The sequence below is a fragment of the Gossypium hirsutum genome, chromosome A07 (genome assembly GCF_007990345.1).
Source record: "Gossypium hirsutum isolate 1008001.06 chromosome A07, Gossypium_hirsutum_v2.1, whole genome shotgun sequence".
NCBI classification, from domain to species: domain Eukaryota; kingdom Viridiplantae; phylum Streptophyta; class Magnoliopsida; order Malvales; family Malvaceae; genus Gossypium; species Gossypium hirsutum.
This window is the reverse complement of record NC_053430.1, coordinates 19578957-19651045: the sequence shown is the minus strand read 5'-3', so window position 1 is coordinate 19651045 and position 72089 is coordinate 19578957. Positions and strand designations below refer to the sequence as shown.

Below are 72089 nucleotides of genomic sequence, written 5' to 3'. Positions count from 1 at the left end.
TGAAACCCAAAAAATCAAAATCAAAATTGAAACACAAAAACCTGTTAAGACATACATACCTCGTTAATTCGACAATCGGAGGTTGTTTGTTCCTCGTTTTATTCTTGTTTAAGGTCGGCGTCGATTGATGATTTAAAATAACGTGAGAAAATCTGAAGACAAAGAAGATTATTTTTCCAAATCCAGAATCTGACAATAAAAGAAAAGAAAATAAAATAAAATAAATTGAGAAATGATTTATAGAAACAACAGAGGAATCTGATTCCTTTCTTGGTGGAAAACAATAGGAGCAGAAAAAAGAAGACAACAAATGAGAAAATAAAAACGAAACTAAAACTCGAAAAACAAAAAACAAAATTAATAAAAGTAAAAATGAAATTTCTAGAAAAAAATCCTAATAGGAAATGATTAGAAAAATATTAAAGAATACCCTAAAGTAAAAGAGTATATAGCTAAGACATTTTACTGATCATTCACTGCAAAAAAAAAACCATTTTTTCATATTAAATCTAACTATAAAATGAATGTGAAACTAATGAAATCCTTTGCAGTTTTATACCAATGAGTCTTGATTCTTGAAGTGAAAATTACATTTAAAAAATAGTACCCAGAAAAAGGAAAAGAAACCCATAAATGAGCTATGAAAGTTTGAAGACAAGAAACTGAAAAGAAAAGAATAGTCTTCATTTATTTTTTGTGTTGATGAATAAAAAAGAAGAAATTAAAGAAGTGAATTTGGGAATTTACCCAGTGAATAAAATGGGTATAGAAGGATGAAAACAAGCATCGGCGACAGAAGTAAGGTGGCCTAAGATTCAAACAAAAAATATGAAATACAAAGAAAATGAAGAGTAAATTACCCAATAAGGGCGATAGATTTTGTCTCCAACTTTGTTACTCACTGTAACATGAGCATCCAAAGAAAATGAAAAAGGCAAATGAAAGGAGATTTTGGCCTTCAAAAGTAGAAGACAATTATGGACGACAAAGAATAGCCAATTTAGAACCCTATCTATTGAATGGGTATTCAATGCTCACCCGTAATAGAGGCCCGCGTGAAAAGATGATTCGACTATAAAAATTGAACCAAACAAAGCAAATATTGTTTAAATTTGAATAAGCCCTGGACCAAATCCCTAGTCCCCCAATCAAACGTGGTTTAAATAAATCACCGCTTCTGTTCTACCATTCACTTTACCCCCGATGTATAATTTTAAAAATTATTATCACTTTCATGAATATTAGGTGCACCCGTCTTGGCCCCATCCCACCTTACTTCGCTCCAATTTAATTTTTGTTGTTTATTTTTAATATATTTAATATTTTTAAAGTTAAGTAAATATTTAAATATAAATCTTAGAAATACATTTAAACGTAAAATTGATGACTTTTTTTTATAATACATTATTATATTTTTACTCTTTAATAGTTATATATATAAGGATAAAATGATAGTTTTATATAGTGAGGTAAGCAAATAATATAATTGTATCCCACATTCACTTTTCAAAAAAAAATCTATTCCATTTGAAGTAGATCAGTTCAAAATCATTGAGTGATTCAGATTTTGCCATCCATAATTTAGACACCAAAGAATAAACGAATAAAATTATAATTATTAAGGTAATCATTACACACTCTTGTCATTACAAAGCCTAAAATCAAAACATCGTATAAAATACGATAGTCTCAAAATTGTATTTGATAATGCATTTACTAACAAAATTAACAAGAAAGATAAACATCATAAGCAATTTTATCTAATTACTCTAGCATTTTATATTGTTGAGTTATTCTCTCTCTAATATTAAACATTTACCTATTGTTATCACCGATTCATCATTAATCAAGTAAACATAATTAATAGTAAATATTGTCTAATTTAGTTAAATTTAGCATAAATAATATATAATAAATACTATGTAATGTAGTTAATTATTTAATAGGTCAAAACATATAAGAATTTATCTATCATCAATATAAGTTTTAAATTATTTAAAAAATTTGGAAAAATAACATATAATTATATTTTTTAAAAATATATGTAAAAATAAAATACTATTACTATTGTATAAAAATAACATTTTAAACTCAAATAATGTACAAACATGTTTGGGAAGACATATGGTAATTGGATTTGAGTGTAGTTATTAGCAATTATTTGTGTAACTACTCTAATTCTCACCCTTCCCTTAAGAATTGAAATGTGTAATTGGATGCTCCAATTACACCTAATTCAATATGACCCACTAATAACAGTAGTTACTCAAACATGTTGCAAGTGTGTAATTACAAACAATTACGCTCAAATCCAATCGCTAGGTCGCTTTTCAAATGTGCCTTTAAATATTTTTAAATATTGGACAATTGGGATAGATGAACAATCTAACTTGTAAACATTTAGGATTACAACTTTTGGTGGCTGCACATTGTTTCTGGGACCATCAAAAGTCACTGAGCAATCAAATGTTAAAGGATGAGAGAAATGAGTTAAAGTTTTTTGTGCACATACACTTTAGAGTTTTGCAACTGTGGTGGTATGGATGACCCTTGACATCAATGGTTGTATGTATATTAGTCGCCCGAATCAATCGATAGGTAGATAATTTCTGTTTAATAAGGGAACGGGTTGTTTTAACTTTTTTTCATTGCATAATGTTATGTTTTCTAACTAATTAAATTTGTTGACATGCAATGTGATGTAAAATTTTAAATAAATTTTCTCCAATTGGATATTTTATATACATACGATATTAAATCCACTTTGTGACTCATTATTTCTCTAATGTTTTAGCAACATAAACACAAACTGAAATCAAATGAATGAAAATGAATTGTACAAATTAAATTAAATTGGACTTGTAATATAATGGTAAAAGTGAATCAAATAATTTAATAGAATTGTACCAAAAAAAGGATGAATTTGAATCAAATCAATTGGTGCATCTCTTTTCAAAAAAAAATGTTTATATTTATCTAATTAAAATATAAAATTTAATATCCATTGCATTAACCTTAATTATTGCATCCTAAACCCTAATATCTATACATGTGATAATTATTTACTTGAAGTATAAGAAAAAAAATTCATTGCTTATCTAGTTGGTGCATCAGATTTATCCATGATTTAGGCAAATCCAAGATCAACCTCACATATGCAAAGTTAGGACCTTCCTTAGGTTCGCCAAGTATAAGATCTATGGCGTCTTCAATAGGAATGACTCTACCTTGACCTCCATCTTTGGCTTAACCACCACATCTTCCTTGACCTTGACCTTATTGCTCAAATTCAACATATTTGACTACGCCTCGACCTCTACCATGAGGTCGTAGATTTCTCCCTCCTTTGAGTTCTACTGTTGTGATGCTGGGACCACTTTTAAATATACAATATTAATATTGATATCAAACATTTATAATGCAATGCATTTATAAAATATACCACCAATTTTACCTTCTAGCAAGAGGGTATGATCTTGAGAAGGTAAATGTGCTATCCATGGAAGTTGATATCACCCCCCCCCCACAATTGCAAAATAATAAAGTAACCATTTATTTCGATTTCCCCTATTCTACATGTCTTACATGATGCCCAATATAGACATGCTAAAATTGAAAACCTCTCATTGTATGTTCCATCAATTTCAAACTTATTTAATAATGGGAGATACATTGTATGAACTAAGTTCTTAAACTTTTTTGGCATCAGGATACCTCCAATCAACCAAAGTATATAAACTCTAACATTATGTTGAATATCTTCAAGTGTGGCATTTTGTAAGAGACACTTGAATTGTTAGTTCAACTAGTCTAACATAGTTGGTACTTGTTTCAAATGATGCAACAATGATTTGTGCTAGATTAAACTTAGAATTTACCAGTACTAGATGCCCATCCATTAAAAGGCTTGTTAGTAATGCTACATCTTCTAGCGTTATTTATCCCTTTTTTGAATGGAAGATGAAAATTATGGGTCTCTAATCTCCATCATTTAACTAGAGAAAAGATGAAGGATGAAACAAAAATAAATTTCCTAATTAGCTAGCATGATAGAAACGAGTGTATCTTAAGTGAGGAATGATTATGTTGTTAAGCGGATTAATTTCCGTATTACTTTTAATTAATGCTACTAGAGAACATTCCATCGTTGTTGCATTATGGCCTAAGGGCCTTCTTCGAATTTCAATAAAGGGATAGCCATTATGGAGAAAAATCGAGAACTAGAATTAAAAACACTTATATATTGGATGGTATTGTAACACCCCTCACCCTATCTCATTGCTGAACCCAAACTACAGAATGTTACCGCCGATTACTTGAACGGTTATTTTCTTTTCTTTTTAATCAGTTTGCAGACATAATGCTCACATAATAAATAATACGCACATAAAACTATATGCATAACCTACAACAGGCTTAAAAATACATTGCGGACAGAATGTCCAACGGACTCCTATATTGTGAAATGTTAAACTAAAATGCATTTAATCCTATACCTTATTCAAAATCATCTATGCAGATACAAAGCTATTACATGCATAAGTATCTTGAAATGGGCTGGTGACCCCTTCATTTACAACATCAGAAGACGAACAAAAATGACTTCGATACTTAACAAGTTCACATACTCATAGCCACCTATATACATGCCACAACCCAAACTAAATTAATCAAGTCTACCAAATCACTGGGCGAATAGTGTGAGCTTCTTGCGGATCCAATCAATGTGACTTGAACATCCAAGATCTACATGAAATGTAACAATGCAGGAGTAAGTATTATGAGTACTTAGTAAGCTCATACAAGATCAAACATCAGCTTACCTTGTGCATAATTTAAAAGTTAATTTGATATGCATTTATGGTTTACCAAACAAACTAACACCATTTTCAACATAATGAGCAATCACTTTATCAACATATTGTATATCAAGTACGCTAAATGATATGTTAACACTTTCATAACTGATTCATTCCCATTCATTTTCAAAAGTATAAATGTGGACACTTTATCAATCACACAGAATAACAAGTACACAACATGGTATGTTAATACTTTCATACCTGATTCATTCTCATTCATTTTCTGTATATAAATACGGAGACTTTATCAATCACAGAGAATAAAAAGTACGCAACATGGTATGTTAATTCTTTCATACCTGATTCATTCTCATTAATTTTCAAAATAATAAATGCGAACACTTTATCGATCACACAGAATAACAAGTACGCAACATGGTATGTTAATACTTTCATACATGACTCATTCTCATTCATTTTCAACATAATAAATGCAGACACATTATCGCTCACACAGAATAACAAGTACGCAACATGGTATGTTAATACTTTCATACCTCATATGTTTTATGATACCTAATGAAACATTGTAAAAGAACTCAAAACACAGGTACGCTTATCATTAGAGGCTCATCCAAGCTAATCATGTACAAAGGTGTCAGGTTACCCATCTGATCTAAACCTTTATTGATACAATAATAGTTTGATCAGGGCAATACATACATGTAAAGTTACCAGTCCAAGCTAATGTTAGATCTAGTGCCCTAAGTGTAGTATTTTCGTTTAAGTACACTTGTAATTTTTTGAACAGATCAGTTAATAAAATTATTCATGAATTATATTAATTTGTATATTGTCCTCACATGGTTTTTATATGCAAAGTAAAATGGAAGAAAATGTTGCTCACTGGTTGTCTAATATTTAACGAATATTAAGCGACATTTTGCTGTCGAATCGTAATACGAAAAGACAACTTGTATTAGTAGACGAACCTAAACATGTCCTTACTCTAATCGAAAATTAGCAAACCGATTGAAAGACTAATATGTTGTCTATCAAGTCTAATTGAAGAGATGCTTTACCTTGGGCATCTGAACGGATGACTCCCAGAAGATAGAGACATAGATGTGACTGACTGGACTAGCAGTACATCGAACAAGACCCAAGAAGAATAGATCCTAAATCTATTTATGGATTTATACACTTGTGACGTTCATAGTGTGATATACCTGAATCCTAAGTAGATGACAGACTTTGTATGTATGACTCATACACTTTGATGTAAGTAAAAGCCTGAGTTCGAATAGATAAGGAACCAAAACTTAGTGTGTTAGGTGTACGACTTCTGCAGTATGTAGCGTCATTTACAATAGTGGGATTTATAGATCGAGATGTGGGTAAACGATATCCTCTTATTGGCATTACATGGTTGATCAAAAGTAAACATGGTTACGGGTCATTCGTCTTTGTAATGAATGACTTAATTACTATTTGATAGTAATTGACTTTTCATGAGGGCAGATGTAATGGTTACTATGAGATAAAATATGATCATATTGGGAAAGCAGATATTATCCCAAAGAGGTTAAGGATATCCTATAAGGGTAACACACTTATGATAAGGTCATTAGACGAGCAGTGAGTAGTTGCTTTCGTAAGGGTATGTCATTAGGGAAAGCTCAGTCACAATACTATAGTGGAATGACTTCGTGACTAAATGAGTTTATAATTAATAGGCAAAAAGCTAGAAGTAAATTATAAATCATTTGAGTCCTAATTACATATGTCCAATTGATCCCTCGTCTAGCTAGTTGAAACCAAAAATGAATTGTGTGTTTTGAATCAAAATGAACATAATGAATAGAAATAGAGAAATGAGAAACATTCAGGAATGATTATGGTTTTCTCCGAAATGGAGAAATAGAATCATTTGAAAATGAATTTAGGTTTCTCAAAATGGAAATGAAAATGAAAATTAAAATGAGAAATGATTTATTTGCAAATGTAGATGAATTAGTTAAAAATGATCGAGAGAATGAGTTTATGTTTTTGAGCTATTTTAAAACCCAAAAATGGAAATAAATCATTCGGTCATAGTGAACATGTTGAGTGGTGAAATATTAAACATATTTTCTCAAAAATTTCACTAGGGATAAAATTGTCATAATTTTACCAAGGGTAAAATTACAAAGTAATGAGTCAAAAACTTTAGGAAGTACTCGTAATTGGACCCGGTGTGAGAGAGGCCCAAAATCCACTTATGGAATATAAAGGGGCAACAACCCTAGTAGGAATACTAGGGGATGTCGTCCAACCTACTCTTACTTTAAGTAGTAAATTGTTTTTCTAGTTGAAATAAGCTTCTACAATTCAACAAGGGTTCTACTTTCTCTTCCTATAAATAGATGACATCAATAGAGTTATTAACACAACTTTGAGAGATTGTTACTCTGCCAAAAAATAGAGAGAATTTATTCTTAACTATTAAATATATTTTTCCAGAATAGCTATTCTATTGATTTCTATTAAAGAAGAGAAAATTTTCATTTTCACCAAAAAAAACTTTTTCTAGTTTTGTGTTTTGATTCAATTGGTTTGAGTCTACATTCGAAGCAATTCTCGAACCAATTTGTGGTACAAGAATAGTGGAGAAGATCGTTTAGTTGAAAGCCAGAAAATATCAAGGATCCGCTTATCCGAAAACACATGTATGATTTCAGCCTAAGGTTTACTGCTATAAATATCACAAATAGGGTCGATTTTTAAAATTTAATTTTTTTGCTGTACACGAAAATTGTTTTCAAATCGGATTTTTTTTCCAATAGCTAGACCTTTGAAACGACCTCATATTACCAGCCCAGGCCTAATTTGTGTCACATTATCTTCGAGTCCACAAAAAATGTTGAAATCTCAGAATCATCAGGAAATAAACATGTGACCCTGTGCTTGAGTCATTTATTAAGTTCATCGAGACAAACTCACTTCATAACATAATTCTCCTTTTTATTGCAACTTAATGTCCTTTTTATCCAAACAACCCAACTCTTACTTACTAAATTTACTTCATGATCAATTCATGCACATATTTATACTTAAAAAAACAAAACTAAAATGGATTCATGTTGTATGAACTTACCTAGTAGAATGGTAACACACTACAGTAGAATCTACTCAACGGCTTTCCTTTTCCTTTGATCTTCTCTCGGTTGATTCAAATCTTAATCTATAATATAATTTAATTAAATTTGCAATCAACCAAATATCATTCCTCAGCTTAGCATGCATATGAGTCAATTCAATTCAGTCACTCGCAATTCCTTTAAACCTCACACATTATATAGTCGAGCCCTATTATAGCAACATTTATAGAAATCTCAAACTGGTTTCAAAATGTTTACACTTAAGTCTTGATATTCAAAACTAACAAATTTTCATTTTACAAAGTGGTCCTTTTTTATAACCTCTCCTCTAGCCTAATCATTTAACACCACAATTTCAAGCATTCAACAATGACATTCTCATGAATCCTTAACAATTTTAGAAACGGACACAACTGTTAGCTAGATTGAAGTACAACGATCCCAAAAACAAAAAAAAAAATTCATGTAAAATAGGCTCGAATCTCACTATGCAATAGCACAAACTTGGCTAATTTCCCTATCTCAACAAGAAAGAAAGACAATGATGGAGAAGATGAAAGAAAATGAATTTTTCCCTACTCCGTCCACTATGCCCCAGTATATATATAATCTAACTATTATATAAAATTAAAAATATTCTAAATAATGCCAACAGTTAATCGGCCACTATCTATAAAGGAAATGGCTAAATTATCATTGTAGGCCCTAATCGATAATTTATTATCATTAGTAAATAGAAATCTATAAGAATAAACTTTTACTACCTTTACGATGTAATCCCTATACTAAATCAATTATCCAATCAATTAAATTACCTAACCAGGATCTCATAAAACTCAACACTCACTTCATTTAAATAACCCTCTCAATCTTCAAATATACAGTTTATTCAAACCTATTATAAGATTAAATTTTATTGTTACAGTTCAAATTTTAAGTAATTTACTGGAAAATCATCACTCATAGGTATCGAAATACTTAAAATATTTCAATAATCATTCCCTTGATTCCATTGCGAGCAAAAAAAACTTAGGTTGCAAAAATTTAACACTCATAAGTGTCCATATAACCTTTAAAAACTTTTTTCTTTTTTTACAAAATACATTTTATAAAAAGATAATTTAATAAATAATAAAAATTACTATTTTCAAGTAAAAAACTTAAAATATCTCTAAATCAGTACATTCATTTCAAATAAACCTTATATTTATTTTTTAATTAATAAGATATTTTATTCACAAAAATCAAATATACTCAATATATATCTTTAAAAAAGATTTATATTAATTTATATGGAGTGATTGTTAAATAGCATTATCTTCACCTCAATATTGTATATAAAATAATATTTTGCGATTTTTTTTCAATCTCAATGTATTTTACAATTGTTTCATTATATGTTATATAGTATATGTTTTACTTTTTGGGCCGTAATCAGCAATTGAGATCCCATAATGGTAGTTTCATTTTTATTCTACTTCAAAATTTTGGAGTCGTAAAGTGAAATAAAAATAGGATAGATATTAATATGAAAATATCTTTAAAATAATATAATAATACATATATAAATAAATAGATGAATATTATTAGTTTAATATTTCAAAATGTTGTTTGTAACCGAGGAATTTGAATATTTAAAAGTATTTTTACTGGTAGTTAAAATTAATACTTTCAAGGATGAAAATAAAAGAGTAGATGCTTATTTAGGTTTTTTTTTAAAAAATAAAGAATAGAAAATTTTAAATTATCGTCCGTTAAGCAGTTAATCAAACACTTAACAATGTTAAAGTATTGTCCTTATGGTAAGATTTTATCCCTCGTATTCTGTCGAGAGTCAAAGTTCCTTGAGAGGTTGCATGAAGATGTAACTCAAGTGGTATTATAATTGCAAGTATATTAATTATATGCCTTAGGTTTGGCAGTTTTAGCCTCCCTGTACACAAGTGACTTCCATAATTGTTGTTACGCACTATATTGACACATTTCTCTTGAGCCTTACAAATCGTATCTCCATCAATTAAGGTGCTTTTGATTTATGAACTAGACCTAGGGATGTTCAAACGGTCTGTTCGATTAATAACCGAATTGAACTAGCATTAACTAAATTAACCAAACTGTATAATCCTTTAACCGTTAATCGAAAATATTTTGGTTAATTCAATCGGTTAACTGAATTAACCGAAATTTATATATTTTTATCTTTTGGTTAAAACAAGTATAAAACATATAAAAAAACACATTGAATTAACCGAAATATATGTTTTTATCTTGAAAGTTAATAGAATTAATCGAAATTTTATGTCTTGAAACACTACATAAGTCTTGAAATTAACACATAATTAACACATAATATTAATTATTTAATTCGATTAATTACCTGCTTTCAAATGGAATTAACTAATAACCGAAATTCCAATAAACCATTAACCGACCTCTGACAGAACTAAGTTCGACCACCAATCGATTAACCAAATTAGATCGGTTCAGTTAGTTAATTCAGTTTTAACCGAAGTTTGAACACCCCTAACTAGGCCTCTTCAAGCAACATTGTAAACCCCCACCGAGGGACAATACTTGCAAATATATGTGTTATATTGACATGTTTCCTTTGAGCCTTACAAGTCTTATCTCCACCAATTAAGGTGTTCTCAGCTTTGTAAATCAAGCCTCTTCAGGCAACCTCTTAAGGCATGTTAGCCCTCGACAGAGTATGAGGGCAAAACCCATATTGGGAGATATATTTTAACATTGTTGGGGCTCAATCAACTATTCGACGGATGATATTTTGAAACTTTTCTCGAAAGAATTTATCCCTCAACAAACATATTAATTTTTTAATATTTTAATTTATCCAAAAATATATATTTCCTTTTGTTGAAATGAAGAGATGGGATATTCGCATTAATTAAGTTGAATTCAACCAATTGATTCAAATGGATGGAAGAAAATGAGCAACTTTGTGCTTCCATTTCAACCCATTCTGAAATGCTTGCCTAAAAATAACCTTTTCCTTTTTATCTTTTGGGTTTACTTTTAAAAGATATTTTTTTCAAAAAAGTTGGTAGGACCAAGCATTAATGAAGGAAGAAAACAACCTTCAACATGAACAACAAAGCTGACACAAAATCAATTGAAAGCATGTTTTGACATATGGAAACAAAAAAGAAATTAAAATTTTCAAAGGAAGATAAAGTAACTCCATTATTAGTAAATATACACTTTCGTCATTTAATTATAATTATTATAATTTAAACATTTAATTATTCAAAGTTGATGATTTAAGGCACTGCTCCATTAACTTGTTAATACACCTCAGCATTATTCCTGACTAAAAAATTTTTTTATCCTCCGACTATGAAAAGTTAAAAACTAATCACTATTATATAGACTTGTAATGTTTTGGTCACTCATTTATTAACTTCGTAATAAACTGATGATGATGTGGCACATTAATTTTTAAACTTAACAGCTAAATTGATTCTTGAACTATCGGTAAAATTACTATGATAGTACTTCTACTATACCTCGGATTGTATTTTAATCTCTCTATTAAAAATAAATAAAATGGAGTTGCACGTTAGATAGAAGAGTAAAATAGTTAAAATTATATCATTAAATACTTATTTTATCATTTTATATATATGACATAATAATAAATTTAGCCTCAATTTTTACACTTTTTTTAATTTGGTCTCTACTCTTTTATTTGAAGTAAATTGGCCGTCAAACTTTCATTGTTAACATGACATATTTTTTCTTAATACATAAATTTGGTAACTAAGCTTTTTTTTATCTAATTTGGTACATGATTTAACATTTTTTTCCTAATTTGGTATCTAATTTTTTAACCTAATTTGGTATCTAAACTTGTCAAATATTATTCAAATTACTCGAAACACAATATGGACAGTGTAAGTTTTTTATGAGGGGACAAAAATAACTAATGTAAGACCGACATGTGACAGGTAACATGGACTTCAATGGCAAAATGATTGTATTCATTTGGAGTTTTTTTTTTTTTGTTTCACTAAACAATATGCTCGAATTTTACCTTTCATTGGGATTGAGATTACTTTCATTGTTAATGGTAGGAATGGTTCAAGAAGGAACACATACCTAAAGTATGGCTTGGCGTCACAAAGCTCTTAATTTTACAAAAATATCATCAGTATTAGAGAAAATTTGTGTTCAAAAATTATGCTTTGAGCTATGCTTAGTGAATGGATATTGAAGAAAAAAATAAGAGTTTTAAAGCCTTAAATAAAAGAAATTTGTTATGCTAAATTAAAAATTAAATTAAATCAAATTAAACAAAAAGAAATTAAACATTTAAAATACAAAAAAACAATGTCATATATTACACGTTGATCATATATTGATTATTTTTATTATCTCATAAAAAATAATATTATTAGTATTTGAGTAATTTGTATAATATTTGTCGAATATAAGTGCTACATTAGATAAAAAAATTTAAATATTAAATTAAAAAAATCAAATTTATATACCAAATTAAATAAAAAAATTTAAATATTAAATTAAGAAAAAGAATTAAATTCATATATCAAATATTATATTAGCTAATTGTTACGTTCTTATCTGAGAGAGAGAGAGAGAGAGAGAGAGGTCGAACATTGATGCGATTGGATGCGCCTATTGGATTTGGATTTTTCTGCACATTTAGAGGGAAACACTCTTTCATCTTGTTTACAGTGGCATTACGGTGAATATTTAATTAAGCAAAGTTCAGTTGAATCGATGAATTTTATTTTATCAATCGAATTTAATTTAAATTTTTTTTAAATTAAATTAAATTGAATAAAAAAATTTCGAGTCAAGTCGAGTTAATGAATCATATTATTTATACTCAATGTTGCGTTTACATAGACCGATTATTTAACTAGTAGACGAATTACAAGATTATTTAACTACATAAACAATATAATGATTTTGTCTTTTAACTTAATGGGTAAAATTTATCAAAATGACGTAATTTTGTCTCTTAACTTAATGAATTTAAATTTTAACTTTTAAAAAAGTAAACATTTATCAAAACGGTGTAGTTTTGTCTTTTCTTATTCGGATTTTCGAATAACTCGAATTGTATAATTCATATTCAAGTTAAACTGAAAAACTTAATTTTTTATTCAAGTTGATCCAAATAACTTGATTAACTCAAATAACTCGAACTATTTAATTCAAAATTTAAAATTTATATCGAGTTTTTTCGAATCTAATCGGATTTTGCTCACTCCTAGTGGTAAGATCACAAAAGGTAAGAAAATGGAATGATAAAACCAACATTGAGAGGTGCCAACTTGTCGTGTATTTAAAAAATAAATTGCATTTAAAGTTATCTAATTATTATTATATTTTTTTATCACTCAATTATGAAAATTTATAAAATGATCACTCAATTATTCAATTTTTTCATTTTTGGTCACCTAGTTATTTGAATTTTTTCCTTTTTTGGTCACCAACCATGAAATTACTAACAGAAAGATAACATGACAACTTTCAAATTTGACATAATAGCAACTGTAACCCTCAATATTTATTTATTGTATCAATTTAGTCTTGATTCCAAAAAAATTAACCCTCAACATTTACACATTGTGCAATTTGGTCATTTTTTGCAATTTTGCTTTTATTTGTGACATTGAGGGTTGATTTTAAAAGAATGAGAAAATATGAAAAATATTATCTTGAGTGTTTTCATTTTTGGTATATTTTCGATCAAACTTAGTTTATAGATTTGTTTTTTTAGCTTTCTAGGTCGAAGGGTCATAAAAAAGTAAAATTGAAAAAAAAAGACCAAATTGCACAATGTGTAAATGTTAAGGGTTAATTTCTTTTAGAATCAATACTAAACTAACACAATCTATAAATGTTAAGGGTTATTATGTCAATTTTAAAAGCTACCACGTCATCTTTCCATCACTTATGACCAAAAAAAAGAAAAAATTGAAAAGTTAGGTGATTGTTTTGTAATTTTTCATAGTTGGGTGACCAAAAAAGAAACTTACCAAGAGTTGGATGACTACATGTGTAGTTTACCCTTAATAAATATAATTTTTCTTGTATTATTGTTTCAACTCTTGTAATTTTTGTAAGTTTATTTTATTTTTAGGTTTTATTTTTAAATTTTTGAATACTCTTTTTCAAAATTTTTGAAATTATAATTTTTGAAAATTTGAAATTTCAAAAAAAATTAAATTATTTATTGACTTGACATATATAATAAAATAATGTGACATCAACAATAAAAGGTTCAGGATCAATTTATTCCAAATAAAAGAATATCAGCTAATTTAAATAAATGTGTAAATATCGAGGGTTAATTTTATTATTATGCTTTATATAAAACTCTAAAATAAGCATTTAGCAACACATCTTTAACATATAATAAACTATTTTGCTCATTCATCCAACGTGTAGAGACTAGTGCCACAGGCCAAGGTGCAAAGCTCGTGACCATTGCACAAAATGCGTCTCATAGAGGTCTATCGATTAGATAAGGATCATTTGACCCACGAGAGTTGGTCCGATTCGAAGAACAAGTGATAAAACCTGTCTACTTGAAGCCTTCGTGGCCTAGTGAGACAAACATGGGAAACTAAGCTGCCTTGGTAAATAGGGAAACTAATCATAGAAAATGGAGGAGAATAAAATTTGATAAGATTAGATTTGATTTGATTGTGTAAATCTTGTAAATCACTTAATTGTAGTGATAGGCTTCATCTCGTCTGTCAATGTAAATTTAGCTAGACTGTTGGATTTAGGGGAGCACAACTATAAATAGAGAGCCTCCCCCTCGGTTGTAAATCATCCATTGTATCCTAAATTTTTAAAGTAATAGAATTCTTTGAGAGCATTTACTCAAACACCTCTCATGCATTACTTTTTTGTGGCTATTTTGTTCTTTTAAGCAATCTTTTGACTCGAGTTGCTTCCGCTATATAAATTGGTGACTTGGAGGAATTCTGCTGGAATCTTCATTTTGTGGGAGTTAGGCTGACTTAGACATATTTGAGTCGAAGGAATCGCCTAAGGCTGCATGGATAGCAAGACTAAAGTTCTAGCCTCGTAATAGTTGGTATCAGGGCTAAGGTTGTGAAGGTATCGTTTGAGATGTCGAAAGAAGTTGTCGATTAGAATGAGGCAATAGAGATATGTGAGAAGGCAAAAAAAAAGTAAGTTGTTAGAGGGACATATTGTCAACTCTAGAAGGACGAGTGGTCAATCTAGAGACGAGTGGTTAATCTCGAGGAGTTTGTGGGGGACATGAGGGTGACATTCAAGTTGGTCAAGGGACGCACAGGTGAGTTTGACTCAATGGAAGAGCAGTTCAAAGATTTTGTGTTGGAGTTTTTTGGTTCCAATGTGGAAAAAATGAAAAGAGTGCTCAATTTCATTACAAGTAAGCTGACGAGGAGGGTGGTGGTCGCTAAACTAACTAAAAATTCGACTTAAGGCAAGCGCACCTATCGAACAGTAGTATAGTTATGGTGAGACCGGAAATATTGTATCCACGAGGACTAAAAGTACTAGTAATTACTATCTTTTATTATCTAGCCTAAAAATTAAGAGAATGTTTACCTAAAACTAATTATCTAATTAGCTAAGATTACGACAGAGATTAAGGTTGGAAAATACTTTTGAAAACTGATTGAGAAGATAATACCCAAGAAAGAATCCACCTAGACTTCACTTATTACCTTTGAATTAGACAATTTATTCACTTGACTTATTCCGTAGAAATCCCTGATTTATGTTAATATCCTTTTCAAGACTAAAAACAACTGACTCCAGGTTGATTAATTGAAATCTCTTTCTAATTAAAACTCCTATAGTCCCATTAACTAGATCTATGGATTCCCTTATTAGATTTGACTCTAATCCGGCAGATTTATGTCGTTCTATCTCTATGATTGCATGCAACTCCGCTTAATTATTAAAGATCTACTCTTAAATAGGGACTTTTCCTCCACTGAATAAGCACATCAAAAACCTGAATTAATATCCTGGAATATTAAAGCAAGGATTAAAACTCACAATTAAGAATAATAACAAATATTTATCATATAAATCAAAAAGTAATAAGATTCGTCTTAGGTTTCATCTTCCTTAGGTATTTAGGGAGTTTAGTTCATGATAATAATGGAAAAAATCTCGAAGTATGGAAAACAACAAAACATAAAGAAACCCAAAGAACTTCTAGGAAATTGATGGAAATCTTCGGTCTTGATGTAGATCTTGTCTCCGAGGTGATTCCGATGGCTGTTCTTGAGTACTTCCCTACCTTCTACTCTGCGTATCCTCTTTAATCCTCTTCTAGGGTGTTTATATAGGTTTTAGAATGCTTCAAAACCCTCAAAAGTGACCTTTTCCGAGTAGAACTAGACTTAGGCTCGACAGGGACACGACCGTGCGCCACGTCTGTGTGAAGGTACTCAGGCCGTGTGCAATCCTACTTCGATTAATGTCGAAACGGCCATAACACGCAGGAATATGGTCTACTCGTGTGTCACATACGGGAGTGTGGATCACCCGTGTGGAAGTGCCTAGGCCGTGTGAAACACTGATTTAGGCCCAATTTGTCTGTTTTTGGCCCGTTTCTTGCTCGTTTCGCCATATTAAGCTCTTCTGAGTATAAAATATGAATTTAAAGGATTAGGAGCATCGAATTCAATAAAACCAAGGAAAAATTATCTATAAATATGTCAACATGGGGTAAAAATATGTATATATTACGGTTTATCAAATATCCCCACACTTAAGCATTTGCTTGTCCTCAAGCAAAATCCTCAACTTACAATTAAAATAAATCCTTCTCAACTTATAATTCTCATCAATATTGTTCAAAATAATCCACAAGTAATCATATGTTAAGAGCTTAACTATAAGAACATTAAAGTTTCAAACAATCCAAATTGAGCATTTCAATCATAAAATCATAGGTATCCCCCTTTATCTAAGTAATCACCTTTAATTCCAAATTGAAAAGGTTGACATCCGCACTAATGATTCACTCAAATCACTCAAAGCGTTTAGGGTTCAATAATTAAGCACTCAATAGTCAAACATGGAAAGTTATTACCATAGGCTTGCATGAAAATCAAATTTCCACCACTATAATGAAATGAAACACAAATCAAAAGGTCTTTAACAGGGTTGTAATGGGGCGTGGGTTAAAGGTATGGATAAAGGCTGCAAAAGAGGGTTAGAATCCAGATTAATTTAATAGATTACAAAACTTAGAAAAACAAAGCTGATCACTAAATTACAAACAAGTGTCAGAATTAACACTAACCAAAACTTATGAAGGGAGCTTTTTTCTCAATATGATAACTTATCCAAGCTCTTTTAGAACAATATGTAATTTGAATGAATATACAGTTTTTTTTAAGAAATAGAACAAGTACAATAATAGAAAATACATAATAAGAAATAATTCAGCAACTGAAATGAACGAATATAATTAGGTAACTAATCAAATTAAATCTCGATAAAAAGGGATTCAATAAAAAGGGAGAAATTCTTAACGAATCAAAAAGGGTTAAGTTGTAGGTTAATATAAAGGGGAAAATCAAGAAATAATAGTTAACACCCAAAGGGGTTCACTAGGGGTCAATTGTGTGGGTAGGCTTTTTTATGGGGTAAATGGGTTGAAACCTAAGTGCCTTTATCATTTTCGTATATCAAATCAAAGGTGTGGTCTTGACATGCATAATCGAAGCAAGTTCTAGAATAACAAATCAATGCTGACACACTCATAACCAATAAAATCAGTGAGCAAGAAAGATATATGCTCTAAAAGGCTCAAAGTCTCACGGAAATTATGGGCATTTGATGTCAATCCTGTGAATTCAAAACTTCAAGATAATACCTCAATTCAGGGAAAAAACCTAGCAATTTTACTTCTCAAAAGTCAACTTATCATGCTTGATTCTCTAATGTCTTTCAGTTTAAACAATCACTGCATAGTTACCTATGATTTAATTCAAAACATATCAATAAAAAATCATAAGTCAATCAAGATTCATTCTAATAGTAATATGAGGAACTTTTTTTAGAACAAGATAAAAATTCAGGGATTTTTCTAATAATCACATAAATAACCTCCCCACACTTAAGATGTACATTGTCCTCAATGTACAGAGATAGATAATAGCAATCTAAGCATAATATTAGAAGAGAGTGAGAGAATTAAAACTGCCCTGAATTTGGATGTAATCTTTAAAAGAGCGGAAATAGGTTTAGAAGCATTGAAAGTAGTGTGTATGTGACATGTAGATAGAGGTGAAGGTGGTGGTAGAGGTTGGGTTCCATAATCACAGTGCCCAGCGAAGAGGTTATCGTGGTGGTCGGTGTCGTGGTGGCTATGGTCGTGGTTGAGCAGGACATGGCAGTCGTGGATGATTGTTTATTTATGCCTTAGTAGTACCCATCGACTGAACCTTTTGAAACTGCGATGCCATCAATAATATTTAAGGGATTTATATGTATATGGTTATTATGGTTAGTAATAATGAAAGAACTAGATAAAATAATATTCAAATTATAGTAATAAAAGTCTTGTAAGTAATTGATAACAAAAGTGCAAAAGAAATACCAAAATAAAGATAAAATGAAAAGAAAAGTAATTTGAAAATTAGATGGACTTAATAGTCCTCGTCGACAGTTGGATCGTGAGGTGGTGGTGCTGGAGGCGATATGTGAAAATGTTGGCAAATTTGTTGTAACGTCACCTCGATGCTGTCGAATCGCCGAGTGTAATACTGTTCAAAGCAATGAAGGTGGTCAGAAACTTTCGACAATGAAGCAGCCGCATGAACTGGTCGGTGACTCGGTGATGGCTATGAAGTTGGTTCCTCTTGAACTGTAGGGATATCATCAAGAATATCCTCGGTGTCATCCTCATCGGTAGCTCTTGCAAGTCGGTACTGAGGAGGGTTGAACCCACAACGACGCTTAATCATTCGCATATGGAGCATACTTTGGATGCCCTATGGGGACATCTGGCCAATGAGAGTGAGCGATGAAGACTACACCATTGTATTTAGGAGCTCAAAATATCGCGCTAGACAAGTCACATATGGGCCGATGCTGATGACTCCCTTTCGGTGTCTTTCTGTCTGGTGGCGAAAGGCAAGGGCAACAAAGTAAGTGAGATAAAAAATATGCCCATGGCTCCTGCTCCACAAGAAGTATGCGTCGTGAGTGTTAAAAACGCCAGTACTCTCTTGCATCCCCGTTAATGTGGCGGTAGAGGTGGGGAAAATGGTCGGTCTCCATAAACTCGTCGGTATAGAGTCCCAAGGCAGCTCCAAATTCAGGGACACTCAACTATCGTATTAGACTGTCGAGGTAGAATTGAACTGTTTCTGGGTCGTCGTATTCTGCCATCACTGTCTGTAACTAGAAAGTCGAGCCGAGTTTCAAGGTGAATTCCAAATATGTCGGTTCGATGATATCAAAGAATCGGTCCCACGGAGCTGTGGCGAGGAGGGCCCGTACCGAAACGGCTAGATGGACCTTCTCTAGTGTGGCCCAATCGATGCAACGCCCCACACCAAGGGGCTGGGCACTTAGAATCTGAAATAATTCTTATTGGGGCCCTAGTGGGAATTGGAGGAATGGGTGTCGTATCTCGGTGGTGGGACCCGAGGAAGATATTGCTCATTTTAATTTTTTCGAGGCGAGAACCGCGGCTTTCTTGCCTTTTGGGTTCGCCATGATGTCTACAAATAAAAGACTAAGTTATCAATAAAATATTCACCACACCTGCAAGCCAAAAATCTGAGTAGTCCAAAATAATAAATTGGTCAAAAAATAGCATGAACAAATACTCGAGCATGCCAAAACTAAATAGTGACACTACATAGGAATCAAAGGACCAAAGGAATAATGATAAATCTTACTGAGAAAATAGTACTGAAAAATAAACAAATCTCAACTAAAAGACAAATCAAGTTATTATCAATAGAAATACAAGAAATAGTGATAAAAAATACCTAAGAACTGACATAGACAACTTATTTAGACATGAAAGCAGTAAATAGATGAAGAAACAATGAAACAGAGATGCAAATGAGATGATAATACGAAATATGGTGTGGTAGAGTAGGAAGAAATGAAATTCATGGAAACACAAAAGACCAAGAATGAGTGAATGTAGTATTATGCATAGGTCAAGCACTATTAGTAGTAAAATGGAAAATCACTAAACAAAAATAAGAATCACAAGCATGAATATCATTAGCAGTGTAAAGAATAACCAAAAATAGTCAAATGAAACAAGAAATAAAATAAAGATAGTAAAAGAAATGAAGATAATGGAGAGAAAAGGATGGACAAACGAAGTGGTGCTTAGTGGTGTTCGGTGTGCGCGCGAGGTGGTGTGTGATTAGAAGTGGAAGAGGTGAGGGAGAAGGGGAAAGCAGAAGAGGAGGTGGCTAGCGACGGTACGTGGTGGTCAGAGGGGGAGGGAGAAAAGAGGGAAAAATAGAGAAGGAGAATAGGGAGCTTATTGAAGAAGATGATGAATAGTGAAGGGTAAAGGGAGAAATTAGGGTTAGTGGGGATTAAAAAAGGGGGCCACAGTCGTGTAAGCCCCGTTTTAAGCCACACGGCCATGGCCCACGCCCGTGTGGTACGCTCTCAACCCGTGTTTTTTGTGAAATTCGTAGTCAAGATCGCACACGGTTGTTTCGACACGCCGGTGTCCCCAGGCCTTGTGGTGCACACGGTCGCGTCGTACAGCCGTGTGTACGATCGTTTGCTTCTCCCACGCCCGTGTTAGGTTCACCACGCTCGTATTCACGGCTTATGCTTATGGTTTGATGTTTCAAGTCAGTATCACACACGGCCTGCGGACATGCCCGTGTGTTTATGTCATGTGACCCACACGGCCACATCGCACGGCCATGTAGTGCTCGCTTCGTGTTCTATTCTGACTTGAACACGTCAGGATTGTGCACGGCTCTTGAACACGGCCGTGGTTGACATTCGTGTTCTATTCTGACTTCGTTTATCATTTCAAATTTTGGGCAAGTTTTCACACGACCTCAAGCACGCTCGTGGTATAGGCCGTGTGTCTCCCACGACCGTAGTGATTTATCGTAGGCTGTGTTCCTGCTAATCTTTTTTGGAAATTAATGCGCAGTTTTACCACGGTCTGGGACACGCCCGTGTCCTTTAGCGGTATCGTGCACACGGCCGTGTCACACAGCTGTAGCTATTTATCGCAGCCCGTGTGTCATCTTGTATTGAGAAAAATGTTTGTCCTGTTTTAGCACAACTATGGCCACGCCCGTGTCATTTGACCGTGGGGAGCCCACGGCCGAAAGCACACCCGTTTGCTAGGCCGTGTGTGCTGAAAATACTTGCAGTCAGATTATAAAACAAAAAGGAAAAACAAACTAAGTTATTTAGTGGGGTTAGTGCTCGGGTTGCCGTCTGAGAAGCGCTTATTTAGAGTCTAAGCTCGACTTTATCTGGTAGGTATGTTTATTCAGGTTCGCGGAGCCGTAGCTTATCTCTTTTGTCTTTGAAGTCTTCACCGTTATAAAGTTTAAGTCGATGTCCATTTACCTTGAAAGTGCCTTGAGTTGGGTGACTTACCTCTACTGTCCCATATAAAAAGACGGTTTGGACTACGAAATGACCTGACCATCGTGATTTAAGCTTCCCAGGGAGCAATTTGAGCCTTGAGTTGTATAACAAGACACGATCTCCAACTTTAAATTGCTTGTTTTGCTTTAAACGAGCATCATGGCGGCGTTTTGTTGCTTCCTTGTATATTCTTGAATTCTCATAGGCATTAGCTCGCCATTCATCTAACTCGTTCAGCTGCATCAATCTCCTTTCACCTACGAGTTTGGGATCAAAGTTTAGAAATTTTATAGCCCAGAATGCTTTATGTTCCAATTCAAACGGTAAATGACAACTCTTTCCATAAAGAAGTCTGTAAGGGGATGTTCCTATGGGTGTCTTAAAAGCAGTTCTATAGGCCCATAAAGCATCATCTATTTTCTTTGCCTAATCCTTCCTATTTGACTCTATAGTTTTTTTCTAGAATGTGTTTAAGTTCTCGGTTAGCGATTTTGACTTGTCCACTAGTTTGAGGATGGTAAAGGGTAGCTGTTCTGTGTTAAACTTCATATTTCTTAAGGTTTTATCAAATTGAGTATTACAGAAATGAGTGCCCTTATCACTGATGATTACTCTAGGTATTCCAAATCGAGAGAAAAGTTTCTTAAGGAACTTCACCACTACTCTAGCATCATTAGTAGGTAAGACTTGGGCTTCCACCCATTTAGACATATAATCAACGGCTACTAATATGTATTTATTCCCAAATGAGCTAGGGAATGGACCCATGAAATCAATACCCCATACATCAAAGATTTCACATGAGAGCATGTACGTTTGAGGCATTTCGTCACTTTTAGAGATATTACCTGTTAGTTGGTATTTATCGCAAGTAGCAACATACCTGTTGGCGTCTTTGAATAGTGTGGGCCAATAAAAACTTGATTTGAGTGTTTTATGTGCGGTCCTAACTCCACTGTAATGTCCTCCAATCGGTCCTGAGTGGCAATGCTCCAAAATTTTAATCACTTCTGTCTCTATAACACATCTTTGAATTACTTGATCTGCACATATACGAAAAAGAAAAGGTTCTTCCCAAAAAAAGTTTTTCACATCAGTAAAGAATCGCTTCTTTTACTGATGTGTCAACCTTTTTGGTATAATTTTAGCGGCTAAATAATTCGCAATGTTTGCAAACCAAGGTTCTTCAGAGTCAGAGATAGCAAAAAGTTGTTCTTCAAGGAATGAGTCATTTATCTCCTGTTCATTCAGTTCATTGAGATGTGGGTTTTCTAATTTGGATAGATGATCTGCTGCAAGATTTTTTGCTCCTTTCTTATCTTGAATTTCTAAATTGAATTCCTGCAACAATAAAATCCATCTTATTAGTCGAGGTTTTGCATCTGTTTTAGTAAGAAGGTATCGAAGAGCTGAGTGGTCAGTGTAAACGACAACTTTAGATAATATTAAATATGGTCTAAATTTATTGAATGCAAAAACCACAGCCAATAATTCTTTCTCGGTCGTCGTATAATTTTCTTGTGCAGCTGTCAATGTTTTACTAGCATAATAAATTGGTTGAAAGTGCTTGTCTTTTCGCTGTCCAAGAACTGCTCCTACTGCAAAATCACTCGCATCACACATTAGTTCAAAAGGTAAATTCCAATCAGGTGCAACTACAATTGGAGCGTTAATTAATTTATCCTTAAGAGTATTGAACGCTTCTAAACAATTCTGATTGAAATTGAAAGGTATATCTTTCTCTAGCAAATTCGTTAAAAGCTTGGCTATTTTAGAAAAGTCTTTAATAAATCATCTATAAAATCTAGCATTACCTAAAAAACTACGAATAGCCTTAACTGAATTAGGGGGAGGTAGTTTCACAATAGTTTCAACCTTTTCTTTATCAACCTCGATTCCCTTGCTAGAAATTTTGTGGCCTAACACAATCCCTTCACGAACCATGAAGTGACATTTTTCCCAATTCAGTACAATATTTGTTTCCTCATATCTAATCAAAACTCGTTTTAAATTTTTAAGGAAGAGATGGAAAGAGTTACTAAATACTGAAAAGTCATCCATGAATACCTCCATAATGTCTTTCACGAGTTCATCAAAAATAGCCAGCATGCATCGCTGAAAAGTAGCAAGAGCATTACATAATCCAAAAGGCATTCTTCGATAAGAAAACGTACTGTATGGACATGTAAATGTCGTTTTCTCTTGGTCCTTAGAAGCTATTGGGATTTGGAAATAACCAAAGAGTCCATCTAGGAAGTAATATATGTCCAGATAATCTTTCCAACATCTGATCAATGAATGGTAGGGGAAAGTGATATTTTCTTGTGGCATCGTTCAATTTCCTATAGTAAATGCAGACTCTCCATCCCGTGACAGTTCGTGTTGGAATTAATTTGTTCTTCTCATTGGCCACGACAGTCATGCCTCCTTTCTTAAGAACAACCTGCACAGGATTCACCCAGGAACTGTCAGAGATAGGATAAATAATTTCATCATCTAGAAGTTTAATTACCTCAACTTTTACAACGTCTTTCATGTTAAGATTCAAACCATCTTTGCGCTTGCATACAGGGTTTGAATCCATCTTCTATTAAAATTTTATGTGTGCAAAAAGAAGGGTTAATCTCTTTTATGTCAGAAATCTTCCAGGAAATGGCTCTTTTATGCTCCTTTAAAACTTTGAGTAACTCGTCTTTTTCAGTTGGCTGTAAATCTGAAGTAATAATTACTGGTAATGTAGAATTATCTCTAAGAAACACATATTCCAAGTGATTTGTTGATTGCTTTAATTCCAATTTAGGCGGTTCTTCAACAGAGGGTTTTAATTTTAATTCATTGTTTACCTCAATACCCTCGTAGCTCTTCTGTCTCAATGAAGGTTCATTGGAATTTTGTTCATCTTTTATTTTACCTATCTCAGAATCATAATCATTTACCTCCTCTCCTTGGGCAAGACACATTTCCAACGTGTCCTTATGTACGATTTCCTGTAAAGAGTCTTGAGTAGCATGATCAATAGAGTCAATAAAATAACATGAGTCATCATGTTCCCTAGAAAATCTCATAGCATCATAAATTTTAAAAATGATCTCTTCGTCACCTACTCTAAGTACAAGTTTACCATTACCTACATCAATAACAGCGCTAGCAGTGGCTAAAAATGAATGACCTAAAATTAAAGGCATCTCAACATCCTCATCAATGTCAAGCACAAAAAAATCAACAGGGAATATAATTTTATCTACTTTTACAAGTACGTCCTCTATAATACCCCTAGGATATTTAACAGATCTATCAGCTAGTTAAATACTCATCCTAGCGGGTTTAGGTTCCCCAAGACCAAGTTGTTTGAACATTTTATATGGCATCAAACTAATGCTAGCGCCTAAATCATCTAGTACCTTCTCAACATTCAAACTACCAATTAAGTAGGGAATAGTAAAACTTCCTGGATCTTTCAGTTTGGTTGGCAGTTTATTTTGGAGTATAGCCTAGTATTCCTCGTTGAGTTCCACTATAGACAAATCTTCAAACTTTCTTTTATTTGTTAGAAGCTCTTTTAAAAATTTTGCATATGTAGGCATCTACGAGATAGCTTCAACAAAAGGTAAATTAATATATAATTGTTTAAAAAGTTCGAGAAATTTACCAAATTGTGCATCCATGCAGTCTTTCTTCAACTTCACTTGGTATGAGACTGGTGGTTTATATTCCCTCAACATCAGTTTTTCATTGTCTTCGGGTTTTTCCTCCTCACATTCTTTTCTGTCAACTTCTGGTTGCAGCTTCTTTTCAGATTCAGCTAACACCTTCCCACTCCTTAATGTAACTGCTTTCACATGCTCTTTTGGATTGGGTTTGGTATTGCTGGGTAGGCTCCTTGGTGGTCTCTCTGAAATCATCTTAGCCAATTGTCCTATTTGATTCTCGAGCCCTTGAATTGATGCTTGCTGATTTTTAAGTGCAGTTTCAGTATTCTAAAAATGAGTCTCCGCTACTGAGATAAATTTTGTCATCATCTCTTCAAGGTTCGGCTTTTTCTCTGGCTGGTATGGTTATTGTTGGAAGCCTGGAGGGGGTGGTGGCCTTTGATTTCCTTGGCCTCCCCATGAGAAATTTGGGTGGTTCCTCCAACCTGCATTATAAGTGTTACTATAAGGATTATTTTGGGGTCGAGGATTATTACCTATATAGTTCATTTGCTCATTCTCTATGTTAGGGCCGTAGGATGGATAGTCTAAATTGCTCGTTCCTCCTCCACTTGCATCGCACTGTATTACTGGATGAACCTGTGAAGAGCCAAGTAAACCATCAATTTTTCTATTCAAAAGTTCTACCTGATTGGAGAGCATAGTAACCGAATCAACGTTAAAAATGGCGGCTGCTTTTGTTGGCTTTGTCCTCATGGCTTTCCACTGATAATTATTCAGTGACATCTCTTCTATAAACTCATAAGCCTCTTCAGGTGTCTTGTTATTAATAGTCCCACCAACAGCTACGTCAATCATCTGTCTAGTTGAGGGATTCAAACCGTTGTGGAAAGTTTGAACTTGTAGCCAAAAGGGTAACCCATGGTGAGGGCACCTTCTCAATAGATCCTTATATCACTCCCATGCATCATAAAGTGTTTCTAAATCCATCTGCACAAAAGAAGAAATATCATTCCTTAGTTTAGCTGTTTTAGCCTGCATAAAATATTTTAGTAAAAATTTTTTAGTCATTTGTTCCCAAGTTGTAATTGACCCTCATGGTAACGAGTTTAACCACTGTTTAGCTTTATTCCTCAATGAAAATAGAAACAGCCGAAGGCAAATGCATCGTCAGAAACACCATTGATCTTAAAAGTGTCGCAGAATTCCAGAAAGTTTGCTAAATGAGTGTTTGGATCCTCGTCCTGCAAACCATCAAACTGAACAAACTGTTGTATCATCTGAATTATGTTAGGTTTCAGTTCAAAATTATTTGCAGCAACAACAGGCCTAACTATACTCGATTCAGTTCCTGTTAAAGGAGGTTTAGCATAATCATAAATAGTACGAGGAGCAGAATTCTGATCTACTGGGTTTGTAACAACCACAGGAGGTAACGGATTATTTTAATTATCAGCCATCTCCTTGGTTGTGGTTTGAATATCGTCCTGTTGCCCTTCCTCTATGTATCGTAGGCTATGCCTTATTTCTCTTCGGTTTTTACGAGCTGTGCTTTTGATCTCACTATCAAAAAGTATACGTCCTAACGGGTTTTTTCTAGTCATAAACTATAAAAACTTGCCAGAAGTAAATAAAAGAAAATTTAGTAATTTAAGAAAAATTAAAAATAAAATTGCAATAAAAATAAAAAATGGCTAAAGTAATAAAAATTAAGCGTTCCTAATATCTTAGTCCCTGGCAATGGCGCCAAAAACTTGATGGTCGCTAAATTAACTGAAAATTTGACTTAAGGCAAGCTCACCTATCGAACAATAGTATAGTTATAGTGAGACCAGAAATATCATATCCACGAGGACTAAAAGTACTAATAATTACTATATTTTATTATCTAGCCCAAAAATTAAGAGAATGTTTACCTAAAACTAATTATCTAATTAGCTAAGATTACGACAGAGATTAAGGTTGGAAAATACTTTTGAAAAATCGATTTAGAAGACAATATCCAAGAAAGAATCCACCTAGACTTCACTTATTATCTTTGAATTAGACGATTTATTCACTTGACTTATTCTATAGAAATCCCTGATTTATATTAATATCCCTTTCGAGACTAAAAACAACTAACTCTAGGTCTATTAATTGAAATCTCTTTCTAATTAAAACTTCTATAGTTACATTAACTCGATCTATGGATTCTCTTATTAGATTTGACTCTAATCCGGCAGATTTATGTCGTCCTATCTCTAGGATTACATGCAACTCTGCTTAATTATGAATGATCTACTATTAAACAGGGACTTTTCCTCCACTGAATAAGCACATCAAAAACCTGAATTAATATCTTGGAATATTAAAGCAAGGATTAAAACTCACAATTAAGAATAAGAACAAATATTTATCATATAAATCAAAAATTAATAAAATTCGTCTTAGGTTTCATCTCCCTTAGGTATTTAGGGAGTTTAGTTCATAATAATAATGGAAAAAATCTCAAAGCATGGAAAACAACAGAACATAAAGAAACCCAAAAAACTTCTAGGAAATTGAATGGAAATCTTCAGTCTTAATGTAGATACTGTCTCCGAGGTGATTCCGATGGCTGTTCTTGAGTACTTCCATTCCTTCTACTCTGTGTATCCTCTTTAATCCTCTTCTAAGGTGTTTATATAGGCTTTAGAATACTTCAAAACCCTCAAAAGTGACATTTTTCGTGTAGAACTAGACTTGGGCTCGACAGGGACACGGCCATGTGCCATGCCCGTGTGAAGGTGCTCAGGCCGTGTGCAATCCTAACTTTGATTAATGTCGACACAGCCATGACACATGGGCGTGTGGTCTACCCGTGTGTCACACACGTGCATGTAGATCACTCTTGTGGAAGTGCCTAGGCCGTGTGAAACACTAATTTAGGCTCAATTTGTTTGTTTTTGGCCCGATTCTTGCTCTTTTTGCCATCCTAACCTTTTCTGAGTATAAAATATAACTTTATAGGATTAGGAACATCGAATTCAATAAAACCAAGGAAAAATCATCCATAAATATGTCAAGCATGGGGTAAAAATATGTATATATTACGGTTTATTAGAGGGATGACGCTCTTGAGGCTATGGTGTCAAACTTGAAAGAGGAGATCGCGAAGCTTAAGAGGGAGTTTACTATTTGTAAGGCTGTTTTGAGTAATGGGATGTTGGCTTTAAAGCCGAAGCAACGAGCAATAGATGTTCCCAAACTAGAGAAGTTCAAGGGTGTAAGGTCCGTAAGGGAAATGGACAACTTCTTGTGAGAAATGGAACAATGCTTTCAAGCAATGACCATCGAGGATGATGTCGTTAAGGTAAACACTACATCAATTTATTTTACTAATGTTACTCTCTTGTGGTGAAGTCGTAGGTCCACGAATGAGAAGCATGGTGGGAACACAATTGAGACTTAAGTGTAGTTCCAAATAAAGTTGAAGAAACAATTTTACCTATAGTATGCAAGGAATGAGGCTCGAGCCAAGTTGTACTGTCTTACTCAATAAAATACTGTTCAGGAGTATGTGCGGACATTCAGTGAGCTGATGCTTCAAATCTTTAACTTGAGTAAAAAAGAAACATTTTATTGGTTCGAAGATGGGTTAAAGTCGTGGGCACCAAGCTTATTGTAGCCATGGCTGAGGCAGAGTCATTTATAGAGCTTAGTCCAAGGAAAGATAAGTTCGAGTCTTCCAAGCCCAATGGGAAGGGTAATGGTAGAGGAGACCATAAAGAAGATGAAGAGAGGCATAACGACGATAATAGTGTCAATGGGAAACCACAAAAATGGGAGGCGAAAACCCAACAACTAAAGGAAAAAGAGAACAAGATAAAATGCTTCCTTTGTCAAGGACCACATATGGTGTAGAATTTTTTAAAAAAAATTAGTGTTTTCGGCTATCAGGAGGGATGATAAGCTGAAAGAAATGTCCATGAAGCTTAGTTCAATTGCGAGTAAAGTCGAAGCCAATAGGGCTAATGAGAGCTAGAAGAAGCCAGTGAAGTGTTTCTTGTGTTGTGGGCCACATAAGTTGCGGAACTATCCAGAGCAATCCAATCTATCCACGATCAGTGAGGGAAAAAAAGAAAAACTCGATGAGAAGAAGGCATCAAAGCTTAATTCAATGGTACTCGTGCCTACAAAAAGAGTAATAAGTAGGTAGGGTTGATGTTTGTGGACATAAACATCGCAAGCCAGAAAAGGAGTCCTTTTATTGATACGAGAGCATCAGACTTATTTGTGTCAAGAAGAAGTTGCAAACAAACTTGGTCTCTTAATTAGGAAATCAAATAAGAAGATCAAGACAATAAATTTCAAAGAGGCCCCAACTGTGGGAGTAGCTCAAGGAGTGGAGCTACAAATTGATGAATAGAAGGCAAGGAATGTAACACCCTGACCCGTATCCATCGCCGGAAAGTGGTTACGAGGTATTACCAAACGAAGCACAACTTTCAGACATTCATGGATACAACTAGGATTTAATCATTCTAACTTACCATATTTAAACATATTCTAAACCAAACCAAATATTTTGAAGTTACACATAAATTAATTAACATTCAAATATAATCGTTATCAAATGACCGGATATAAACATATGAACTAAAACATCTCGTAATTCATTACATAAGACTGAACATATATGCCACCTTATTACAAATTTATCTAAACCAACTTATTTATAATAATAGAACCTAAGTTACTATTCATATGGTCATTTTTCTTAACTTTAGCCAAACATATATAACATGCTAACCACGTATGTCTTATTTAATGTCAACTTCCAATATGCTCAAACACTTTACAAGCATGAAACATATCCATGAACCAATCTGAATAATCAAACATATTATTTTACCAATCACAATATCACATCATTTATATATGTATAGGTACAATACATAATAGTTATTCATCCAATAATTTTTAGCAAACCAATACCAAGTTTTAACATGCTATTATCACTTATCAAGTACATTAACAAAAGTCATATTCAATACTAATTTAAAATTTTACATATTCGGCTAAATATATTTATATAAATCCCTATAGCCAAAGCAATCAAATTTTATCATCAAATAAATAACACTTGAATTATTTAACATCCACCGAAAGTTAATTCACCTTGTTTGCCAAATTTAAACATAGTCATTTTACAAACTATTCATTATGCTTAACATTTCATTTATAAACAATGAACAAAGGTAATAATCTTATATCTTTATCTATTCCATTCCATAACCGAATATCCACACTTCAACTCATATTCATTTACATATACATAACATAGCTTATAAAGACATATATATTATGGCAAAAATACATCAATCAACTAAATCATTACTCAAGCCGATTCATATAGCCAAGCACACCATGCACAAATACCATGAACTTAATTTCCAAAATGAGCTAAATACATGACCAATTACACATCATAACTAACATCATTATCAAGCCATTTCCAAAGCATATAACACCTATCATAAATACCATTCATCCATAATATGTAGCATTATAACCAAAATAAACTTAAACCATATTCAAGTATAGAAGTTAAGCCATTTTCGCATAGCTTAAATTATACATAAACCAAAATTCAACATTTAAAAGATATAATCCAACCTATACATGCCATAGTTTCAAAAATTCAGCTTATAAAATACCGAAGACAGTCGATAGTGTGATGGACTTTGCTGACGATCCTCGAGCTCGTAACTAATTTCCAAAATCTATAAAACAGAGGCAAACATAAACACACACATTAAGCTATCATAGCTTAGTAAGTCATAAGCAAATAAACAATTCAATGACATAATCAATTCATTTAAACTAAATCAAATTATACTATCATAATCATATTAAACCTCAATCTTATGATTTCACGTATATCATATACTTTCACATATAAACTAATTTATGGTTGAATACATATATATATTAACAAAATATCTTTCGACTTCAAAGCTAAATATCATTATGTGACCAAGTACATTTATACCCATATACATATACTCATGAACCAAAATATAATATCATATGCATATACATAGCAATGGCCGAATATACTTCACAAGGCACATATATTCACATTAGTGAATTATGTAATTTACATTACATACATAATGGTCAACTTACCTTATTTTTCAAATAGGTAATCAACTAACTCATACCTGATCGTTTTAGCTCATTTTACACCTTCGAACACAACTTGTCATTGCCCATTGAACCATTCGAAATTGAATAGGATACTCGGATAATTACATATATCGAACAATGCCAACATCCCAGACGCGGTCTTACATGTCATCTCATATCGATGCCACTGTCCCAGACAGGGTCTTACACGAATCAAATACGATGCCAATGTCCCCGACATGGTCTTACACTTAACCACATATATCGATGCCAACGTCCCAGACGTGGTCTTACACGAAAACACATATATTGATGCAACGTCCCAGACATGGTCTTACACGAAAACACATATTAGAATCCTACGATTCGTACGGAGCTTTCAGACATCATAACTTAGTCGAATCAAACTCATAAACTTAATTCCCAAGCATATACACATTCGGTCATGATATATAAATATTCATAAAATTCAATTCAACATTTTAAGTTTACATTTGTTCAAAATTAACAGCATTTTCTTGCTTGTAAACTTACCTCAGACAATGAAAACCGGAACGGGACGGCTAGTCAACAACTTTAGCTTTCCCCCGATTCCAAATCTGATTTCTTTGGTTCTTGATCTAAACATATTCAAATTAAACTCATTAAAACATATTTTTATTCAATTTAATCCAAAAACACATAAATGGCCAAATTACCATTTTACCCCCGACATTTTACACTTTTTACAATTTAGTCCCTATTGTACAAAACACAAAATATGAAAAATTTCAATATATCACGCTTAGGTCAAATATTCCTTGTGTTCATACAAGTCCATATATTTCATTTATTTCACATTTTAGTCCCTCAATTTATTATTTTTGCAAATTAGTCCTAATTACTCAAAATCATAAAAAATTCCAATACAAAACATGTTAATCCAAAACATATCTTTCATATTTCATCAACTAACATCACATAGCTCAAATATTCATCAATGGAATAACTCAAAATATTCATCAAAATAAAAAATTCAAGTATGGACTTTGAAGATAACATAGCAACGATCTCAAAAACATAAAAATTATAAAAAACCAAGCTAGTTACATACTTTAATTGAGCTTAACAATTTGCCGAACCCTTGAACCCTTGCCTCTTTTCTTTTCTTTTATGTTTCGGCAAAAATAATGTATTATGAAAGCATATTTTTTATTTTTATGTTTTATTATAACTTATATTATTAACCATTTGACATAAACAACCTTTGTAATTAAATATGAAACCATGATATAATAAGGCCACTACCGTCCATTTCATGTTATCATGGGCAAATTGCAACATAAATACCTCCATCTATAAAGGCAACAACAATTCGGCCCTTTCCTATTTAACATCAAATTTTCATTTTATGTGATTAAGCCTTTTTTATTAAATCGGCACTCAAACGATAAAATTAAAGCACGAAAATTTCACAGATATAAATTTACACATAATAAACACAGAAAATAATTTTGCAATATTTTTCTAACTCGGATTCGTGGTCCCGAAACCACTATTCTGAATAAGGTCTAAATTGGGCTGTTACAAGGAAGATTTTAAGGTTATCTAGTTAGATGATTACGATTCTGTGCTTGGCTTAAACTTCCTTGACAGGATTAAGGCGGTTTTTTTTCTTTTTGCCGATTGCGTTCATATCATTGATGGTCCGTTGTCACGAATTGTTATGCAAGTGAATCGAGATATGAAGATTGGGACCAAGGTGTTGTCGGTAATCCAACTAGTCGAGGATGTTTCATATGGGAAGAACATTGACTCCGTAGATCAAACTGCTAAGGAAGTCCCTTTAGAAATGCTAGTGAGGCATGAAATTGATATGAAGCCTATTGAGCTATCATTGGAGCTACCACCTAGGAGAAATGTGGGTTGTGCATCAAACATGATGAATAAAATGGTGATGCAAATTGGACAGTTGAGACGAGTAAATGCTGCGAGTAAGGTACATTTTGAACTCTTTGATAGTGTTTTACATTTTGACTTGTTGGCTTGAAGAGAACATAGGGACTCTTTCAGAGTTCTGAAGCAGGTAAGTCAAAGGGCGTACAGACTGGAATTGTTGGGAAAACTCAAGGTCAACACAATGTTCAACGTGGGCATGCAAAAGCCCAATTGTGTGGATCAAGTGGATTCTGATCAAGGCAAGTCACAATTTAGACATGTGAGAATGACGTATTCTTGCAAACGAGATGTATGGATGAGTGAAACAGTTTGAGTTAAAAGGTGACAAAAGTCGAGGTAAATGTTCCAAGGGGCAAGACTACCTGTTAGTGAAACTAGTTGGGAAATATTTAAGGCGATGAGAAAATTCCAAGGTGAATTAAGTCAGTGCCATTTCGAAGGCACAACGAGGGCGTTGCGAGAATGAGTGGGGTAGAATGTCACAGGCCAAGGTGCAAAGCTATGACCATTACACAAAATGCATACCATAGGTTTATTGATTAGATGGGGATCACTTGACCTACGAGAGCTAGCCCGATTCAAAGAACAAATGACGAAGCCTGTATACTTGAAGCCTTGGTGCCCAGTGAGACAAATATGGGAAATTAAGCTACCTTGGTAAATAGGGAAACTAATCTTAGAAGATTAAGGAGAATAAAATCTAATATGATTTGATTTGATTTGATTGTGTAAATCTTATAAATCCCTTTAATTGTAGGGATAAGTTTCATCTCGTTCATCGATGTAAACTTAGCTAGACTATTGGCTTCAGGAGAGCTCAACTATAAATAGAGAGCCTTTCTTTCAGTTGTAAATCATCCATTGTATCATGAATTCTTAGAGTAATAGAATTTTTTGAGAGCATTTACTTAAACACTTCCCGTGCATTATTTTTCTATGGCTATTTTGTTCTTTTGAGCAATCTTTTGACTTGAATTGTTTTCACTATATAGATCGGTGCCTTGGAGGAATTCTACAAGAACCCTTACTTTGGGGGAGTTAGGCTGACTTAGGCATATTTGAGTCGAAGGAATCACCTAAGGCCGCACGGATTGTGAGACTAAAATTCTAGCCCTATGATAGTAAGATTAGATTTGATTTGATTATGTAAATCTTTTAAATCACTTAATTGTAGGGATAGGCTTCATCTCATCTGCAAATGTAAATTTAGGTAAACTATTTGATTTGAGGGAGCTCAACTAGAAATAGAGAGCCTCCCCCTTAGTTGTAAATCACCCATTGTATACTGAATTCCTTGAGTCGTATTATTCTTTGAGAGCATTTACTCAAACACCTCTCATGCGTTATTTTTCTATGGCTATTTTGTTTTTTTACATTCTTTTGGCTTGAGTTGCTTCTTCTATATAAATTGGTGCTTTGGAGAAATTCTGCGAGAATCCTCACTTTGTGGGAGTTAGATTGACTAGGCATATTTGAGTCAAAGAAATCGCCTAAGGCTACATGGATTGCGAGATTGAAAGTCTAGTCCCGTCACACTAGTTTGTTGAATTTTCAATAAAAAGACTAAAATGCAATCCAATGCATATCATAAGGACTACCACGACACTTTTACCTAAACTAAACTAAAATAATAATTTGATACAGTTAAATATTCTTAATTGAAAATCCAAAACAAATCCCAAAAAATCTAAAAAAAATTAACAACTCTTTAAAATTACCTAAATTTTCAACAAAATATATAATAAAAAAACTTGTCCGAGGTTGTTAGCTATGTGCTTTACATGATTAATTTAGCAAAAACACATATTTGATATTTTACTACCAATTTATATGTGATAAATGAATCATATGAAATCACTTAATTAATAAACAAACACAAGTTTTTAAAAATAATTATCGATAAATAAATATCATCAAAATAAGCATATATAGCATAATATTTTTTTTCATTTTCCCTCCTTTCTCTTAATACTTGTGAAGATAACAAGCGCGTTTGAGTCAATTATCCAAAAAGTTTCTTTGGCATGATTCAAGACATTCTAACATTGTGCCTTCCTCCTTCAATGGCATTCTTCTCAGAATAAGTGAGTTCTCAAACATTCTTAACATGATAGTAATAATAAGACGATGGAAAACTACAAAGATATAACATAAATTATATAATCCATCAAGCAAAAGATAGAAACGGTGGCCTTATCATGTTCACCATCTTTAACTTGCTTTCGGAATGAGCACCCTCAACAAAAAAGACAGCAAAAAGAAAGAACCTAGATTTGCTTTGTTTGTCGTCTAGCGAAGCAAAGCAAAAGATCATGCAGAGGAGAGTCTTACAGTCGAACAATTGAATTTTAGGTTTTTTTTGTTTTTAATTTTACAACTTTTTAGAATTTTATGAATTTTTTAAATTTTTAATAATTTTTTATTAATTATAATTTTAAAGATTCTTTTTCATAATTTTAGAAAAACAAATTATAAAACTTAAAGCTTTTTTAAAATTTTCTAATAATTTTAGATTTTTTTGGATTTGTCATTAAAAAAATTCTAAAATTAATTTTTTAATTATATTTTAGGGAACAAATTAGTTATTAAGCCTATGAGTTAGTTTACTATGTCATTAGTTCATTAGTATCATTTAATAATTTTTCATAGTTGGGTGATCAAAATAAAAAGTTATCAATAATTGAGTGACTTACTATATAGCTTACCAAAGAATTTTTGAGAAATAGTTAATTAACAACTTACGTTGACATCGTTAGCAAGTTAAAAAATGAGTGACTTCATATAGATATTCGTATTTCGAACCGTTAATGTAACCATGGGTATAATTTACCTAAAAATTGAAAAATCTTTATCCATATTTTTTTTAGGCTTAATTTTCTTTGAAACATTTAACAAGCGTTAGATGAAGGCATACTCATGGGCCAAAAAAAAAGTAAAAAATATATTTAATAAAATTTTATGTAAATAATTTTGATTGAAATAGTAAAATTAAAGTTTAGAAATTATATTGTTAAATTTAAATCTTATTGTGCATTTTTATTAATTTTACATAAAATATAGAAAAGTTATAAACATCCTCATAATAATAAAATTTGTAAAAATTATTATTTTTTAGTCATTTCTCAAATAAATTCAAGCTTAATTTATGGATAGCACCAATTAAATGAGGCATTTAAAGAATAGTATAAATTTAAATATAAATATAATAATTTGATTTTTAAATATAAAAATAATTTTACACCAATAGGTTGAAGAGTTAGTATTTGGTATATTGGTAATATTTTTTTTAATTTCACAAATAATCTTAAAATATTGTCATATATCTCATTTTTTTAAAATATTTTTTTAAAAGTTTTACTATACTTGTATAAAAAAAAACTCATAAACACTCAAAAAAAATATTTCCAAAAAAATTTAATAAATTAAACACCCAAAAAAAACTCCACTCAAATAATTTCCCTCAAATTCAACAAGGAAACAAATATTAGCAAAAACTAAAACGTCGCCTGAGAGATTCGAACTCTCGCGGGTGAAACCCATGTACTTAGCAGGCACACGCCTTAACCACTCGGCCAAAGCGACAATTGATATTGGGAAACAGTTTTAAATGTCTAGAAAAGCTTGACCTATAAATCAAATTAACATTTAACATAAGAGTAATATTTTCAACAAACATGGACATAGAAATCAAATGATGCGAAGTTTAGGACAAAAATAACTTGACATTTATTTAATAATAAATGTTTAAACAAACTTACAACTTGATTTACAGAAGTGTAGTGTGTAAGTAAATCCAAACATAAGTAAAGATGAAGATTACAAACAACGATATGATGGATACCCTCTACAACCAGAAACAAATATGATTCCACCAACCCTACTCTCTCTCTATTAACATTTATTTCAACAAGTGATGCTTAAGGTTCATGTCACCAACAATCTTCTTACCTACACTCCTACCACTTCACATGAGATCTTAACCATTCATGAAATTTATATGCCCAAAATCATGAATGGTAAAGATTTCATAATTAGAAAAATGTGTGACACCAAAACTGTAGGTGATATGAATCTCTTTTTCTTTTCACAAGAACTATATTTCCTATACAACAACAAAACACAAGCTTTCTTTTCTTTTCTTTTCTTTTTTGTTTCTTTGGACTGCTGTTTCTATGTCGAAACATTGATGTTAGTTTCCACGTGTGTTAACTATCAAAACAGGGAGAAACTTTTCCGATGCCTGGAATTTCGGGAAGAACAAGCCTGCTCAACTGATGGTCTTGGAGTTGGTCCCGTGCTTCCAGCAACATCTGTTTGAGCATCTGAGGATTTCGCAAGGAGCTTGCATCCGAATTTCCGGGCAACTAGACGGGGTGAACTGAGTGAGCTATGTGATTTTGTCACCCTTTTCATCTCTTGCTTTATTTTACTGAATTCCTCTTCAAGCTCTCCTACTCTAGACCTCATTTTTTCCATATCCACCTTTAAGACTCGGTTTTCACGTACAACTGTCACCCATCCATCTCTTTGCACGATCTGGCCGGCTGTCGCATTACCAGCTATCTCCCCTTGACCTGTAGGGGCACTTTCAGCTTCCAAGACATTGAGACAGCCGGCTAAAGCCATTCTTAAATGCATTTGCGCAAAGAACAAGACTTGCAGAATGACTCTGAGTGGCAGTCTTTCATTTTGGGAAGCATGGGCACAAGCATCAACGGAAAGTTTCCGGTAGTCGATGATATTGCAAAGTTCTTCCTTTTCTCCATCAGAAAGCCAAGGATGTGCCTGCAAAACGATAGTAATAATTACAAACCTTGAAACCAATATACTCCATCTAAATAAAAGCAGGTTTAGTAGATTTAAACCTTGAAATAAATGTCCAGTGCTCTGTATAGACCATCATGCAAAGGTCTTGAAGATTCTGGAAGGTCCTCTGCAAGAGTACGTAACTTTCCGGGTTTCAAATTTACATCAGAAGCAACTTCTGCAAGATAACTATCCATTAACCTGGCAACTTTTCTTGAGGGTTCAGATGATGGTGATGACTCTAGGTCTAATGATGGTGGTGAAAATAATGTTAACCCTGATTCCAAGGACACAAAATGACGGACGATCCGTTCAACACAATCAGTATTATATAGGGTATCAGAATCTGAGTATGAAGGAATCAAAAGACCATCGAGGCTAGCCAGTTCCAGCTGCATTCCAATTCTCCTCTCCAAAGAATCCTGGCATGTTTGATTGACACCTAATATCGATGCAACACGAAGAAGTCCAAGTAAAAACCGGCAGAAGGACTTGCCCTTCTTTTTTGGAAGAAGTGTTTCAATGCTTTCCAATAAAACTTTCTGATCAACAGTGGCAGGAGTCAGGCTAAAACTTGCAAATGTTCTGGCTTTGCCACCCTGCGTGCTCTGCCATCGGCCCAGACCTGGTAGATACTTTCTTGCATAGTACATTATGGCACCTGCTAGAAGTTCACATCTTATACCCCTTTCTTCCATTGTTTTAATGAGTCTTTCAAATAAACCTACACTGAAATATGAGATGTCTTCGAACCACCAATCAGATTCTGCACTTCTTATTCTCGCCCCAGTGTTTATTCCATTCCATAGAATGCTTCCACCAGGGCTCTGTAGGCTACCGTACATCATCATAGGCCAACCAAACAAACTAGGATCCGTACAAACCATCATGGATACAGCATTCAAACATTTCTTTAATATGTGGAGCTTTTCTGCCCTCGGCATGCATGACTCGCAACTTTGTAAAGCCAATATACAATCCTTCCAGTTGCGAAGTACATTTTTGTGGAGGAAGTTCTCAGACTTCAAAAGTAAATTATCTTCCCCATACTCATCCGTCATCTCAAGGAAGTCAGCGGCACAGTAGACCATTATTATATTTCTTGCTGTAAATTCCACTCTAATGCCATAGCAAAATTTTGCTGCAAACAAAAAAGCGTCTGGGCCACCAGGGAATTCTTCAAGCTTTGTGGTAAAAATCTTATCGTGGATACTCTTTAGTTCTTCAAAGATGGAAGCAATCTTCCCACATTTCGACATGAGAGGAAACTGCAGTCATACATGATCATAAAGCATAACATGGTTAATCAGTAACATGATGAAGCCACATTACACTATTTACAATGCAAGGAAGTTGCCTAAACTGCAGGGTTAAATCATCTGATAAAGTGTACATCTAAATTCAATTCTAGTTTACAGTCTGTCTGTTTCTTCTTTTTCATTCAATAGAAATCTAAACTCCTCTATCTGCATACAGTCTTTAACTATCATGTAGTTCAATTATTTAAAGGACGAAAACAACAATAAAATGCCTCTACATGATCACAGAAACTATAGAAAAATTATAATCTTTTCACCAAAAAGTCCAGGAATCAATAATCAGTTAACAACAAATTTATACATTATGTTGATCATTGCAATTCAAATATCAAGGTAACAAAAATAGTCTCAAGACCAAACACCAAAAAACACCTCAGATGAGAGTGGAAACTGAAAATTGACTTACCTTATGAAGATGGAAGTTCACACCATCCACTATAATCGTTAAATCACTTGGCAACCCCGCATTAAAAAACCTGCAAAACCAATAGAAACTACACTATGAGCATAATTCTTTAACTCCATTAGATACCTCAACCTGTTGTCTCTCTTCTATGAATCCAAAACAAAGGGAAAAAGAAGAGCATAATTCGATCTAAAGATACAGAGGTTATATATATTATTCAATAACGAAATTGGAGGGGAAAAGAAAAAGGCAGTAATATTTCCAATTTAGTCTCAAAATTGAACAAAAAGAAGACAACCCAGAAAGGAAAATAGAGCAAAGAACTGTCAACATACTTCAATTACGATATGGATTAGAGACATACAAGTGTAGCAGAGTTTTAAGTGTTGGAGCTTACCAGTCATTTCCATGTTTGTAAAACCCAGAAACCTTGGCAGGTGCCATGACTAAGAGAGAAAGGGAAACACGCCCAACTTTGAATTGGGATCTTATAATAAATGCCTTCCCCCCCAAAAAGGGAAAACAAAAAACCCAAATATCAAAATTTTAAAATCAAAAGTAAATCAGTATAATTCTTCTTAAACATTAAAAAAGAAGCAGAGAGAAGAGCCGAGGGGACAAAGGCTAAATGGTGGCGTGTGGGCAACAGTGGAACTTTACAGCTAAGAAAATAAAACTGCAAGTGCCTTGTCTTCCTCCAACAAAAGCCGCAACTCCATTTCCATGGACCATATATATTACTAATTTACTACTAAACTCTTAAAAAAGAAGCATTATAAAAACAACAATGAAAAACACAGTTTAAAAAAAATACCCAAGTTATCGTCAGTCGAAAAGAAAGGAGAATAAATAGAGAAATGTATTTAATGTTTCAGAAAAAAAGCATGCACAGATCACGACAGGAAAACAACCAAGCAGCGGGGGGGCATATGGAATACCCCTCTCTTTCTATATATGATATTTTATAATGGGAAATAAAAGGTGGGTCAATGCGAAAAAGGGTAAAACAAGGAGAGGGAAACAAAAGGCAAGTGATTGGGAGATGGGAAGGGGGTGTGGGTGTGGGTGTGGCTTTAGCCGGCCAAGAAACAAGGCAAATGATAAGTGAGAAAAGTTTAAATTAAAAAAAGATACTACGGGTTTTATGTCTGTCAGACTTTCTTCATTTTGGGGTCTAAAACATTGCTTGCGAACTTCAAATCATCATCATCATCATCATCATCATCATATAAAACGCGTGGTGATGAGAATGGTGGTTTTCTTTGTGAGTTTTTATTTTATTTCATGATTTATGAAGCTGGATGTATTTAAGATCTAGTTGAAGTTTACTGTAAATAACCGGAAAGGACGTGACACAGCGTCCTATGTCGGAACTCTTAACATTTTAGGGTAAATTATAGCCATGGTCACTTCATTATTCTTAAATTTACACTTTGATCCACCAATTATCAAAAGTTATAATTCGATCATTTAATTATTCGATTTTGATTGTTTAAATAACTTTCCAAAGAACATCAACATGGCCATTAAGTCAGTGTTCCTCAAATTTAATCACCTTATTATTAGTAAATTTTTGTTTTGATCACTTGATTATAAAAAATTACAAAACAATCATTAATATTATAAATTTGAAACATTTTAATCACTCGTATGTTATCTCAATAATGCACTAATGAGGTGACACATTAATTCATAAGCTTAATAGTTAATTTGGTCCCTAGATTATAATTTAAATATCATTTTAATACTTCTAGATCTTTTAACAGAAAAATCAAATCAAATCCAAAAAATTCTTAAAATATATGAAATTTCATAATTCTTTTTCCTAAAACAATAATTATATTAAAAATCCTTGAAAATTAAAATATTCATAGAATTTCAAAAAAAATGGTATTTTTCTATTAACTGCTACAATTCACAATTTATCCATGCTTGAGAATTGTTTGCAAATATCATTTCATAATCTAAACCTAAACCATTGGCATCATCGTTTTCCTTTTGATGTGATTTGCATTATTAATTTAGCAAAAACATATATTTGATGCTTTACATATGATAAATAAATAATAAAAAAATCACTTCATTAATAAACAAACATAAATTCTAAAAATTCATTAGAGATAAATAAATATCATCAAAATAGGCATATATAGCATAAATTATTCTTTTTGTGAAAATAACAAGTTTCTAAGCTAATTGATCAAATCATTTCTCTAACGTGATTCAACACATTCTATCATTATACCTTTCTCATTAAAAGGCATTCTTCTCGATCTAGGTAAGTTTTCAAATGTTGTAAGCATGATAGTAATAATAGCATAATGAAAAACTACAAAGATATGACATAAATTAGATTATCCATCTAGCAAAAAACAAAAATTGTGTTCTTATCATGTTGATATTTTAGTACCAATTTGATATTTTAGTTATAACTCAATGACCAAATTAACTATTAAACCTATAAGTTAATGTGTTATGTCATCAATTTGTTAGTGATTATTTTGCAAGTTTTTATACATCGATGACCAAAAAGATAATTGGCTAATAGTAGGGTGATTAGAGGTATAACTTGCCCAAATACATTAAGGAGTAACTTGCCCAAATACATTAAGGAATGGTAAATTGATGACCCACGTTAACGTTTGTTAGCAAGTTAACGGAGGGGTGATTTAAATGATCAAATTATAACTTTACATAATTGGGTGACTAGAATGTAAATTTTTTTATATTTAAGTTACCATGGATATAGTTTACTAAAAAAATTAGATATATATATATTTTTTATGAATTATAAGAAGAGAACAAAATCTTAAAAATAACACCATTAGCGCGACTCGAACCTAAATTACACTTACAAAAACTATTAAATCACAATCAATTATTAAAAAAATTAACCTCCTAAAAAACAATCGATTGATTATAAAATAATTTGTAAAGGCATTTAGGCAAACTCAAAGGCAGCAATGTCCTTTTTCTCCAACAACTTGAGAATAAATGACATAATATTGCAAATTAATCCCATTTAATGACTTCATACATTAATAATGTATTAGAAAGGTCGACTTAAATAAATTATGACCAATTATAGTGCTGAACCCAATTAAAAACAAAAAAAGTAGGTAGATGCTATTTCCGGACAAGCTTATTATTTGAATAATTTATTAATTTAAGCATCGAATTTTCAATATTTTACAAATTCATCCAACATCTCTCATAAATTCATAAAGTATGCTACTTATGTAACCTCCCAAATGATTAATTTGAATGACCTACCATTAAAAAAGGCAGTCAAAATTGCTTTTTAACCCATATTTCTTTCTTTATGTTTTATGAACAATGTATTAATCAATTGTATCTGCATTGATTGTAAAAGAAATAGTTAAAGGATTTTTGAATGGGTGTTTATTTTCAATGCGACGAGTTTTGTTTTGTTTTTTGCTAGTGTTATAGTATCATTACATTACCTAATCTCATCCCACCACTGTTTTTATATTAATCACAAATAAATGCACAGCCCATCCAAAGGGATCTAAAAGATCTTGGTATATATCATTTCAACCCAGTTCAATTTAGGTGCTTCATTTAAAAAAAAAACTTTATTTACTAATATATTTATATATATTTAGGTTGAGAAGCTATTTCAATTATTTTTATTTTGCTTGTCTATTATATCAATATTTATAATTGTTAAATGTGATTTCTATTTTTAGTCAAATTTGAGAAATAATCTTTCAATTAAACTTTGTTTACTTGTTTCAATCAAACACTGATTAGTTTAGATTATTTTATTATTATTTGACCTATAAATTTAGCCTATAAATAGGCTCTTTTACAATCTTAGAATAGACACCCATTAGATATTAGAACTCATAACACATTTACAGAATTTTGTATTTACGTATTGAAGGTTATTTATTTTCGGGTTTTTTATTTAGTTTTTTATCTCCATCTTTTGTACTATTCGTTCTTTTGCCATTATAGTAAAATTGTACTATTCGTTCTTTTTCCATTATAGTAAAATTATCTTTGCCTGTGGTTTTTTATCCTCTTTAGAGGAGTTTTTCCACGTTAACTTTGTGTGTTCAATTTCTCAATTTCTTCTACTATTTTTACTTGTTCATTGCTTAATCGGGTTGATCCTAATAAGTGGTATCAAAGCTAGTTTAATTTTCATAGATCAGCCAGTTCAGATATAGCAGCAATAGGGTTTGAAATTGAGAAGTTCGATAGTGAGACAAATTTCAATCTGTGCCAAGTTCGGATGATGGCAATTCTAGTTCAATCCAGTTTGAAAAAAGATTTTACCGGGAAAAAGCATGAGAATCTAAATAAAACAGAATGGGAAGAGCTTGATGAAAAGGCTTTTTCTGCAATCCAGTTGTGCCTCGCGAATACGATATTGCAGGAGGTATTGATGGAGAAGACCTCATCTGGCTTGTGGAAAAGGTTAGAAACTCTTTATGCGACTAAGTCTCTGGCTAACCGTTTAGTGTTGAAACAACGTCTATTTACGTTTCGTATGAACGAAGGTGAGCTTCTTAGAGATCACATCAGTCAATTCATTACTCTTTTAAATGATTTAAAGAACGTTAAGGTTCATATTGATGATGAAGATCAAGCTATGCTATTATTGTGCTCTTTACCCCCTACATACAAGTCCTTCAGGGAGACCCTGATTTATGGCAGAGACAAACTCTCGTTCGAAGATGTGAAGGGTCATTTGTTGAGTAGAGACAAACTCGACAATGATTTTGGTTTGGATAGCAAGGCAGATAAGAAAGCTTCCATTTTGATAGCATCAAAGAAATGTGACAAAAGGTGTCGTTATTGTAAAAAGTTAGGTCACGTCAAAGCAGATTGTTATAAACTGCGAAATAAAAGAGCTGCTGAGAGTAACGAGGAAGATGTAGCTGGTGCTAATTTGGCCAATGAAAACTGTAATGATTTCTTGTTAGTGTCTGCGAGCGATAACTCTAAGTTTACGTCCGAGTGGATCCTAGATTCAGGATGTTCTTTCCACATGTTTCCCAATAGAGAATGGTTCTCCACATACAGTTTGGTTGAAGGTGGAGTTGTACGCATGGGAAACGATTCATCTAGTAAGATAATTGGTATTGGTACTGTTAAAATTAAGATGCACGATGGGACGATTAGGACACTCTCAGATGTCAGGTATGTACTTAATTTACGAAAGAATCTCATCTCATTGAGTATTTTAGACTTGAAAGGATGCATAATCAACATCGAGTCGAGCGGCATTAAAGTATCTCGTGGAGCACTCGTTTTGTTAAAATGTAAAAAAATTGGCAGTCTTTATATTTTGGAAGGTTCTACAGTGACCGGTGAAACCGAATGTCCCTCGTCCGTTAAGAGTCGAAGTCAACTCGTTTGGAGCGGAGGCAACTTGGTCATAGGAGGGAAAATGTATGACTGTTTCGTTGAAGAGAAGTTTTCTTTTGGATGCAGGTTTTGAAAAGTTAGGGCACTGTGTTTGTGAAAGTCAAACCCAGGTTAGTTTTGATTTGGCAATGTACAAGTCGAAGGCTAGAAGTCTTCCAATTTCTAAGCACAAATTCGACTCAATTAATTCCCTGCATAGTCCAAGATAGGCTCGTGGCGGGCTTTTGCAAAGTTGGCGTTGTGGAAATATGAGTCAAGGTGGAGATTTGTTAAATATGACTCCTATTTTCAGTCAAATTTGAGAAATAATCTTTCAGTTAAACTATGTTTACTTGTTTTAATCAAACACTGATTAGTTTAGATTATTTTATTATTATTTGACCTATGAATTTAGCCTATAAATAGACTCTTTTACAACCTTAGAATAGACACCCATTAGATATTAAAACTCATAATACATTTAGAGAATTTTGTGTTTACGTTTTGAGGGTTATTTATTTTCGGGTTTTTGGAGTTTAGTTTTTTATCTCCATCCGTTGTATTGTTCGTTCTTTTGCCATTATAGTAAAATTATCTTTGCCCATAGTTTTTTATCCTCTTTAGAGGAGTTTTTTCACGTTAAATTTGTGTGTTCAATTTCTCAATTTCTTCTGCTATTTTTACTTGTTCGTTGCTTAATCGGGTCAATCCTAATAATAATGATTTAAAAAAAACTATTAAATTACAATAATATGATCCAAGTAAACTCAAATATGAGAAATCAGTGTATTTATCTTCTTCATAACAAATGCGATGGTTGTGTTGTGATTGCAAGTGTGGTGGTCCAAAATTATAAGAGACAAAGACGGGTTGTTTTTGCTAATAAATTTTAATCATAACTCACATGCTCTGTTTGAAACAAGCAATTATTTAAATGTCTCAACCTCCCACACCTTAATATAGATAAATAAATAAATGTAAAGAAAGAGCCATTTGACACATGATTAAAAGTCCTTTTTATCTAATGTGTTTTCTTTTAGCATTTAAAAGCCTTAATTTCTTGAAATTGCAGGTTCCATTATTATTTTTGTCAGTGGGGCAAAGAAAAGATGGCTCAACTGAAATATTATTACCTAATTTCTAAGAAAAAAAAACAGTATAATAATATTTATATAACATGCAACTGTCCCTTTATTGTTGCATCTTTCATCAAATCATTCATAGAGATGGACCTTGTAGAATTCTTTTCTAGTTGTGATTAAACTGTAAATTTTGCAATCGTAAAGGGACTAAAGAAAATTTCCCCTATTTGAAAGAGTCAAGGCCGTGCGCATGGTCAGAACAAATGCAATTAAATATGCGGTTGATATTACTATAATAAAGCACTTTGATTAGCCGCTAAATAAATTATATTCTTACAGAAAATTTTTGGTAAACATGTATGTATCAAATTGTCTTCAAACACAACATTCTATGGGGAGCAGTGGTCCTGTTTTAAACTATGTGACATAGGGCAAAACTCAAAGGTCATAAATTTATTGCCGTTTGTAACTTTGTTGACCCCAAAAATTTGGCTTTACAACAACTCTATCACTCCTCAAATACAAATTTGCAGAGTTTTTGGAATTAGCTTAAAAATCATTACAGAACAGGTGAGATGTTCATAAAAAGACACAGAATCAGCAACTTTGTTTTTTCAACATGAAAAGACGAAATTTTTTATGGTATATTAATATATGAGTAGGCTAGGAATCTGGGTGGTGACTTGCAAAACGCCTGTATGGTAGTGTGTTTATGTATGTGGATATTATTTTAATTTTGAATATATATTTAAAATTATTTATATATCATTTTCTATCTCATAATAGCTTAAGTTTGCATATTAATAATAAGTAATATATAAATGTATATGTTTGCTACTATATATCCTTAAAAATAATGAAAAAAAAGTGATTACATTTTATTAAAATATGGATCGAATATTAAAAATATTTATTAAACAATTTGTATTCATATTAATTTAACTTTTTTGCTATTATTTAAAGTATTCAATTTTGAGTTACACTCTTACTGATATTGTAATGATATAAAACTATATAGATGTGTAAACATTCTTTCATTGAAACAACAGCTAGAAGAGCAAAAAAAAAAAAGAAAAAAAAAGAATTTCATTATTACTTTCATTCATAAGTCTTTTTTATTGTTATAACATTTTTAATAATAAAAATAGTTAACATATTTTAATTAGGTTGAATAATATTATTTTACATGATTTAATGAATTAAAAAATAAACACCTAAAATCATAGTTAACATTGAAATTAAAAGTAGAGAGACTAAATTTAAAATGTATGAGAAGTATAGGGATTGAGGGGAAGAATTAACCAAAATATTAATTAAATAAAGTTAAAAGACACTGGGGGAGAAAAAGGAATCTTTTGAGTCAACCAACTAAATTACCGCTTTTTTCAACCTTTATTTCTCCTTTTTGGATTAGTGAGAACCAAAGTTTAAACAAATCCCACTAACCCACCAACCCCTATTACCCTTTTTTATTCTTCTCTTAGGTCAAAGTTTTAGTCGGCTTGAAAGTTCATGTTATTGTTAAAAAAATATTATTTATAATTAAATAAGTTATTATTTCATAATATTTTATTTTATTAAATTAGAAAAAAGAGGCCAAAATAGATTATGAGAGTGACCGAATGTCCCATGGAGAAGAAATCGCTTTCTAAGTAGAAAAAAACATGGTCCCAGTCATTTTCCACCTTAACATATAATTGAGGGGTTGTCTCCTAACCTAATATTATCCCAGACTTTGATGTTGTTCTATCACTGAATTAGATAGGTTTATAAGTTGAGTTCAGTTTATATATAGTATTAATATATTTTATACATAATTTGATTCCACTTAGAATATATGTCTCAAATTATATCATAGCCTCACTCATAATTAATTTAAGCTAGTTTTAAATTCTTTTATATTTAAAAAAAAAACTGTTATTTTTAATTCAATACTTAATAATTGCTAATTGAGTCTTAGCTTATTTGGTATCACCATTGTTGCCAATATAAGAGAATGTGGGTTCGAGTGCACCGAAGCGTATTATCATCTTATTTAATGGTTGAGAAGGGGTTATAGGTAGTTGTAGGCATTGTATCAAAAAACAATAACTAGGAATCGTGATGCTACACTCATACAAAAGAAAGTAAATAAAAATAAATAAATTTAATAATTAATATGTTTTTATTATATAAAAATTTCAAACATAGACAATTTTTTTTATGTTTTACATTATAAAGTTATATTATTATTCCAAAAAAGTATTGTTATATATAATTATTGATTTAATTTTTATGTTAATAAATTATATAGTTAGAAAATTTCGAATCTTAAATGTGAGAGCTTGAACTTTATTAGTATTTCAAACATGACTTCTTCCTATTTTTTAGGAATAATATTTTTGCCCAAGTCCTATCAAATATTAGACAAGGTTTCAAGTTAGTTGATAATTCTAATATTTAAAGTTATTTGTTTTTATTTTATTTTAGTAGAATCTTAAGATTTTTAGTTATTTTTATAAGTTAATTTTGTTAGATTTTAGAAATTTTATTTCATTGTTGTTTTAAGTTAATTATATATTATAATGTTAAATCAAATTAATTTTTGGTGTGTTAATTATATATTTGTTCTTATCCAAGGTAGGTCCAACAAAGCATGAGAAAGAATAGCTTGACAAAAGCAGATTTTCATTCCAACGGAAAATGTCTCTACCCTAATGAAAGGAAGCATACTCTGCTTCACGGAACTCCAATGCGAAGATTTTTCGTTGAAGTAGCGCATGTACTTCATATTTTTTAAATGTTATAAAAGGGGGAAATAAAAAAGGAGGAGAGAAGAGAAAAAAGAGAAAAAGCCACCCAAGCTTTCAAGCATCAAGAATCGACATATTTCAATGAGAAGATGAAGTTTCTCAATTTTTTTTCCTTCTTGTTTCCTTTTATTATGTCTAGTTATTGTTTTACTTTTAAGATGTTTCCAAATTCTCTATGAACTAAATATCTTTTCTAGGGTTATAATGGATTTCATGCTTAGTTAATTGAATGTATCTATCTTCATATCTTTTTATTGTTGATAGAGTTTAGATTATTTATTCAATTTTGTTCTTCTTTGAGAATAGTTCAACCAACTATTAGTTAGACAAAACCTAAAGAAATCAGAAGATGACTTTTTGTTTTAGGTCTAGAATGAATAACTATTAGTTTTAATTAGATGGGTCAATTCATGATTTGTAATTAGGATAGGAATACCTAATATCTTGGGTAGCCATAAATGGGATAGTTTTTAATAAATTTGGTCTACATTATTGGCATAGGAATATAGCTCAATAGTTGGGTTAAATTACTTCTTTAATTGCATGGAAGAGAATTAAGAGAATTTTAATTCCCCATATAAATAATCAACTCTATTAGGATAAATTGGGCGGAGACAGATCAATTAGCTAACACATATGATGAAATTGTAATCTTAAGATTTTACTATTGATTGGTTATTTTATTTAATTTGCATGGCTTATTTCTATTTACTTTTAAATTAGGTACAAAAATTTATTATCGATTAATTTGGATAACTTTTAGAGTAACATTTAATGATTGATATTTCGCTCTGTGATGTCGATATTTTATACTACTTGAAATGATACATATATTTGTGTGTGAGATTTTCAATCAACACTAATGAAGATAAGTTTAAATTTATTTATATTGATTGTATCCTTTGTATTTAATCAAGAAATTCCATTTGAAAATGTTTGGTTTAGATTTAGAAGGATATTAATAAAGGAGATGAAAGAGTAGGGAAGGTCCCAGCAGAAAACGTGAAAATGTAGTAATGTAAGTAAGCAACAGACAGACACCCATGAACCATTGCTGGTGTCACTCATCTTCGACCTCTTCCTTCTATTAAACGTTATTCAAAACTCACACTTTACCTTAGCTTAACCCACAGCTACCTTCTTTTTTCTTTTTAAATAAGTTGAGATTTGACCTAGGTAATGATAAACCTTTTTTCTTTTTTTGGTACAAATGATAAAGCCTTTTTAAAATAAATAACGTGTAACTTCAATAAACTTTTTTTTCATTTAAAATAATTTAAATAATTTTTTAATCAATTTATTATTATAAAATTAATGCAAATAATATAGTGGAACTGAAATTGTTAAGGTAGTGTTTGTGAACTAATATTTCAAAATTTAAATTTGAATTTCAAGAATAGTATTTATCGAGTGGTAAATAATTTAGAAATATAACAATTATGATCATTTTTTAAATTCATGGGTTTGAATTCCTTAAAATATTTTTGGATTTGAATCTTCACTAGTTTATCCACTTCATTCTTACCATTTACATAATAATTGAAATTCAAATCTAAAATTTTAAATCCAAGTTCCCAAACAGGGAACAAAAGGTTATTTGAGAATCAATATGGATTATATACCCGAGGTCCATGGTGTATTTCATCCAAGGATTTTTAAATTTTCAGCATTTTTTTATATTCTCTATGTCTATTTCATTGTTTATGTTTGAGGTTCGTGACTGTCCCTCTTAACAATATTATTTTCAAGGTTCAAATATACATCTCTCTTTAAGAATTCAATGTGCATTACTATTGTACTTAACACTTGTTATTAAATCTTAAACACTTCATATAAGAATATTGGCACAAATGACCCCCTGTACTTTAAAGTTTGTTCTAATATGATACTTCTATTTTTAAAATGTCAAATTTAATACTTGAAATTTTATTCCTTTACTCATAATAGTGCTTAAATTTAACACCGTTAAAAAAGATGATTACGTGACACATTTACCAATTAAATAGTGATGTATTTTTTAGGCTTTTTTTTTTAAGATTATCGGGCTGGACATTTTATTAACATATAACACAAAGAAAAACAAAACAGAATTTGCTCATAGACAGCAGTTTGGTCCAAACCATGAAAAACCATAAACAAAAGTGTAATAAAGGAAACCAAAAGAAAGAAAAATCTTGAAAAACCAAAAGCATTGAATCCATCCAACCTGATTTGAAACCATCAAATCGTCTCCTTCTAGGATGCTCATTTTCTACCTTAACGATTCCAGTTCCAACGGAGTACAATTCACCCTACCTTTCGAACATCATTTATGCACTCCTCATCGATTCAAGAAACAAAAACGCCTCAACTCAATCTAGTTCTCATTCTCGTTGAGTCACCGAGCCCAGCAACCTTCTTACGAACTCCTGAACACTTCCAACCAGGTACAATTCAACTCCCCTTTCCAAACTCTTAGGCTTAGTTTGGATGGGCGGTGTGTTTACCTCCAGTGAGGTTAAAAACAGCAGTGGCGGTGAGATTGGTTACTGTAGTGGTGAGATTGGATACTGTAGCGGTGAGATTAGAAGCAGCGGTGGAGTGTGTGTTTGGATTCAAACGCAGCTGTAGCGGTGAGGTGAAAATAAAAAATAATTATTAAGGACATCAGATTAGAATTGATATATAATAGAAGTTTTTAAATTATTTTACTTATATAAAATTATTAAAATATGTAAATTTATAAATTCATTTAATAAAATATTAAAATTTATCTTCCAATATTTTATTATAAATATTTTAATGAATTATATAATTAATTTAAATTATTTATTAGATAAAATGATAATAATTTTTAATTTTTTATAGTTAAATATTCTTTTATAACAATGATAAATATTATTTTCGCAAATAGTAATATTATACTTGGATCAAATTTTGAAGTATCTAAACGAATGATTTTTAATATATATATAGTAACATAAGACATAACAAGTTTCATTATTACTAGAAATTAGGTTATGATACAAAATTATTTTTACAAATATTGATTCATTAAACTATTTGCAATGGTTTCCCTTAACATTGCAATTTCAAGGTCACTTTCACTGTTAGAAGAACTCGATTCACCTCTATTAAAATGGCCTGAAGAGATTGGCATGTCGGTTATATTCTCAAATTGTCGAAAATCCTCATCATTTGACCAAGCATGTCTTCGAATATAATTATGCAAAACCATTGTTGCAATAACTATTAAAACTTGCTTGTCGAATGAATAGCTTGGAATATCTCTTAATATTGGCCATTTTTTTCCACACTCCAAATATTCGTTCAATCACAGAGCGTAACAAAGAATGGGCATGATTAAAAATTTCTTTTTTTCCAGATGCTCGATGATTACGTCGATGAAAGTCAGGTAAATGATATCGTTCCCCCTATATGGACCTAGAAAACCTGCCATTTGTGGATATCCTGAATCCACAAGATAATATTTTCCTACAAAAAAGTAAAACATAATACCAAGTTTAAAAAAAAATTAAAAATTTTAATATTGTTTTTTATGTAAAGATTAATTAAAAAAAATTAAAGTTTAACCTAGTGGAGGGTGTGGAAACTTTAACTCTTGTTTTCTAAGTGCTTGCAAAAAAATTCTACTGTCATGTGCTGTTCCTTCCCAACCAGGAAATGCAAAAATAAAGCACATGTTGAAGTCACAAACTGCCATAATATTTTGAGTTGGTTCACATTTCCGTCCGATATAAGGTATTTGACAAGAAGGCGAAATGCATGCTTTTATGTGTGTTCCATCTATGGCCCCTATACAATCCTTTAAAATAAATACAAGTAATGAGATAAAAGTTAGAAATAATTTATATTTAAAAATATAAAGATTGTGTAAATTTTACCTTAAAGTGAGGCCAATATCTTGTATCATGTCGAATATGGTTCGGTACTTCCTCGAATTGACCTTCAGTGGGTTTAATCGTGTCTATTCCCATTCGAGCAAATATATGTAACATATCAGTAAAAATTCGACTAACAGTTTCCCCAGATCGTTGAAATCGCTCTGCTGCATTTGAATTTGATTCTCTATTTCCAAGAATATACAATGATAATGCTAACTTCTCCATCGCAGATACATTCCCATGCTTTAAGCCATAATTGGTTTGCAAATCATGCAACAAGATGTGAAATATATTTTTTGGCATCCTAAAACTATTCATGCAACGATCATCATGCCCATTTAATATTTCGTCCACCCACATTTGACCTGTATAATTTGAATCCATACACGGTTGCTTAGTGAAATAAGTTTCATGGTGTAGCAATACACTGCTTAACACTTGTTCTTCCTCTTCATGATAATTGTTGTGCTCAACTTGTGTAACAATTGTGGCTATTCTTCGTTGAGCTTCTTCACTTAATTCAGGGGTATCATAATTCATATAAAAACTATTATACATATTGTTAAATTCATCCATAACCTGAAAAAGTAATCAAATGAAAATAAATTAATAACTTGTGACATTTTATACAACATAAAAAATTGAATAAAAGTATAGCTAAAAATACCAAACATAAAAAATATCATACATTAGGTTTACCTATAAAAAAGTAGATTATACATTAGTTTTGCATATAAAAAGTATATCATACATTAGGTTCACATATAAAAAAGTAGATCATACATTAGTTTTGCATATGAAAAAGTAGATCATATATTAGTTTTACATATAAAAAAGTAGCATAGTTATATTACAATAATAATTCTAAGGAGCTTATGGTGGAGGTGATGGATGGTATGGTTGGAAGGGAAAGGAGGATGTTGCTACCAAGGATGAAAATGATGCAATTGGATTTTTTTCAGCATACTCACGTCGAAGCCACCAAACCCTAACATCTGGATCTAAGTTCAAAAACACTTCTCGTTTCACCGGTATTTGGAACATTTTGATGGCAAAATAGTACAATTCATCTTTTTTTGGAATTTCATCTCCCAAATCACGCAAAGCATCCATTGCATTTGAAATAGTATATTCAGAGTGAGGAAAAACAATTTCATTCACTGATTTCCTTGGACTAGCCATACTCTCACACAATTTCTCAATATGAGTAGCCAATGAATCTCTTGATGATTTTCTACTTGAACTTGATTTTTTTCCTTTACCGTGTACAACCCCAAGTGTTTCCTTTCTTCGATTAGGAGTTTCACGAGGAGGGTTTGATGGTACCTCATTAGGAAGGATACTTTCATTCTCATTACTATTTTCATCTGAATCACCAAATCCCTCATTAGGTGTATCATCTCCCATAGGAACCCCACTTGGAAGAACACCAGACGAAGGTGCCCATGCATTCTCTCCAGTGGCTACAATGCCACCAAACATTTGCCACATTAAATCATTCAATCGTGGTTCAATTCCTTTCTTCTTAAATCCTTTAAAATCAGGATTTTCCTACATAAAAGTTTAAATGTTATACTCAGATATTTATATTTGTAAATTATTAATTTCACTAAACTTTATGCATTAAAATAATGATAAAGTTAACACTAACCTATATTTTTTCAGCCCACCATTCTTCGGTAGCATCGACTGTCTTTTTAGATGGACACCATCCAATACCTGTAGATTCCTTAAGCAACTCCCTCCATAACCTCCATTCCTTTTTTAATGTATCCTACTTGTTTTTCAATTGAGGTTTTCCATAATTTTTTTGTGTTTTTGCTTGAAAAAGAGCAACGACATTTTCCCATCCTTTTGAGTTTAGATGAGTTGTTGGTCTATTACCAGCATTGACTTCATTCACGCAAAGCTCACAAAATATCAACGTCAGCTCATCATCCCAAACAACTTTTTTTGCTAAGGTACTATCTCCCTCCACAAATTTTCGTGTCTTTATCATCTATTATTATTTTGATTTTAAATGTCAACCGACATAAAACCATAAATATATAATTAGATATAATAATATATTTTTATAAAAAAAATAAGAATAACATATCACAAAAAGATGAAATCCATAAGATGAACAGTAAAGAAAAATTCTCAAAGATCCATGGTAAACAATTATGAGGATATAGAAAGCATAATTGATTATCATATGCTTCATAAAATTAAACAAAGACTAATTGTACTACATAACTTGTTTTGGAAATAAATTTTAGACTTAATATATCATTTGGTACCTAAGTTTGACTTTTTTTAATGTAGCAGTACCAACTTTTTAGTATGTAATTCAAGTTTTAGGGTTAATTTGATAAAAATTAATTGCAAATATTATTAGATTTAAATTTTCATATTTTTTAATAAAATCATAACATTTCATTTCATCTTCAGGTATCATATAGTGACAGAACCTGCAATGCCCTTAGAGGTCAGAACTCAATAATTCTAAGAAATTACCAGAGGAGTACATCGAGTGCTTTTTAAAACACTTAACACTGACAGGTAACTCGTGTTTAAATTTTAAGGTTTGTGTGCTTAATTAATTAAAATGGATATGATTGCAAATTATGAAAATATTGAGGGCAGTTTTAATAGGATCGAATTGTATTTGGTTTTATTAATTAAAGTGTTTGCATGGTTATTAAACCATTTAGTTGTAATGGACGGTAGAATAATAATTTAAATGGCATTATGCATGATTTTTTTTATATGTTATTTAAGGTTATTTTGGTAAGATAATTATTATTGTAAGTATTATAAAGCATAAAAATTAGAAAGCCATGCATTCATTCATTTTAGTGCCGAATTGGATTGGTTTTATAAGTTTGAGTGCTTATGTTGTAAATTAACCTTAGACAAAAGCATAGACGGTAATTTGGAGATTGTTAAGATGAAATTATTAGTGAAGACTGATTTTAAGTACTTAATTGGTAAATAACCCTTTTAATTTGATGAGTGCCGTATATGTCCATGCTATATGTGCCGGTTTAAAATCAATTAGAAAGGCAAATATAGTAAATTAGTAATAACTCAAATATTGGTAAAACAAAACACAAAAATGTTAGTGCTTGCATATTCATCTTTTGGGGAGCCGAATGTTGGAGAAGAAAAGCTTTGAAATTTCGGCAATTTGAGATCAAAATTCAAGGTGAATTTCTAGTTAATTTTGTTACATTTTAGTAGTTTTGAACTCCTTGCTTAATTCTCTTCAAAACCCACTTGATAATTTTTGTTATAGTGACTAATTGATAATCTGCTATGGTTTAGAAAGCTATGGAATTTGAGTTTTTATGATAGAAATTTAGATATAAATAATAAGAACAAGAGTTTTTGATAAAATGAATTCCATAATTCTCAGCTTATTTGAAATTTTCTCGGGAAACAAACATAAAAGTACTGTAAACTAAACCAAAACACAATAAAGTTAAAAGAAAAAAAAAACTTACTGCCATTTCTTTCTCTCTCAGCAAACTTAAGAAAGAATACCCAGATTTCCCAATAAAAAGAAGCTACTTTGTTATCAAATAATTTTTTAAGAACCCATGCCATTGATAAAGTTTGACCTTCCACTCTCTTCTCTTTTTTCTTTTGGTTTTTTTTATCTCTCTGTAATAAAAATCTTTGTTCCTTCTTAGTTTCAGATTTAAAATTTTAATAGTACTTGTTGAATATAATTTAAATTGATAAATTGTTCTAGATGTGGTATATTTGGATTACTGATTATAAATGTGAATTGAAAGTGCTGGAGTAATGACTTTTACTAGTGTTTCGGCTTATGAAAGTTAGCATGATCAACTTAGAAAAGCATGAACTATGCATGTGAAATGACTTTTGTTTTGGAGTAATGACTTTCATTTGTCTGCATTTACATATGCATGAAGCGAATATAGTTGAGTGGGCTCCTATCAAGAGTATTTTTGAAGCATGGCAATATCAGATGTCTTTAATAATGGTGATACTACTTGATAGGATTGACTTTTGTTTTGTTCTACAGAAATGACTTAAAATTGTTGATATGTTTTCATTTTCAGGAGGCTGATAAGCATAAAACAGAGTTTACTTCAGACTTCACAGGATTTAAGAAAGATGGGGCACAATGGTTGGTGATAACACAGACATCAAACTTGTAGGTAAGATTTTACATTTTTCCTCACAGTTACACGATTTTAAACAAGTTTCACTATTTCAAATACATACCTTGCCTGCTTCTACACTAACAAATGAAGTAGGCACCTCAGAGCCTCCAACCTGCAAGACACAAATCATAAGAACAGAATATTGAATGTTGAACTAAGCTCACTTTTTTTTCTCACATTTCATAACAAACAAACAAAGAATTTATATAATTGTAAGGTTCATTTTCTTCTCACTTTTCATAGCAAACAAACAAAGAATTTATCCCAATGTACTTCTAAAAACTCAATCCCATCAACACAACAAGGACTTGTTTTTTTTTTTCAGTTCCCATATATTTTTTCAATTAACCAAATTCAACTAAGTTTAGTTTTGGTGTTCAGGACTTCAAATTTGAGTGCCAAAGAAAATCAAAATAGGCTCATATGAAGAAAACAAAAATGGGAAAAGTTCATCTTGCTTTTCCTCATATTTATTAGCAAACAAACAAAGAATTATTTGTATATACTTCCAAAAACTCAACCCCATCAAGGCCAAAGTCTATTTTCTTTTCAATTCTCCAAATTCAACTAAGCTTATTTTTTGCTATTCAGGGTTTTAAATTTGAGTGCAATAATAACAAAACAGAAATGGTAAAAGTTTTTTTTTAACCTCACATTTCTCAGCAAACAGACAAAGAATTAACCAAATGCACTTCTAAAACATTAGATCATTAATCTACTACTTTAACATCAATAGTCAAAAGGACTAACAACTACGACAAAGAAGAGTAGAAGAAGCCAGAACTAGAGATAATAAGAAATTAATGAAAATACCTCAGCCACAACCAAGAACAAAGCAAAAAAGAGGGGAGAAATCAGTGTTAAAACACTGCTAAACCAAGAACAAAGCAAAAGAAAATAGTTGTTTCGTTCTCAAAAATAATAGTAATAATAATAACAACTGTGACAAAGAAGAGTAGAAGAAGCCAGAACTAGAGATAACAAGAAATTAATGAAAATACCTTCAAAAAGTAGCCACAACCAAGAACAAAGCAAAAAAGAAAATGGTTGTTTCGTTCCCAAATCTGAAAACAACTGTTGTTGGGGAAGAAATTAATTTAAGTTTCAAGGCTAAAATGGTAAAATAATAAATAAAAGTATGGGTATGTTTGTCTCAAAAAAATACCTACAATTGTACTGGCCTTCACTACAGCTGAACCCTCCAGCCTGTTTTCAGCATATCAGTGTGGCTGAAATAAGTTTTCACTGCACTGTGCTATTGAACCAAAAATTTAAGTTTACTATCCCTCACTGCACCACACTGGCCTTCACTGGTAAACCAAAGAAGGCCTTAGTTGCGATTGCATGAGCCATTCAGTTTGCTGTTCTGGGTAGATATCTTAAATGTATTTCTTTGAACCCTCCTTTGATTTGCTGGATATCTCTAATTAAAGCCTCAATCTTAGATCTATACTTACTCTTTTGCTTTACTTTTTTTGATAACTGATAATAAATCCCCTTCTATTTCAACCATGTCAATGCCCATACTTCTGTCCAAAGCCACTGCTTGATCGCACTCGAGAGCTTCTGCTGCAAACGGAGACACTACTCCCCCAAGCAGCGTAGATTTGGTGACCAAAATCTCCCCTCTAATGTTTCTAGCAACCAGTTCTGACCCCGATGTGAACTCTTTTGGATCGTAAGCGACATTAAAATTAATACAAACAAATGGGTCTCTCGGAGGAACCCACTCTGGACCCATGCGATTCCTGGTAAGCATTCGTTCTCCCACTTTGTCTAGTTCCTTTGTAACGCCCCAATTTTCGGGAATTCTGTGAATGTTGGCATAGGTTTAATTATGTTAGTGGGCCTCTAGAAGGCCCAAGCTTAAGATAGAACCCGACAATTTTAGTTAATTTTTGTTCCATAAGAAAAAGGGGGTGAAATTATGAAATAGGACCTATGTGAAAATGTTTAAAAATGCTATAGGCTAAATTGAAGTGGCCAAATAAATAGGAGTGCAAAATAGGAGGATTTGCATGACAAACCTCCCATTTTACATGAAGTGGCCAGCCATCATGTTGTTGTAGACAATATGAGCACTTGATATCCATAATTCATGGTACAAATTGATAATGGGTTAGGTAAATGTTCCATGATAATGGATTAGGTAAATATTCCATGATAATGGGTTAGGTAAATGTTCCATGATAATGGTTTAGGTAAATGTTCCATGATGGGCATTTCATGTCTTTTGTATTAAAGAATTAAATGGATGAAATATGAAATTTTATTAAAAGAAAAAGGGGTGAAAAGAACAAAGTTTTGTCCATCTTTGTTCATCATAGCCTAAAGTTAGAGAAGAGAAAGGAGAGGAGAAAGCTCTTGAATGTTCGGTCACTTGGGGAAGAAAATTGAAGGTAAGTTCATGGTAGTTTGCTTCTATCTTGATGTTCATGAGTTCTTCTTGATTCTACCTTAACTATTGAAGAATATTTTGGTTTTTGGTTGTGTTGTGAGCATTTGGTCATGAATTAAAATGAAGGAAATGGTTGTTGTTTCATGTTCTTTTGATGAAAAATGGAAGTTAGGTGAAGTTGAGCCAAACAAATGAACATGGATGTACCTTAGATGCTAAAGGGAAAAATCAGCTAACATGTTGTGCTTTAAAATGATTAAATGGAGATTATACTTAAGTAAAATCATAGATATGTGATGATTTATTGGTGATATACATGTTTAAATAACATGCATGCAAGTTATGTGTGAAAGAGTGAATTTGGTAATAAATCTGCTTGGGACAGCAGCAGTAACGTGACTTTGGAAAATCGCCATAAATTGTGAGAGATGATTTAGAAGGTGAATAAATTATGTAATTAAAGCTTAATGAGTCTAGTTTCAAATGAAATAAACGAGAACATATTTTGAATTCTGTACAATGAGAAATTTGATTTGTAATGAAAAGTCGTCAGATTAATCAAACAGTGAAACATGGGAAACGTTAAGAAAAATCTGGTATTGATTGGCCAAACCAAAAATTCTGAAAATTTTATGGATAGAATATATATGAGTCTATTTTCAGGGAAAATTAACGGAACTTGATTTGGAGTTTCGTAGCTCCAGTTATAAATGATTTAGTGACTGTTGCTCAGGAAGACAGCTTGCAGTGAAATTATGATTATGTGGTAAACATTGACAAAAAATTGTTAATGAGTTGCTTATTGATTTCTTATAAGCTTACTATGATCTGTAGGTGTGGTTGGCCGAATATTGTAAGGGGTTAATACGTAGTTCGTATTTGAATAGTTAGATTAACGTGTTAGTAATCCAATTGTAGGCAGTTCGTGTGTGGATCTCGTCAGCATATCGTCGCAAACAGGTGTGTAACTAACACCCTCTTTCTTAGTCTAGATCAGTAAAAGTCGAAAAGCCGAAATGCCGAAAACCGGTATTTTGTAGATTTGCGAGTGTGCAAATGTTCGTGAGGTAAATCGATTAATATTTTTGGTAAGCTACAAAATTTGGACTGCAAAGTGCATGATTTCTGTGCCCTCGATATTTTTGGGCTTAATGGGCCAAAATTGGAATGATGGGCCAACAGGCCCAATTCGGTAAGAATCCTCGGTACGTGATTCTGTTAGTACGTGAAAAGTAGGAATATGCATGAAAAACCCTAAAAGCAGCTAAATTACTATAATACCCCCTATGTATGGAAAATTACTGTTATACCCCTAGGTGTAAAATTACCGAAATACCCCTAGGGTTAAATTGACCTAAATGCATGTTTGACTGTTGTTATTTACTGCATGTCATGTTGTTATTATCTGATGCATGGGATTGGGATATTGACGGAGGAAGTACTGAAAGTAGCTTGTCCACGTACTGGAGGCTTTGCCTCAATTTACTGTTAACTGAGCAGCAAGGCTGCAACTGTGGAGTGTTGGGCTGGGTGGGTTGAGCTATTCCCCACATGGAGTGTATGGTTGGTACAGGTGGAGTGTAGTGGTTGGTGGGTTGAGTAGTCTCCCCAAATGGGCTTGTATATGTTTATTGATGTTGCATGTATTTTGAAATGGGCCTATGGGCCATACTGTTATCTGAATAAGGGGCTAAGGCCCAGTTTATTGTAATCTGATAAGGGCTCCGGTCCAGTACCACTGTTACCTGAATGGGCTTAGGCCCAATAGGCTTGAGCTGACTTGGGCTTTGAATGGGTTTTCCTTACACACTGAGTTTCCCCAAACTCACCCCTTTTATTTTTATCCATGCAGGAAATCCCCAACCATAGTGGGCTTGGAGCTGTGAGGGAATTCGGAGTGGTCACCCGTTCTGAAAGTTTGGTTTTCTTCTGGTGAACTGGACATCCTATTATTTACGTTAAGGTTTGGGTTTTTAAATGTAATAAGGCTGCTTAATTATTTTTGATGGTTTTAATATGTATTACTAAGATAGGTATTACTTATATTTAACTGTTGAAATTGGATAGCTTTAGAGCGCGTTTTCAAAAACAACAATTGATTTCAAAATAACACGACAACAAGCAAAGCTTCCGCAAGAAAAGTATTTTACAAGATTAATCACTTTTCCTAAAAATGACTTAATCAAATCGGTTTCCTAGAAATATCCATGACGTTAAGGTGTGGCAATGGCAGTATGCATGTCTAGGATTGGATCCGAAGGGAGCTTGGTACTTAAGCAGTCCGATGGACTCGCCACCTCTTTTCCGGTTTCCTACCTGGTGCACAGCTTCCATTCACTTTAACCTATAATGAAATTATCTTTTAAAACACTAACTAAGTTTTTCTGGATCAACAATATAAAATGTTTTGAATGCTTCGATGTGGCATGTCGGATCCGGTCATAACGTCTGGGCCAGGTTTGGGGTGCTACATCTTTAATATATTTTTCCAATGCTTTTTGCTGCCCATTGACCAGAATTTCTTGAACCCTCATGTAATGTTTTGTTTTTCTCATTCCAGGTTACCCACATCGCACAACAAATCCTCCTACAATTATCAACTGAACCACTCTGAAAAACCCAGGTTAGACACTCCCTTATATTTAGCAGTGGTTGAGATAGTAACCAACCAAGATTCAACTCATTCCACATTTCCACTGTGACAGGACAACTCCTAAAAATATGGTCAACAGTTTCAGGACCCCTTCCGCATTTTGGACAAGCTGTGTTGACTCCAATTTGTTTGTTATAGAGATTAGCTAGTGTAGGTTAAAAATTCCAGGAAATTTTACAAGTTATGATTTGTTGTTTTGAATTTAAATTTAATCCCCATAACTTCTTGTAAAATCCTTTCATGGTATTTTGTAATTCTGTAAGTTGATTATCACAACCACCATCAAGGAGCAACTTATAATCACTTCTCACCGAGAAAACACCTGAAGGTTCGCCTCTCCATACAACCATATCCTCATGCTCTGACTTGGCTAAAGGGATTCTTAGAATTTTGTTCGCAACATTATCCTTAAAAGTATCCCTTATCAAACCCACCTTTCATTTCCTTTGAGAATGGTCAATCAAATCATAAACATTTTCAATATTATTGTTGCTAATTTACCATATATTTTGAAAATTTCAGCCTATGCCAACCAAGCATCCTCACGAATAGAGATTCGGTCTACTATACCAACCCTACAACCAAGACCATCTTGCAACAGACCCTTTGTTGACCAAATCCTTTGTTAGGTAAAAGAAGGTAAATTACCTAATCGTTCTTGCAAAAAGTCATAACACGAAAAGTATTTAGCTTTTAGGACGTGGCTTAATAACAAGTTTAGATTAGTAAAAATACGCCAACCCTGCTTAGCAAGCAAAGCAATATTAAAAGAAGTCAAGACATTGAAATCCCGAAATCCCAAACCGCCATTCTCTTTAAGCTCACACAAACTAGACCATTGGCACCAATGAATACCTTTCCTGCCATGATTTTTTTGCCACCAAAACCTTGCTATTATACCTTCCAATAACAAAAAACAAGACATTGAATACGCTAGGATAGCTTTTAATATCGCTTTAATGTAAACCTCCTTACCACCTTGCGACAAAAGTCATGTACTCCAATTATCAATTTTTTTTTGACGTGATGCTTTAAAGCTTGAAATGCAACTCTCTTTTTTTGCCCCACCATATTTGGAAGCCCCAAATACCTTTTAATTTCATTTGATTTTTGAACTCTCAAATAATTAGAAACCCAAGTCCGATACTCTTCTTAAGTGTTCAGGCTATAACACGACAAATTTATCATAATTAATGTATTGCCCTGAACATACTTCATACTCCTACAAAATTCATTTCAGTGAATTTGCCTTTCTATCAGTAGCTTACCCAAAAAGCACACAATCATCCACAAATAAAAGGTGTATTATCTATGGACCCCTCCTACTAAACTTGCCTCTCTTAATTACTCATTAGTCTAAAGCCAGTCTCATAAGCATAGATAATCCTTCGCTGCAAATAAAAAAAATAAACGGGCTTAAAGGGTCACCTTGTCGAAGTCCCTTACTCGGCTCAAACTTTCCCTTTACTTTCCCATTTAAAACCATCGAATATGAAACAGATGAAATACATCTCATAATTGTTTCCACCCATCTACAGGCAAAACACATTCGTTCCATCATAATTTTCAAAAAACCCCATTCCACTTGATCATAAGCTTTGCTTATGTCAAGTTTGAGTGTCATAAATCCCTTATTCCCCATCCTTTTTTATCGAAAAGAATGTAAAATCTCATAAGCCAATAAAACATTACCTAATATAAATCTACCTAGCATAAAGACACTTTAGGCCCTATCAATGCAATCCCCAAACACCCTTTGGAATTGGTTAGCTACCATATTAGTAACCACCTTATAAAAAATCGTGCATAAACTTATTGGCCTAAAATTCGTTAGATTCATCGGGCAAGAAATTTTTGGAATGAGAATAATATTTGTAACATTTAATGGAATTAGAGATTTACCTTCATTAAGAACCTCCAAGCAGAAAGACGTAATGTCCTTCCTAACAATATGCCAACACCTTTGATAGAAAATAGTAGGAAAACCATCATCCCCCGACGCCTTTGTTGGACCCAAACGATTCAACGCCTCCAATACTTCTTTCGTTGAGTACTATTCTATCAAAAAAAACCATTTCCCTCATTAGAAATACATTCTTATCCTAGATAAAATATGATTTATATCTCCAATCCACTTTGACTTAAAAAGGGATTAGAAATAATTACGAGTAATACCCTCCATCTCAACCTCATCTTTCGTAATACAACCTTCCCCATCTTGTAGAATGACAATCTTGTTCAATCTTCTTGAAACACCCCTAACCCATATCCGTCTTCGGAATAGGGTTACAGAGCATTACCGAAGTTTACAGAACAAATATAGTTAATTCATATTCGAAATCAATCATATTGTCCCTTAAATGGGCCCTCGAGGCCCAAAATATGCATTTAAAACAAGTCGGGACTAAACTGGGAACTCAGAGAATTTTTTGCAAAATCTCAAAATTTTTCAAGGTACAAGGGACACATGCCTGTGTAACCAAACCATGTGTCTCACACGGTCAAGAGACATGCCCGTGTTTCAGGCCGTGTGGACATTTGAATTAGGGACATACGATTGTGTCTAAATTAGGGTGGTTACTGACTTGGGTCACACGGCCAAGCCATACGCCCATGTGCTAGGCCATGTGAACATTTTAATTTACATTAATTAGATCCAGGGCCATACGACCAAGTCACACGCTCGTGTGCCAGACACAACTGAAACACACGCCTGTGTCTTTGTTTGATGTGAAAATACCTGAGCATTTTATTTTTCAATTTTAAAGATGCAGGGGACACACAGTCGAACCACACGCCCATGCACATGGTTGTGTGTCACACACAACTGAGACACACACCTGTGTCTCTACCCGTATGGAAAAAATAAGGTGATTTCCAAGTCTTATTTCTCACCCAAACTTGTCTTTCACCTACATTAACATTTAAACACGTTCCTAATCCAATATAAATCATTCAAATCAAACCAAAATAATTATTATGTAAGACATATCAATACATATGTTCAAATATCTATACTTACCAAAATACCATATGTACATATAGGCATGTTCTATCAATTTTATTATCATAATCAATATGTCTATATGATTTTCATTAATCATCCATTTCAAACACACATTAAGCATATTAAGACCATTTTTTAATAACAAAACATACCATTTACAAGCCAAACCAATGGCTAATCCCAATCAAACACATATATGTCATCCTTGAGCATTTTAACCCATACATGCCATTATACTCAAAAGAATTTTTTTGCTATTTATACTAAAACGAGCTGTAGGATAGCGTGATGTAGCTCCGACCAACTTCCAATCTTTACGAGCCTCCAAGTACTATAAAACAGAAGAAATAAAACAGAGTAAGCAATTAATGCTTAGTAAGTTCGTATAATGGAAATTATCTTACCATTCATTTACATTTATGGTAAGCATACAAATACATTCCAAACCACTTGGCCAAAAATCTAAGCACAAAATCTCACCAAACATGTTAGTTATTTATTTCTTGTGAATATCAAGAATAAAGATAAGCTCATCAAAAGTCAAGTTCTATGTATTATATATATACAAATAATGATTTAATTTGGATTCATAGGTTCTCATGTCAGGATTTTTACTTGTCGAATTATTTAAAATATCAATAGATACACAGGTAGTACACACTAAGTGTACAAAACTATAATCCGTAGATTCATATTCGAGAATACTCATAAGAGCACATAAATGGAAAGCACTATCTCAAGCCATATAACGGGAAGCTCATATGAGTAATGTAACGGGAAGTTTGTCCATGCTGTATAACGGGAAGCTTATAAGAACTATAATCTGGAAGCTTGTATGAACCACTAACGGCTAGCTCCGAAGAGCCATTAATCGGAAAGCTCTGGATAGCCATATATTTGGAAGTTCAATTGAACCATATCTAGAAGCTCACAAAAAGCCTTTAATCGGGAAGCTCATAAGAGCTGTGGTGTGTCCACAACACATGCAGGATCACAACCGATCGGGATGCTCCGAAGATTTATTAACAGGAAACTCGCAAGAACCATATAACGGGAAGCTTGAGAGGGCTTATAACGGGACGTTCTTTCTAGCTATGGTGTGTCACAACATATGTAGAACTACAACCAATACGGAAAATCCTGTATCCATCGAATTTCATTTATTCAAACGGGACTTGATATTTATCAATCTTTGTCGGATATGAAATCAATTTCATATAAATAACAATTACACAATTCACATAAATAACATTCAATTCAAAAATATAAATATAAACAATTTAGTTACACAAACTTAGCTCGATAATATTCGTATTCGTAGACTATTATTTCGATAATTTTGTTTTCCCTAATCCAATTCTGAACTAGGTTTATCCAGATCTATACGAGTAAATTTAACTCAATTTAATAAAATTCACATTCAATTCCATCCAATTCACATTTTATACAAAATTATCATTTTTCCCTTATACTTTTGATTAATTATGATTTCGTCCCTAGGCTCGAAAAATAAAATTCATGCAATTTAATCCTTATTCTAAACCTAGTTAATTTTTACATATAACATTTTCAGCCCATGTAATTCACAAAATTTAAAATTTTCCAATAAATTTTACATCTTTTCAATTTAGTCCCTAAACCACAATTTTATCAAAATTCATTTTACAAAAGTTGTTTACCTATCAACAACCTTTCATTTTCTACCATAAAACTTCATAATTCATACATACTCATCTATGGGAAAATTCTAATACTTTGCTATCTTTACAAATTAATCCCCAAGATAGCTAGATTAAGCTATTATGATCTAGGAAATATAAAAATTACTAAAAACTGGACAAGAATACTTACCTAATTAAGTTAAGTAAGCTTGCTTGAGCTCTTTTCTCTTAGCTACGGTTTCCATGTTTTCCTATTTAGAAAAGATGATGAAAATGATGATATTTTCTTATTTTATTAATTTATGATCTTTTCATCTTTTACTTTCCAATTTCATCCTTTTCTTTAATTAAATTTCCATTGATGAATCATCATACTTATCTACTAACTTTATTTAATGGTCTAATTGTCATATAAGGACCTCAAATTTTGAATTCCATAGCTATTTGATACTTATAGCTACTAGAACAGAAGTTTTATAAGTATGCGATCCTGGGGGATGATGTTGTTATATGCGGCATCGAGATCGCCAAGATTTATAAACAGACTCTAGCGGAGTTGGGAGTTGACATATCAATGTCAAAGTCTCTAATCTTACACTCGGGGTATGCTGAGTTTGCGAAGTGCTTTTGGTGTAAGGGTCTCACAGTGGATTTGTCCCCTCAACTTTTGCATTTTATGCAATTTGGTCATTTATTAAATTAGAAATTTAATCGGTAAAATTTTCTTAATGAAATTTTCATACATTATTCCTATTATAATGCAGACCATGCACTACTATTAAAAAAAATTCTTTTTGACTCTGATTTGTGGTCTCGAAACCACTGTTTCGATTTTACTGAAAACGGATCTCGAAACCACTGTTTCGATTTTACTGAAAACGGACTGTTACATCTCTCCCCCTTTTAAGAATTTTCGTCCTCGAAAATCTTATCAGTAAAGAGGTTTGGATATCGCTTCCTCATTGTTTCCTTTGATTCCCATGTAGCTTATTCTAATCCATGTCGTTGCCAAAGAACTTTCTACCTTTTTATTTCTCAATTCTTTCATCTCACATGCCAAAATTCTGATCAATTCCTCACTGTAAGTCATGTCAGGGTGAATCTCAACCTCTGTCGTGAAGATAATATGTGAAGGATCCAACCTATATCATCGTATCATAGACACGTGAAAGATATTGTGAATCTTGTCAAGTTCTGGTAGTAGTGTCAATCGTTATGCAACAGGTCCAATTCTTTTAATAACTTTATACGGGCCAATAAATTGTGGACTCAATTTGCCTTTACGGCTAAACTGAAAAACTTTCTTCCAAGGCAATTCTTTCAAGAATACCTTGTCGCCAACTTAAAATTCTATTTCTTTCTATTTAAGATGCACATAGGATTTTTGACGATCGGAAGTTGCTTTTAGGCTATCTCATATTATTTTTCACTTTCTCTTCAGTTTCACGGATCAAATCAACTCCATGTATCTTTTTCTCACTAAGATCGGTCCAAAACAATAGAGTTCTACATTTATGACCATACAGAGCCTCACACGGTGCTATCTTTATTCTTGACTGATAACTATTGTTATATGCAAATTTGACTAACGGCAGATATTTCTCCCAACTGCCTTCAAATTCTAAAATACAACATCGAAACATATCTTCTAGAATCTAAATCACACGCTTGGATTGACCATCAATCTGTGGATGGAATGCAGTATTGAAATGTAATTGAGTACCAAAAGCTTCTTGTAACTTATTCCAGATAAGGGATGTAAACAGTAGATCTCTATCAGAAATAATAGAAACTGGCATACCATGTAATTTGACAATCTCAAAAACATACAACTCAGCCAATCTATCCAAGGAAAAATCCGTACGTACTGGAATAAAGTGTGCAGACTTTGTCAAACGGTCAACGATTACCCGAATAATATCTTTTTTTCTCGGAGATAGGGGTAATCCTGACACAAAATTCATTGTAATTCTTCCCCATTTCCATTCCGGTATCATGACTAGTTGTAACAGTCCTGAGGGTACCTGATGTTCTGCTTTAACTTGCTGACATATCAAACATTTAGATTCAAATTCAGAAATGTCACATTTCATTCTTGGCCACCAGTACATCTTTTTCAGATCATTGTACATTTTATTACTTCCCAGATGAACAGACATAATACCATTATGGGCTTCGTGTAAAATCTTCTGTACAAACTTTGAATTCCTCGGTACACATACTCTACTTCTGTACAACAGACAATCATCAGATCCAATTTGAAATTCTGAGTCGGAAATTAACTCACATTGTACTCGTTTAGCTTGTAATTCAGTATCATTTTTCTAAGCTTCACAGATATGCTGCAAAAATGTCCGTTTAACTTTTAGCTCATCTAAAATTGAGCCATCATCTGCCAATGACAATCGAGTATTCACTGCTCGCAACACAAACAGAGACTTTCTGCTCAGAGCATCTACAACCAGATTGACTTTTCCCGGATGATAATCAATGACCATATCATAATTTTTCAATAATTCAAGCCACCTGCATTGTCTCAATTCAAATCTTTTTGTGACATCAAATACTTTAAGCTTTTATGATCAGTGAATATATAACACTTTTCACCGAACAAATAGTGTCACTAAATTTTTAGTACAAATAAAATAGCTGCTAATTCAAGATCATGTATAGGATAATTTCTTTCATGTGGCTTAAGTTTTCTAGAAGCATAGGCTATTATTTTACCTTATTGCATCAAAACACAGCCTAAACTGTTCAATGATGCATCACTATAAATTACAACTTCCTTACCTGATTTAGGCTGAACGAGAAGTGGTGCTTCAGTCAACAGGGCTTTCAACTGATCAAAGCTTTTCTAACATTTATCGATCCATTCAAATTTCACATCCTTTTGTAATAATCGTGTCATTGGCGAAGCTACCATAGAAAACCCTTGTATAAATCTCCAATAATATCCAGCTAATCCTAGAAAACTTCTAACTTCTGAAACATTTTTCAGTCGTTTCCAGTTAACAATTGCTGAAATTTTATTCAGATCTATTCTGATACGTTCAGCAGACACTATATGCCCTATAAATCCAACTTCCCGAAGCTAGAATTCACATTTACTGAATTTAGAGTATAACTGTTTCTCACACAAAGTTTGCAAAACAATTCTTAAATGATCAGAATGTTCATTTTCATCTCAGGAATATACCCAAATATCATCAATGAATACCATCACAAATATATCCAAGTATGGTCTAAAAATTCTGTTTATCATATCCATAAAATATTGCAGGTGCATTTGTCAAGTCAAACGGCATCACAAGGAATTCATAATGCCCGTACTTGGTTTTGAAAGCTGTTTTTGACACATCCGAGTCTTTCACTCGTAACTGATAGTAACCAGAACGGAGATCTATCTTTGAAAATACTGTAGCACCTTTCAATTGGTCAAATAAGTTATCAATACAAGGTAGTGGATACTTATTTTTAATTTTAACTTTGTTAAGCTTTCGATAATCGATACACAATCACAATGATCCGTCCTTTTTCTTAACAAACAAGACCGGTGCACCCCAAAGTGGAAACCAGGTCGAGCAAAGCCTCTGTTAGTAAATTATTGTAGCTGTGCTTTTAACTCCTTTAATTCTGTAAGGGTCATTTTGTATAGTGCTATAAATATCAGTGTTGTTCCCGGAATAAGATCTATAGAAAATTCCACTTCTCTGACCGGTGGTGATTCGGGTAATTCTTCCGGAAACACATCAGGATACTCACATTAGACACTTTAGTATCCAATACATAGGAAAGATAAGCATCATAACCCTTTTTGACATGGCTGATATCACATTAGAAAACACATTCAAATTATCAAATTTAATACAGATCATTTCACCATTCTGGCATTTCAACACAATATACTTTTGTTTACAAATTACCACTGTATCATGTTGAGTTAACCAATCCATGCCCAAAATCACGTCAAATTCATCAAATGGTAATAACATCAAATCAGCCAAAAAATAATAACCCCGTATCATTAACGGGCAATTCTTGCAGATTTTATCCACCATCACATATTGGCCTAAGGGGTTTGATATTTTAACCACGAATTCAGTGGACTCGACAAACAAATTTTTATTATTCACTAGATTTGTGCAAATATATGAATGTGTTGAACCAGGATCAATCAAAGTAGTTATATTAGTATCAATTAGAGAAAAAGTACCAGTAATAACGTCTGGTGTAGAGGCATCCTCTCGTGCACAAATAGCATATGTCCTTCTTGGTGCTCGTGCTTCGAATTTGGCAGTTGAATCCTTTCTTGTACCTCAGCTATCACTCATATTACTGGGGTTACAAGGTGGTCTACCTCTAGTAGCGGGGTTGCTTAGCCTTGAAGTCTGTATAGTATCTTTCTCAGGCTTTTCAATGTAATCTCTGAGTTAGTGGTCAAAGGAACCACATCTAAAGCAAGCTCCGCTTTTCATGCGGCAGTCTCCAAAATGAAATTTATTACAATGCTTGCACCAAGGTTTGGAATTTCCAACACTACTTGCACTCGCTACAGACATAGCCTGAGATCTTGGATTAGAGCGTTGAATACTTCTGTCTTTCCCAGAATACCCCATAGAAGTGGTAAAACAGTCATGATATTTCTTCGATTTCTTTGAAGCCAGCTGTTGTGATTTTTCCATAAATCTTTTACTCGAAGTTCTGGTTTCCATTTCAGCCTTTTTCTTTTCTTTACTCAGCTCTTCGGCTTTATGTGCTCGGTCAACTAGTACTACAAATTCTTTTAATTCAAGAATCCCAACTAACAACTTTATGTCTTCATTTAAACCTTCTTCAAATCGCTTGCACATGGTGATTTCAGTCGAGATACATTCTCTAGCATACTTATTCAGTCGAACAAATTCTCTTTTATATTCAGATCTGTCATATGGCCCTGTTTAAGCTCTAAAAATTCTTTCCGTTTCAGTAAATATCACTCATTCACATTCATTATATACTTAAATCAAGTATACAAAGCCTTAATCATGCATTCGGGACTAAATTGATAACATATAAAAATTTCAAAAACTTATAAAATTTTCAACATTTCTAATATCACATGCCTGTGTGAACAAGTCGTGCCTCACACGGCTAATAGACACGCCCATGTCTTAGGCCGTGTGGAACATGGCATACATACTGACTTGTGTCACACGGCCAACCACACGCCCATGTGTCTAGC

The 72089-nt window shown here is 32.6% G+C and overlaps 2 protein-coding genes, 2 long non-coding RNA genes and 2 other non-coding genes across 9 annotated transcripts in view; 2 read left to right on the top strand and 4 right to left on the bottom strand.

The window, feature by feature from the left end:
• The window catches only part of LOC107953300 (uncharacterized), a 2582-nt gene extending 1514 nt beyond the window's left edge, over positions 1-1068 (bottom strand). Inside the window, exons 1-2 of one of the 2 annotated variants that reach the window (XR_001699169.2) lie at positions 861-1068; positions 60-152 (exon numbers count right to left, since the gene is read on the bottom strand). This is a non-coding gene — a long non-coding RNA (uncharacterized lncRNA). Of the gene's footprint in view, positions 1-59; positions 190-860 lie in introns of both variants that reach the window. The other variant, XR_001699170.2, reaches the window with a different exon arrangement.
• Positions 1069-26125: 25057 nt separating this feature from the next.
• On the top strand, positions 26126-26232 carry LOC121204402 (small nucleolar RNA R71). The gene has a single exon (XR_005899327.1). It is a non-coding gene; the product is annotated as a small nucleolar RNA R71 (small nucleolar RNA).
• A 10568-nt stretch (positions 26233-36800) lies between these two features.
• On the bottom strand, positions 36801-36882 carry TRNAS-GCU (transfer RNA serine (anticodon GCU)). The gene has a single exon. It is a non-coding gene; the product is annotated as a tRNA-Ser (tRNA).
• Positions 36883-37002: 120 nt separating this feature from the next.
• LOC107953301 (BTB/POZ domain-containing protein At3g44820) lies at positions 37003-41136 on the bottom strand. The gene is made up of 4 exons (XM_016888559.2): positions 40229-41136; positions 39832-39901; positions 38166-39374; positions 37003-38085 (listed from the first exon to the last, which is right to left on the bottom strand). Exons 1-4 carry the CDS (start codon positions 40273-40275, stop codon positions 37513-37515), a joined length of 1899 nt encoding a protein of 632 aa, XP_016744048.2. The 5' UTR covers positions 40276-41136; the 3' UTR covers positions 37003-37512.
• A 12514-nt stretch (positions 41137-53650) lies between these two features.
• Positions 53651-54867, bottom strand: LOC121203665 (uncharacterized). The gene is made up of 3 exons (XM_041074098.1): positions 54853-54867; positions 54231-54519; positions 53651-53667 (listed from the first exon to the last, which is right to left on the bottom strand). Exons 1-3 carry the CDS (start codon positions 54865-54867, stop codon positions 53651-53653), a joined length of 321 nt encoding a protein of 106 aa, XP_040930032.1.
• A 1138-nt stretch (positions 54868-56005) lies between these two features.
• Positions 56006-62500, top strand: LOC107953302 (uncharacterized). Of its 3 annotated transcripts, XR_005930475.1 has the most exons (7): positions 56022-56158; positions 57042-57140; positions 58686-58897; positions 60463-60504; positions 61397-61507; positions 62105-62167; positions 62250-62500. It is a non-coding gene; the product is annotated as an uncharacterized lncRNA (long non-coding RNA). The 3 variants fall into 3 exon arrangements; XR_005930476.1 differs by lacking the exon at positions 60463-60504 and having other exon boundaries at positions 56006-56158; XR_001699172.2 differs by lacking the exon at positions 60463-60504 and having other exon boundaries at positions 62105-62500.
• Positions 62501-72089: the final 9589 nt, after the last annotated feature.

Coding starts and splice junctions, on each gene's coding strand:
- LOC107953301 (XM_016888559.2), bottom strand. CDS start 40,275: ATGGCACCTGCCAAGGTTTCTGGGTTTTACAAACATGGAAATGACTG. Junction 39,902..40,228: donor TACAAACATGGAAATGACTG/GTAAGCTCCAAC, acceptor TTGGTTTTGCAG/GTTTTTTAATGCGGGGTTGC. Junction 38,086..38,165: donor CACTGGACATTTATTTCAAG/GTTTAAATCTAC, acceptor ATCGTTTTGCAG/GCACATCCTTGGCTTTCTGA.